Raw genomic sequence first — 70,006 nt, forward strand, 5'->3', positions numbered from 1 at the left:
CAGATGATTTAGCTGCTGACCAGTCAATGCCCCAGCCCAGACACTGGTGATTAAATCCCATGGACACCCTACCTTTTTTCAGTTGTTACTCACACCTTCAACATGCCTGGTGCTTTGGGCAATGGCTGCTGTTGTTCCAACTGCCTGGCTCTCTGAAGGGGCTTGCTTCTTCCATATTGCCAGAATGAAGGGCAGCCAGTTCCTCCTTGCACTAAGGACTGTGATTGCCCCAGAACTAAAGACACTCTAGTTGGGAGCTACCAGTGTGCCCCAGCACAGAACCAGCACTAACACAGACCTAACCCTCAGTAAGCTCTTGCTTCAGAGCTGCGGAGTGTGGGCAGCATTTTCATATTACATTATAGGATTTCTACATAGTTTAAATGGTGCCAGTCTCTTCATCGCTCTTCACAAATGGCCACAAGTGGTTTGCTGGTGTCCTAGCTTGTGCCCAAATATGAGTAATACTGGGGCACATATTGCTCCCTCCCGACTGCTGTTCTATAATTTTCATCCTAATTCCTCTGTGGCTATGTTTCAAAGGTGGCCAGCTGAATGTGAAGAATCCTACGGACACTTTCCAGCTGCCATTGGATGGTGAGGAGCTGGGAGGGGTGAGGTTTGTGGAGCCCCAGCATCTTACAAACTCTCTGAAATAGTTTGGAGCCAAAGTTTCTCCATTGGCTAGTGTGCATCTTGCCAAGACACGCATATCTAGTAAAGAACTCACTGGCCAGGACCTCTGCTACTGTCACAGCCACTTAGGTCCATACTGGGGGAGGTTCAGCCTGTTTTGGGAAATGATCTATTGCTGCCAGCAAATTTGCCAGCCTCTATCTCCAGTAAAGGCCCAAACACCTTAACACTAATGTGCTCCCGTGGTGCCCCACTGGGGATCTGCCAATTAAAAGGAACCCTACTTTACCATGCAAGCACAATGTTTCATGCACCAACTTCCTATGTCCTGCCCAGCAGGAATTCTCTCATAGCTTGGCTAAGACTCTTCAGCCCCAAAATGGGCAGCAGTAGTGGAATTGGGACATACCATCAGGACCTCCATTTTCAGTGCATCCAGTACAGTCATCTGATACCTGTGCCCACCATCCCCTGTCTGTTGTCCCATCTCCTATGCAATGTTTCATCTTTTGTTCCACACTTGCTCACCATGAGTACAAAGCTTTTATCGTGGAAATACCACACTCTAACATGGCTGCACTTGCCCAAGGATCTTCCAGTCACACTGGAGAGGTTGTCCTGGTCATTCCTTCTGGTTATGCCACTGAAACACAGGAGTAACCAGAGTAGACACACCAGACGGCCAGGGAACAAGGAATTCCAAACAGAAGTACCTTCATGATCTCAAATGGACACTGCCTGGGAAATGTGCCCCCATCTGCATGTTGGGAGAACTCTTCTGATAGATCAGGATCCTCTTTGGGAGAGTGTTAACTTCCAAATGCATTTGCACTGCAGAGAGGAAACAGCCATGTCTTGTTGAGTACACTTTGTCTCTGAGCAACCCATTCCTTGCTTCCCACTAAAGGCAGTGTTTGTAATTATCTTCCTCCCCAACAAAGCTATCTAGTGCCCAGCCCTCTGTGTAGCCCTGAAATCCCAGCAAGGCAGTTTCTCCAGCCACCTGGCAAGCTGCCCACAAGATTTCTTAATATAAAGAGCCATTGCAGGGCCACACTGGTTTGTCCTGACAACAAACCTCCTCCCATCCAAACAGAGGGGAAAATGTTCTCAAGATTCAGCCACTTCTGGGTCCTAATTTCCCTCTAAGAACTGCTGCAATAAGCCATCACTTTCTCAAGCCCTTTGTGTTTTTGTGTCAATACTACCCCAACCCTAAGCACTAACATCTGTACTCAAAAGCAATGGGTTTTTGAAACATGAGGAGGCCAAGCAAGGAGCAATCACAAAACCCTTGCACAGCTCTGACAAGTCTAATGTACGCTGCTGCAATGGTTTCTCTTCTTTCTAAGTCCGGACAACAGTTCTGCAATATTCACAAACTCCCAAGTAAGCCTTCTGTAAAAGGAGCAGAACTGCAAAATGTGGTGCATCGGTGGGTGAGCATCTGGGGAGCTGGCGAGTCCTGCCCAGAATCAGTTTTGGTTTTGTTGGTGGAATTTTCGCCCTTGTGCCCAGGGAACCCAAAGCAAATTTCCTCCTTCTGAAACTAAGCATATTTCTTTGAACCTAATTTCACATGGGCAGCTTTACACTCATCATAGAGTGGGCCTTCCCCAAGAGCTACGATTGGCTAGAGACAGGTTAGCAATTTTCCTACTGGGACCACTCCTTCCCTTTGGGGAGGGGTGTGGACAGGCAATCTCATGGTTCACAGACCAGCAGACCAACGGGGTGGGGGGGTGCTTGTCAGTTGCTCCAGGTTCATTGGAGGCAACAGGTCTCCCTCGAGAACTGAGAGGAGAGGTTGACTGGGGATCGTCTGAGGGATGCCAGGACAGTCACCTCTCTGTTGGGGAGGAAGGACCTGGAGAAGATGAAGATACAACACTCAGAGATTGGTCTGTGCTGGGATAGCGATCAACAGGACTGAGCTGGGAGACAGCAGGAGGGCTCAGCCAAGAGGCTGAGGCCAACACAGGGGAGTATGTGCCAGGTGACAAACATAATCAGGGCAGGGCATGTGGGGGGTGCAGCCACACTGCCCATCCCTAAGGCCAGCTCTGGATTCACTTCTTTTTGACAAAACCTGCTTATAGGATCCAGGCTAAGTAAACACACTGGGGGCACTGGGGGAGGTTAAATTGATCCAACATGGTCAGGATGGGGGTGCCAGCTGGGAGGATGGGGGTCCAGCAGGCTGAAGGGGATTGGAGGTCTGCTGGGGCATGGTGGGCATGACTTGTGGGTGGGATAGGAGGAACAGGCCTGTGATGGGTGGGAGGAGAGACACAACCTGCAGGAGTGGAAAGGAGGGGCAGATGTAACCCATGGGTGGGGTAAGGGGGGCCAGGAATGACCCACAAGGAGTAGGGGAGGTGGGTGAGACCTGCAGGTGGGGTAGGGAGGGGCAGGCATGATCTTTGAGGAGGGGGGCAAGCGCGACCCGCAGGTGGTGGTGGCGACATGATCCACGAGGGGTAGGGGAGGCAGACGCATGCAATTGGTCAGATGGAGTCCCCCCCCCTCAGCAAACCTACATCCCCATCCTTCGCCCCTACTGCTTGGCTCTGGCAGTGGCAAATGCTGATACAAGCAGTTGCACCCAGAGCAGCTTGTGCGATGGGGATTTAGAGCACTGGCTGGTCTGGGGAAGGGCAAAAATTAGACAGTGTTGGGGGGGGAAGGGAAGTGAAAATAACAGCCCTAGGACTGGGGCCAGTGGCTGGTTTTTCTCATCCCTGGGGCTGTGCAGGGGAAGTGGACAGAAGTTTCATGTACTGGTTTGACTTAAATCAAGTAAGTCTGATACTGCATAGATCTGAGTTTATCTTAAACCGTGTTTTGCAATTTTTAGACTGTTTATGTGCATGGAACTTCTTTTCTGGTATAGGTTTGACTTACTGGTCACTGAGATTGGGTCTGTAAGTGTAAGGCTGGCACTGGGCTGAGCTAAGTTCAAATCAGGTGGCCATTTTAAACCCAGCATAACCTCCTCAAATGTCTGTACTTACCCCAGTGTGGAGACTAAACTGAGCCTGCTCCAGTATGCTGCGCCCCAGCCTCTCTTAGCAACAGGGAGAATCCTGTGAAGGGACTTCGTGTTGTTTTCTACAGCCACATGGAGTTTGGTACCCCCAGACTCTCTCTATCAGGAATCTGGGTGAGGCCCAAGGGCCAGCTGAAGGTTCAGCTCTGCCTCCTGAGACATTTTTGCAATGTCCTGTAAAGACTCTTCTTTCCTTGCTACTGGTAACTGGTGAAGTACTTGTTGAACAGGCTGGTTTTTCTAGGTTCAACCTGTGGGAGGCTAATGCAGCATGATTTAGATCTCTGCTGGGTGAGAAGAACAATTCCTGACCCTAACTGGACAGACTGCTCTGCTGTTCATCATCTAAGTGGAAAAAATTCACAAGTTACTTTGGCAGCTCACCTTTACCCCACACCCTTTTCAGTTTTTTTCTACACTAGCTAGATCTAACTAGATGTGTTAGATCCACTCATCCATCTTTTGCAACTTCAATTCCCTTTTTACTATTTGTGCTGCCAGACACATTCAGCAAATGAGCAGAGATCCATTCCTGCTTCAGACCTGAAAAGACTGTAGCACCTAAAACTTCCCCAGTACTTTGGGTCTCAAAAGCAGTCCTGACAACCCCTGTTCTTTCCTTTACTGAAGGGCTACCCCAGCAGGTAGCTTCCATCATGGTTTCTTTCCCTGTTCCCCTGCCCCTGTGGACAGGACTCCTTGTTCACTCCTAACTAGTTGTCCAACTATTGCCCCTCCTCCAGGCCATTTCTTTAAATGGCACCTTGATAGGCTGACTTTGTGGGTTACCTTTACATAGGTATTGGCCATAGTAAAATCCAAACCACTTTTTAGCTCTTCCATTATGCTCACTGTCCAGACTTCATTTCCCCTGGGGGCACATTTCCCAGGCAGTGTCCATTTGAGATCATGAAGGTACCCTGGCCGTCTGGTGTGTCTACTCTGGTTACTCCTGTATTTCAGTGGCATAACTAGAAGGAATGACCAGGACAACCTCCCCAGCCACTGACTTGTGTGGTGAAGGGGAGAGGTCATGTCAGCAGCCAGAAGTCACCGCTGCCTCTGTGCCCTGGGTGTCCAGCTACATTGTTATTCCTCGCAGGTTTGAGCCAGTGGCCTATATTCACATGCATTTCACAGAGCTTATTACATATATAATAGCCATACTTCCATTATTGCTGTTTAACTTCCTGTTTAACTATCCAGATCTGAAAAAAACCCTCGGGGCTTATCCTTGTACTTCCAAGCTTTGCCTGTCCGGTTTGCCTTTCCCTATTTCTCCAACAGGCTGAGAAGCTTTCGGTAGATGTTTATGATGCTGAACCAGCAAATCCTGGAAGTGTTTGTTATCAGCCTTTTCTGGTTCCTAATGCAAAGAAAGGTCCTACTCTTCTAATAAGCTCTAGACCCTCTCAGAGGACCTTTGGCCTCCATTCACAGGTCTTGATCCACAAGTCTGAGTCCAGCTAAGCATCTATGAATTGATTCCTTGCCAGCTTAGCCAGGAAATCTTTGCTGGCAAGTGGATAAGCTAGAAGTACAAGTCTTGGAATGTGCTCTGCCAGTTGTGATGGGGTCGCTTCTTTCTCCCTGTTTCTGGCTCCTATCTCTGCCCTGGCCGGTGAAGATTGATAGCCACCTCCAAACTATATATCAAGGACTTGTATGAGGTCTGCAGCCCCTTTTGGGGAGTGGGGGGAGAATACAGCAAAATTAGGGCTGGGCCACTCAAGTTGGCTGCTAAAACCCCCTATTCTGCCTATCCTCTCTGTCAGTCAGTTGGGCCATGCTACTGAGCTGAGCCAAAGAAGCTTCTCAGGAAGATCTTCCCTCAACAATAGTGGGGTGTGCATTATGTGGGCTGGGATAGCCTTTTTCCCCCATGAACTGGAAATGTAGTAGGGTAGAAAAGTGCTGAAAATATGTGGTCTCTCTGGTCCAATTCCTCATCTAAGCAGCCTACTTCTACTGTGGTCTCTGAACCTTTGATTCTTTGACCCCTGTTCTTCATGAAAAACCTTCTGTTCTAGGGCAGTCAGGCTGCTGGTCAGTTTTTAAATCTAGTTTGCTACTCCAGACTGGAAGGATTGCAGCTGGGCTTCCCAAGGTGGCCAGGCACTTCATACTTGCTGCCCCATCTGTTTCACTTTCATCCACAGACCAGGAACCTGCAGGTGATCTTTCTGGGAATCCTCCACCCTTTCGCATTCACCCTTTTGTGAACCCTCCAGCTTTTATAGTAGACTTTGTTACAAATTCTTTGGGTCCTGAGTTTTCAAAGTGCCTCCACTGTTTGTTCCCTCTTAGTTCAACAGAAATAACAGCTCACAATCCCTCTCTGAACTGGATCCCACTCCTAACACCCGTGTTCCTCTGCTCATTTTGATCCAATGAGTTAGTCAATATCCAGGGTCTTGCTTGTTTTCTTTGCCAGGTGTTTCCTTGATGTAATCTTGCTTTGTTACAAAAAACATACAAAGTACTTGTGATTCCCTGATCACATGTGTACCACTGGAGGCTGCTTCTTTTCCGGAGGTCTAACCTCTTCCCAGCTAGTGCTTGGCCCAAATACTTGCTCTAGCTTTTGTCTCAGGGCTCTGGTAGAGGTCTATTTCTATCTGTTCATCGTGCTCCCTTAATTTTGTGTATTTACACTTCATGGAATCATTAATTTATAAGAAAACATGAAGGGCTTTCAGAGGTCATCTCATCCTACAAACTGCACAAGGCAGGATAACTCCTGTCTAAACCATCTCAGGCGCACGAGTGTTTAACCTGCTCTCAAATGGAGATCCCAGAACCTTGGGGGTCTTCAAGAGGAGGTTGGATAGATATCTGGCTGGGGTATTATGATCCCAGCACTCGATCCTGCCCAGGCCGGGGGGTCGGGCTTGATGATCTGTTCAGGTCCCTTCCGACCCTAGAAACTATGAGACTTTGAAATCTTTTTCAGTACTTCACCACCTTCATGGTTAGGAAAGTCTTCCTAATATTCAACTGAAATCTCCCTCGTTGCAATTTCAGCTCATTACTTCTTGTTGTGTCCCTGTGACTGCAAAGAACAGTTGACCACCATGTTGTTTAGAACAATCCTTTTTGTATTTGAAGACTGTTAATAAATCCTTCCTTGGTCCTTTCTTCCCCACTCTGTATAATCCCAGTTCTTTCAACTTTTGCTCATATGCTGTGTTTCCAAGAACTCTACTTATTTTTCTTGTTCTCTTGGACATTTTTTCCAATGTGTCCATGTCTTCGATGAAGTGTGGTGCCCACAGCCAGGCGCCATGTGAGGCCTCATCAGTGCTGAATAGAATGGAAAAAAATCACTTCCGTAACTTGCCTACAACACTCCTGTTAATGCATCTCAGTGTGCTGCTATGAGGGTTTTTATTTAACAATATTACACTGTTGACTAATATTGGAAATCAAATAAATAAATAAATCTTTGGCTTGGGATCCACTATAATCCCCAGGTCCTTTTATGCTTCTGGGCTGCTTCTACCCTTTCTCACTCAAATATATCTACAGTTCTGTGTTTATACTCAAAACCCAGAGGAAATCCCTCAGAGAACATGGCTCAAATACTTCTTTAGCCTTGTGCTGCAGCCTGTACTTTAGACAATAGCTCATATTGTTTCAGTTATCTGTTCCTGAATGCAGCTCGCCATGTTCAATGAAGCTGCGTCCAGTGCCCAGCTTAATACTCACATAATTCATAAACAGCTGACAGTGGACTTGAACATAGCATGTGGCTAGTTCTCAATGAGAGCCATAAACGGAGGGAAGTGTTTTAGAATGAGGTAGCCTCGTTCCAGAATGAACCAGGGTTAAGTTCAATTTTGACTCAAACCCAGTAGGTTCAGGCTGTGATCTGCAAAAACATTTAAATCGCTCAACTTCTGATAAATTTCATGGAGACACAGTTATCTATCTACCTGCCATAGGTTGTACTGAAAATCCTGGCCTAATTTGTTTTGAGCAGATGAGTACCCCATGCTTCGCAGAATAAAACAGTCACATTGCAGTAGAGTTTTGGAGCATGAGCTGTTCAAGCTAGAGTTCTTTGTGGCAGGTACATGGTGCCCTGTGGATCTTTAGGTAGCTCCCAGAGACAGAGCTGGAATCAGTTAACATGCAGTGGTCGGAAAGGGAGGCAAGTGAATGGACCTGCAATAGTACTAACTGAACTTTTCATCAATGGTCATTTATAGTAATACCAACTGAACTATCATGTCCTCTCTGCACATAATAAGACATCCAACATTTAGTACAGGATCGATGGTTATAGAGCAAAATTCCAAGCAACAGCACCTCCCCCCCCCCCACACACCTCCTTTTTATGATTTCAAACATAGCGGCAAAAACCGGAGCTAATGGCACTGATAAGGATGAGCATGTAAATGCAACTAAATCAGAAAAGACAAAAGCTAAGGTGCTTTCACCAAGCCTGTGTACCAGTGTGTGCAGAACATAAGCAGAATGATTGATGCAGTTATGCTAATAAACTGCACAGGAAAGGCTCTGAATATATGGGGAGCAGGTTTCATCCCATTCTTTAAAACAATCATGACTGTAGCAGGGACAGGCACCAGCCAGTGCATCCCACAGGTCTACGGACTGGCTGACTGGCTGGGTCACACCCAGCCATACATATCACCACACACCTAGCAATAGACTAAGCACCCAGCTGCAAATGCACACACTGGTAAATGCAGTGCCCACACTGGCAGCTGCTCTGGCTCTGGTGAGCACTAGCCTGAGCTAAACAAGTTTGTTTTGACTGGGGTAAAAGGTCAAATCCAGGTTAAGTTCAGGTGCAGATCCTAGCTCAGCCCAATGTGATCCAGTCTTTGCAGCAGTCAAGATGCAACTGTTATTTTTACCGAGTTACAGCTTGACCGGCTGAATCACGCGTCGCGCAGGAGGAGGTCGCGCTGCCGCTGGGCTTAGCTAGCACTTGCCCGCGTCCAGACAGCCCGAGTTGTGTCCCCGCGGCGGAAGTCAAGAGCAGCAAAGTCTCGACAGCAGCTCGGGAGCAACGCTGCGGAGACAGCCCCGTGCAGGCCCCAGGGGCCGGGGGGACGGGGCCGGTGCCCCTGCCTGCCGGGAGGCGGCCCGCGGAGCACGCCCCGGGCAGCAGGAGATCCGGCCAAGGCTGTCTCCAGCCCCGGCGCCCTGCACCGCCGGAGCTGCCTCGTAGCCCACGGGCAGGCAGAGCAGCGTGCCCTCGTGCACTTGGCAGCCACGTGCTGGACAGGCTTGGCACTGGGCACTGCTCTGACACCTCCGCTGTTGACACGCGCAGATCAAGCAAGTTCCAAGCGTGGCCCGGGCAGGCTCGGCTGCTCCGCGCGGGTCCCGTCTTGCCGGACAAGCAGCGGTCCGTGGCGGGCTTGGCCCTGCCCAGCTGCCCCGGACACGCCCCCGGGGCAGCTCTGTCCTCCTCGCCCGCCGGCGGCCCCTTCACAGCAGCTCTGCCCCTCCCCGCGCGGGCGCTGGGACACCTCGGAACGCTCCCGCCCCGTTTCCTAGGCGACGTTGTCAGCAACCTTCCATCCTTGCGCAGGGGACGTTCTGCCCCCGCCCCCTGGCCCGGCCTCCGCCAATCTCGTCGCAGCCCCCAACCTGCTCGGGTGACGTCATGGCCGGTGAAAACCCCCCCTGGCCGCAGGAGCGGTAGGCAGTGCGGGGCGGGGAGGCGCCGGGAGGAGCTGCGGGCCCGGCCCGGCCCGGCCCAGCCCAGCATGGCCAAGCACAACCGCACCCCGGCGCGGAGCCCGGAGCCGGTCATCGAGGTCAAGAGCAAAGTAAGCGGCGCCCCGCCCCGCTCCCCTGGAGCCGGCCCTGCCCCCGGGTCGCCGCCGCCGCCGGCTGCGTCTCCTAGATCTGCCCTCGGTCCATTTCCCATCCTCCCTCCCTCCGTCCATCGCCGCCCGGCTCCTCGGCCCGCCGGCGCCGCGTCCGGGCACAGGTGGAGCGGCCGCGCCGCGCCGCGCGCCCTGGCCCCTCCGGGCAGACCCGTAAACACCGGGCGGCGCGCTGAGACCCCGGGAAGGCGCTTCCAGCCCAGAGGCAAGGCCAGGGACCGGCTTCCCTGCCGTGCCAGGAGGCTTGTGTTTTTTCAGGGGAAGCCTGTTCCAGGGCTTCCCCGGCTGCCTCCTCCGCTGGCTGCCCAGGCGGGAGGGGGACCTCTCTCAGCCTGCACCGAATACCCCGCGAGTTGCTCGGATATTGGGGCCAGCGAGTATTTATATGCCTGAGCACTAATGCCGAAGTAGCCACGGGCATGCCCGGGCTGCCGCTTGTGGGGATTAGATGGCAAATCAGTGGTCTGTTTCTGAATGGACTTGCATTCCCTTCTGGGGCATGCGAGGAGACGAGTGGGTCTGCTTAATGCCCTGTGCAGTGTGGAGCCATCTAAATACCCAGTGGGTTATGCAATGATGCAACAAAACCAAGCTGGTGGTTTGGAGACTGACAGCTTTGGTATCATCCAGCCTCAGGATGTCTGGGGGCTGGAGGAGGAAGGACTGTGAACTCTGAAACTGGAAAGCACAGGATGCTTTGGGCCTGTGTGAAGAGAGGAAGCCCAGCAGATCAGCTCTGCTCCGTAAACTTTGCCTCCCTGGACTGGGGTGGAAAAACCGAGGGAAGACGTGCAGATTCCTAGCTGCACTCCCCTGGGTTTCTGGCATCTGTTTGTGATAAAGTCCTGATAGTGAAATATCTGTGCTCCAGGACAGCACCTTGGCTGCTGGATTCCTAGGGCTCTAGAGCAGCTTCTTTGTCTCAGCATTGACTGGCTGACTTTTCTAAGGGAAGGAGCCTGGAGGGAGGGGAGAGGACTTTGTTCAGCCCCCAGCATAAGGATCAGGGTGTAACTAGAGCAAAATCCTCATTTGCTACCTTTTGGTGAACCCCCTTCCTTCCAGCCGTGGCATGAGTGGTGGCAAGCTCAAGTGTCAGCACTGACATGATTGCAGGTGTCCTCATTAGTCTCTCTGGTTAAAGTTGCTGGGTAGACTTTTATTTAAGCAGGAGCTGGGCAGCGCAGACAGTGCTGCTGGGGCACAGGACCACCTGGGGGCCTAGAGCTCCAGCAGCGTCCACTATGAGTAGCTTGCCCTGGATGATTTTTCGCTTTCCTGTTGGGAGTGGATGCAGCATGGCAGCCCCTCATGGAGTTGCCTCAGACACCTGAGTGCATTTCTCTGTGCCTCATGTGCACTGTGTCCTTGCCAACTCTGTCCAGTAGGGAAGTGGGTGAAACCCCAGTGCTGTAGCAGAGTGCTGATGTAGCAGAGCAGCGGGGCGTAGCAGTTCTGCACATACCTGGTGCGGCGAGGCTTTGTTTACATGGGAGTGGAGGGAAATTGGCTGCCTTTTTGCACAACCATCTAGCAGTGCTAGAACTCTGATCTGCATTGCAAAATAATGCTGGGAAAGAGACTTCTCTTCCTGTAGCACCCTACTACTTTAGTTGTGCTTTTTAGTGCCTTATGTTATGTGGCTAGAACTGGCCTAGCGCAGGGACAGTGATCCTTCCTTTGCTAAATGGATGGCTGTCAACGTGCATCTCTACCTTTGGCAGACCTCCTGCCAGCCCCCTCCAGCTTCCTTGCACCTAGGAGCTCCCCTCTGACCTGCCTTGGTGCTCCTGGTCCCAATACCAGACATTCCTTCCTGTGGTGCCTGCCACCCCTTCTCAGTGCTCAAAGCGGTAAGTCAAGCCAGGATCCCCAGGCTCCGGACCCTGTGGCGGGAGGGTGCTCAGATGGGATAGTGTTGCCAGTCTCTGGGCTGGAAAATGTGTTCTGGGGTCATGAGGGAGCCCAGGTGATGCTTAGGGCTCTCCAGCAGGGAGTCAGTCTGTGCAGACATGTTCTCCCTGTGAAAGGACTTATGCAGTCTGACCTCACTCCATGTGGTTGTAGACATGAAGTACTACTAAGACATGGGGGTTGGCAAGGGGTCTGCCTGATTCCATATGGGTTGGGCTGTAGACGAAGTCTAGCTTTGCACTCCTCATACTCTTGTGACTTCCTGAGAAGATCCGAGCCGGCGCCATTGGTGTACCGGCCTGGCCCGGCGTGCTAGTAGCGCTCTCCAGCCCTGGACCTGACCGCTCTTCTCTCCCCCAGTTTGACGCTGAGTTCCGGCGCTTTGCCGTGAGGCGCTCCAGCGTGGGTGGCTTCCAGGAGTTCTACCAGCTGATACAGACAGTCCATCAGATCCCTTACGTAGATGTGCTGTTGGGATACACAGACATTCATGGGGACTTGTTACCCATCAACAATGATGATAACTACCACAAAGCCCTCTCATCCGCCAACCCGCTGCTCAGAATCATCATCCAGAAGAGGGGTAAGTTCAAGCCCTGGATTCCGCACCTTGATACGAATTTCCTTACAGAGGAAAGGGGGCGAGTGTACCTGATGATCCTCTTATTCCAGGACAGTGACTGTCATGCCAGGTACTATCTGGATTTGCATTGTGATCCCAGGCAATGTTGGTGCCCAGGCACTACGGAGTTGTGTGTCTTGAATACCTATCACAGCTTCCTGTCTGTGAGGGGAACTGGGCTCTTCTGCACTGCTGGGGGTTGTGAATGGCTGGTATGTGCCACGACCCTGTGAATTTTATCCTGACTCTGATGGGAACGGTTCATTAGGGCGGTTTGTGAGTTTGAAGGTTTCTGGTGGAGTGCAGGAGCAGCTGGATGTGGGCTTCCTGCACTCCTCGGTATGTGTTGCAGTTGTGCCTGGGGGTGGGTGGGTGTGAAGTGGGACAACATGACAGATTATCCATAAATGCAAGAGAGAGGTATGGACATCCACAAACTAATATCCCCTACTGGGCTACTGGCTATGCTATGTTCCCCTTTGGAAAAGATCCAGAGAAGGATGACTTTTTTTCTTGTGGTAGGAGGTCTTTCTCCATTCTGACTTCTGCAAACTTCATTTTATGCACACACGCTCTGGCAAGGCAGGGGTTGCATTACAGCTGTGTTGGGAGACTGAGGGGCTTTCTCTTCCTTTTAATGGGAGAAGGCCAGTCATCTCAACAGTAGCCCAGGAGCTGACTTCTCTCACACAGAACAGTTCCATAGAGGTAAGAACAGAATTTCCTTCTTTCTGCTTAATCAGACTCCAAGATACCAATATAACTGAAGCTTTTTAATAGCTAAAAGTTCATTAAGTGTGGCTGTCTCTCTAGGACTCCAGCCAGCCACAGCACCCCTGGGCAGGGAGGCATTGAGGAATCCTATTAAAATACTGACACTAGTACCTGTGTCAGACTGCTTGATTGGAATGATACATCAGAGTCCTCTTCCAAAAAAGGGTGGGGGGTGGGGAGGGGCAGCTAAGAAGCATTCATCGAACTCACCCAGCTCAGCAGGGCATCATTTAATCGCTGTTCATGTGCTGGGGGGACGTATGTGGCATTCAAGGCAATAGAGTTAAAGACCTTTAGGTATACTGCAGGACAGTCAGCATCCTCTATGGACTTGCTGGAAGTAGCTTAATTTCTGGTAACTCTTCTATTAAGAACTAAAGCCCTGCCTCTTTAAAGCCCTCTTGTCCTGCAGAGCAAGTTCTACTGAAAGACTGGAAGGACAAACAGTTCCTAAAAAATTCACTTCCTTTCCCCGAAGGGCAGGTGAAACTTTTAGCCACCAGGATTGTAACTTACATCCTGCCAACCCCTATTCCCATGCAGTGTCCTGAAATGTCAGTTAGCGTTACTAATGCATGTCTCACAAGTGGCTGTGTTCCACCCCAGAGGTGGGTGAATTTTGCCTCTGTATGTGTGTAACTGGGAAGAGTGCACTGGGAGGTAAGCTGCTTTCGTTACTTCTATATAAAAAGTGGAAACAAAAATATCAAATGCATCTGTTACCCTGCAGCTTTCAAACTTCTTTCAGGCCAGAGGATACAGGAGCATTTCAACAATCCACACAAACTTGTTCCACTCCAGAGGAAGCTGTACTTCATTGGCAAAGTCAGCTATGTTAGTTAACATGCACTATCATTTAAGCAGGAAGCAAAGGCTACTACCACTTCCATTTGAGCTGAAGGGAAAGTCAGCTGGCAGATAATGATAATACAAATTAGATTTAACAATGAGTTTTGTGGCCAAATGCCCTGAGTCCAGCAAATCTGGTCTATAAAGTTTCTCTGGTACAAATGGTCAGAAGTTGCATCTGCTGTCTGGTCTGAATGCAGCAGAGCACGCTCTAGGGCTGAGCTGCGGCTCTGGGTTTAGCACTGACTCTTGGAAGCGTTGCCTGCTGACTTGCTATGTCTTTTCACTTTGTGAGGAAAACCAGAGAGCCTCTGGGCTGGTGCTCCCTACATCCCCTTGGTAAGGTTTCAGTCCCAGCCTGACTTCCCTCTCCCATCATTCATAGGATGTAGCTTAATTGATCCACGAGAAATCATGCAGTCCCAGGGGTCCTCAAACATTGTGAGTAGCTAGTCATCCCCTGTAGGCATAGTTTGGGACGTACCGGTTCCAGGTGCTCTCCAAACATTTCCTTTAATAGAGGGAAATCTTGCTGCTTGCAGAGGTCTCCACACAGCCCTGTCATGTTCCACAACCAGTTTGTGGTCTCTCAGATGCACCATGGTGTCGGGGGGCCTGTGGTATCGGCTTGTTGTTCCAGTGGGATGTAGTGTCTGACAGAACTTTTGCTTTTCTCCATAGTCTGACATTCCTGGGGTCGGGGTGTATCACAGGCTAATGTGGGAGCTACCTTTTGGGAAGAGGTAGCTCGCAGGTCACCACTTGGTAAGAGGCCAGAGGGTGCAGTCCATGGAGACGATACCTGCCTATGGCCTCTCCCTAGCCCTGTTGTTGCAGATAACCCTGGCCTCTTGTGAGTTGTCTAACCCCTGCTCACCATCAGGGAAACTGGGGCACTGAGTAATTGGCATGATTTGCCCACAGGTGCAGAGAAAATTGGTCCCAGACTCCTGCTTCCTGTTCTCTAGCTCTGGGAACCTTCCTAGGGTACCTTCAAGCAGCCCTTCCTTGCCCCAGCGTGTGGGGCACTGCTGCTGTAGGTACATCCGGGACCAGGCCTGCAACTGTGTGTCCTCAGTTTGACTCTGGAGGACCTGGTTGGTTCTTTCAGTTCACAATAAGATACTTGCATGATCAGGCTGGCGCTGAATAGTTCTTGGAGTTGCTAGCTGGTGGCTTCTGTCTGGGCCTGGACTCCTGAGTGGGAAGCTGGCTTGGGACTGGGCCAGGGCTCTGCTTTTGTCCACCCTCATGGGGCACTGTCACTGTATGCAGTGGTGCCATGCCCTGCTCCCCCTGCCCCCAGCCTGCACAAGCACGTCAGCCGAGCAGGGAAGGCTGAGTCATTGGCTCTCAAGGAAAGCCCTAGGACACAGCAAGCAGCCGAACGTGCGGGGGCTCTGCCCAGATGGGGAACACTGTCTAATCATGAGCTTGCCTGTGCTGCGCTGGCTGCATCTGCCGTGTGCTCAGAGCAGCAGAGATAAGAGAGGCAGGGGAGAGGCTGACATACAACGCTTGAGTGAAAACAAATGGCTCCCTCATGCCTGCAGCTGGCTGTCCCTGCAGCAAGGGCACTAACAGTGAGGTGGTGCCACAGACTCGGTGAGGATACAGACAGGGATGTGTGGGGATGCCTGGAGCAGCTTCTTGACAAGCCCAGAGGTGTCTAGCCATGTGTCCAAATGCAGCTCATCCCAGGGCTGGGCAGGAGGTGAGGTAAACCAGCCCAGCCAGGATCTCAGGCCTTCTGAGCCACACATTTTTCCTGAGGGTGGGTCAGAGGCAGTATGCCAGGGATAACAGCCAACCTGCTGCCTGTCTCCTTGCTCTGCCTGTTTAGCCTGTCTGGCCTATGCACAACTCCATCAGTGTTGTGATGTTAGTGTTGTTTGGGGGTTACCAGGCACATCGGGCTCCCTCAGTTTTGATGGTCTGTGCACACACTGCCAGGATCTTACTTGTGATGTGCCTGTAACAACCTCACCGTTACAAGAAGGAGACTAGGCTTCGGCTCTTAGTGCCAAAGAGTCTACAAACAAGCCTAGGTGCTAACATGTATGACCAGCTGGTCCATGGTGCTAGCTGGGGCATTTGCAGGCATGAGACACATGTGAACATAACCTCTAAGCTCACTACAGAGTATTAAAGGTTTCCAAGCACCTTATTATACACTGATCAAAACAACATGGTTTGTGCATACACATCCTACTTCTCCCTGATTACCTAAATGTATTCAGATGACATTTTCCATACCTTACTTTTCCCCAGTTAATGCACCCTTCCCACCAAATGTGGAAAGTTGTTTGCCAAGTCAGCCTGACCTTTGTTTTGGTGTACTGTACCAGCCTCATCAATCCATTCTCTAATTTTGGCCTTGGTGGCACCTCTGAAACCAACGAGCACTTTCCCAGCACTTGTGTAAGCTGTATGTGGTACACCTTGTTTTCTGTGTATTGGGGCCTACTTTGGTTCATGCTGTTAGCAGGGCCTCTCTGTTATTTGTGTCTGCATTAATCAGCTGTTAAATTAATCTGTACTCCAGTGAAGCCTGCAACCTGCATCGTGTGGCATCTTCTCACATGGGCTCTTGTCTGGGACTCTAGCAATGCCAATGCAGGGGTCTGTGTGCTGACAGGAGTGGCTGGAGGGGAGGTCTTGGAGGTGATCTGTCCTGGGCAGGCCATCTCAGCATGCCCTGTGTGTATCCTTAGTATATCCCAGCTCCTTGTCCCAGGAAAGGACCCCGGTGCCAGGGCAGACAATGAAAAAGTTGTGGAGGTTAGGGGCTGCCATTGCACTGGAGACTGGCTCCAGGAGGCTGCCCTGGAAGGCCAAGAGGTCTCAGCATATCAGGGTTCACAGCAGGTGTTGAAGCTGTTGGGCTTGGAGGAGGCCAGAAGAGCCCAAGGGAGGCAGCTTTGTACCCTGAGGGAACAGCCCCAGGGTCCTACTGGGTAATGGCTAGGGGGAGAGAGGGCTGCATTACAAAGAAGGAAGCAGGATTGGCTGGGGAAGATGCAGGACCTACCCTGGCATTGAGTAGCTCAGTGATTTTGTACTAGGCTGGCACTTGGCTGTAGTTTGGAAGCTGCTGTGTCACTGGGGATACACATGGATAAGTCTAGGGTTTCTGTCTGGAGAGAAGCCTGTTGCAATAGCAGCTGAATTCTCTTGTTGCAGTGTGGCATGGGTCAGCCAGGCGTCGCATGGGAAGGTAGCGAGGAGGGATGGCAGGCAACGTTCTTAGCTCCTCTGCGTGATTTCTCATCTTGCCAGTTGGGAAGGGCTGGATTGGCTGGCCTGAAGCCTTCTGCTTACTTAAGACACGGAGGGGTGACATGGCCAACAGACAAGAGCAGCATGTACCTCCCCTGCTACATGCACACTGCATCAGCAGCATACTCGGGTCCTGCCCTACACCAACCTCTTTTTGGAGGGTGTCCAGGAGGAGGCTGTCAAGGAGGTGGGGAAGGAGGTACTGTAGGTACTCAGAGCTCCATGGGATTAGATTAGAGGGGCCCTGTGGTAACCATCCTCCTGAAAATTTTTGCAAGGGAGTCAGAGCTCCTCTACCCCATGCCAGAGCTGGTAGGGCAGGTTGAACACCTGCTAATGGAAGCAGTCCCCCCAGCAGCCCATGAGCCCTGAAGCTGAGTTTTCTATGCCTCTGCCTATAGCTTCTCCTATGCAGGATGCCAAGTACTGGTATGCAAGGAGGGCACACTAGAGATCAGGGAAGAAGGAAAGACCATGGACTTGGCAAGAGCAGGGTAGTTCCTGGAAAGGCTCAGTGCCATTCGTTCCCAGGCCGTGTTCCTGAAGCTCCCATCACTCCCATACTGTTTTGCTGGGCAAGGATGGATTCTCCTGGGCCAGCCATTCTGGGCAGATGCTGACTGAGCCAAGCATGGGGCAAGGGCACAGAGCTTCACCAGGCTGTAGTGACCCCATGAAACTGAGTCGCGCTGGCCAGATCAAACTGGTTCTCAAGCTAAGCCTAAGTAGCAACTCCCCCTGATTTTTACTAGAACTAGGTGCCTCCTCCAAGCTGTTGCTTTGTGCTCATCTACCCTGTCCCCTCCCAAAGCAGGCTGCAGTGCAGTGTGGCATTTGTGATCCTCTCAGATAATCCTGTGAAGCCTCTTGCAGGTTGAAGATAACAAACCAGGAGCCAGAGGCCAACAGCACTCTGGGGAGAGCTGGCAGCAGACTACTTTGCTCCATGGGGCTTCGTCCCTGCATGGGGCCTAGCTGCCGCAGATCAAGGCTTCCACTTAGGATGCTGCATCTGAGCCCTGCTGGCTCCTGGGGAGCAACGTTCAGAATTAATGCTCCGATACAGTCAGGAGGGAGATGCGCTGCAGGGAGGGGAGGCTGCTGTGGTGGAGTGGGTGAGGGAGAGATTTTCGCTAAATCTTGCCCACATTGCACACCACTGGTTCCCTTCTCTTGTGCTGGGGAGGGGATTTCCTGGGGTGGAGGCAAGGAAGGAGGCCCCTGTGTTGGCAGCTTGAGCCACTTATTGCTGTGTGAGCCTGGCAAGGAGAGCTTGGGAATCCCTAGTGAGTCCAGGCCCCTGGGCCCCACAGGCTCTTACAACACTGCTAGGCACTAAAGCGACTGGTCCAGGGACTGCTGCTGGCTCCAGCGGGCAGGCTGGGCCACAGGCAGTGGCAGACCCAGTCTTCCCCAGCAGGAGCCTGGAGTCCTCTCTTTCTCTGGCCCCCTGTTGGGAGACCAGACCTGAGCAGGCCACAGGGAGGGCTGGCCAGGGCAGTGGGAAGCTGAAGGCTGGCTGTTGGCTCCTTTGATCAGGGGTTCAGTCTCACTGCCAGGCTCTGGGCTGCTGAGTGCCAGCTGGCCTCTCCTCCTGCACCCTCTGCCCAACAAGCTACCTGTGTGCTCAAGTCCCTCTTGTACCTTTCCAAGGAGTCCCTCAGGAGCACCTGTTGCTTTAGGAGGTGGCTGCAGCTGGGTACAGGGGAGATGCATGTGATACTGTCTCATGGCCACTTCCATGAGTTCCCTTCACCTCCAAACTTCTGGTCCCTGGCTGTTTGCAGAGGAACACACCACCTGTTAATGCTCTGATGCCCCTGCCATGCTCAGCCACAGGCTTCAGATTCGGAGACCAGGCAGCTCCCCGTGCTGTCAGTGGGTTTGCCCAGGTGGAACTGAGCGTGACTTGGCAGTCACTCCTGATGGTGCGCAGGAGGGAGTAGGTCGTGGCCATCCCAGGGGAGTGCCAAACTAGGTAGGTCCTAATGCTGTGGGGTGGGGGCACATCAAGGGAACAGGAGGTTTGAAACTGGGCTATCTTAACAGAAGACTCCCTGTACCTTGCCTGAGGATGAAGAGAAGGGGTGGAGACTGCTATGGACCAGGTGAACTGCAAATCCTCCAGCATGTGCACCCATCTGCAATAAGCTGGCTGACTGAGGAGTCAGCCATCTGGGTGGTCTTTCATAGATTCATAGATTCATAGATGCTAGGGTCGGAAGGGACCTCAATAGATCATCGAGTCCGACCCCCTGCATAAGCAGGAAAGAGTGCTGGGCCTACATTACCCCAGCTAGATACACATCTAGCCTTCGCTTGAAGACCCCCAGGGTAGGGGAGAGCACCACCTCCCTTGGGAGCCCGTTCCAGACCTTGGCCACTTGAACTGTGAAGAAGTTCCTCCTAATATCCAATCTAAATCTGCTCTCTTCTAGCTTGTGGCCATTATTTCTTGTAACCCCCGGGGGGGCCTTGGTGAATAAATACTCACCAATTCCCTTCTGTGCCCCCCTGATGAACTTATAGGCAGTCACCAGGTCGCCTCTCAACCTTCTCTTGCGGAGGCTGAAAAGGTCCAGTTTCTCTAGTCTCTCCTCGTAGGGCTTGGCCTGCAGGCCCTTAACCATACGAGTGGCCCTTCTCTGGACCCTCTCCAGATTATCCGCATCCTTCTTGAAGTGCGGCGCCCAGAATTGCACGCAGTACTCCAGCTGCGGTCTGACCAGCGCCCGATAGAGGGGAAGTATCACCTCCTTGGACCTATTTGTCATGCATCTGCTGATGCACGATAAAGCGCCATTGGCTTTTCTGATGGTTTTGTCACACTGCCGACTCATGTTCATCTTGGAGTCCACTAGGACTCCAAGATCCCTTTCCACTTCCATGCCACCCAGTAGGTCATTTCCTAGGCTGTAGGTGTGCTGGACATTTTTCCTCCCTAGATGCAGCACTTTGCATTTCTCCTTGTTGAACTGCATTCTGTTGTTTTCTGCCCACTTGTCTAACCTGTCCAGGTCTGCTTGCAGCTGCTCCCTGCCCTCCGGCGTGTCCACTTCGCCCCATAGCTTAGTGTCATCTGCAAACTTGGACAGAGTACATTTCACTCCCTCATCCAAGTCGCTGATGAAGACATTAAAGAGTATCGGTCCAAGGACCGAGCCCTGCGGGACCCCACTGCCCACACCCTTCCAGGTCGAAACCGACCCATCCACCACGACTCTCTGGGTGCGACCCTCCAGCCAATTCTCCACCCACCGGACTGTGCAGTCATCCAAGTCACAGCCCCTTAACTTGTTCACCAGTATGGGGTGGGATACTGTATCAAAGGCCTTCCTGAAGTCCAAGTATACGACATCCACCCCTCCTCCTGCGTTGAGGCGTTTTGTAACCTGGTCATAAAAAGAGACTAGATTGGTCAGGCACGATCTGCCTGCCACGAACCCATGCTGGTTTCCCCTCAGCATAACTTGCCCTGCCGGGCTCTCACAAATGTGAGCCTTGATAATTTTTTCAAAGACTTTGCCAAGGATGGAGGTGAGACTAACTGGCCTATAGTTGCCCGGGTCCTCCTTCCTCCCCTTCTTGAAAATGGGAACCACATTGGCCCTTTTCCACTCCTCCGGGACTTGACCCGTGCGCCACAAGCATTCAAATATTCCCGCCAGTGGCTCTGCAATGATGTCGGCCAGTGCCTTCAGTACCCTCGGATGGAGCTCATCCGGGCCTGCCGACTTAAAGGCATCCAGTTCTTCCAAGTGACCCTGCACCACCTCAGGGTCCACGCATGGAAGTCTGATGCCTTGCTGCTGCCTCCCTACACTCCCAGTGAGAGACTTGTCATGCCTCTCGCTTAGGAACACTGAGGCGAAGAACTCGTTGAGGAGTTCAGCCTTGTCCCCTCTGTCCGTCACCAATTGTTTCTGCCCATTTAGCAGAGGTCCTATTCCTCCCTGGGCCTTCCTTTTACTCCCTATATATCTAAAAAACAATTTCTTATTGTCTTTTACTTGGGTTGCCATCCTCAGCTCCATGGTAGCTTTGGCCTGTCTAACTGCCTCCCTACAAGCACTTTTTATGTGCTCCCCTTTTGGCCCTTAGTCTGCCCTGGATTTCTCTGGTCAGCCAGGGAAGCCTCCTGGCCCCTTTCCCTCTTTTACCTCTCACGGGGATCGTCTCGCTTTGTGCTCGAAGGATAGTTTCCTTAAGGCACAGCCACCCTTCTTGGGCTCCCATCATTTCAAAACTACTACTCTGTAGTGCGTCCTTCACTAATCGCCTGAGTTCACTGAAATCAGCTTTCCTAAAGTCCAGTCTTGCTCCCCTGTGGAGGGGTTAGGCTCCATTAATGCCTGGCAGCGTCTCCTTTTGACTCAGCATCACGGGGGAAGGGTGCCAGAGGGCTGGAAGAGCTGTCTAGGGCTGTCTGTGTTATCTCCTCCCAGATCCAGGGAGCCCTGCCTGGAGTCTCCTGCCCATTCACTCTCGTGATGCTGGAACTCAAGGTGACTGAAGCAAACAGGAGCTATTCCAGCTGATGGTGTAGCTGGGGGATGGGCATGGGGGTGGCCAGGGGACCAGGAGTTAGGTGGGGGCATACTCATCTCAGTGGTCAGGATCCAGCGAAGCAGTGCTTGTTCTTTTGCGAGTTGGGCCCTGAGGGTAACTCACACCCCAGGTGCTGGGGTGGGATTGAGCACTTTCTAGTTGCCTTCAGCTGGTGCAGAGATGGAGAGGCAGCATCTATCCTTTGTGTGGCAGAAATACTTGGTCTGGAGAGACCACCCCTGGGAGGGGCAGCTCCCATGAGCTCTGGGGAGGCCTGTCACAGCTGGAGGGCCCCTTCCTGCAGTAGGTTCAGCTATTGCAGATGTTCCCCATTACATCAGCCTAGTCCCCTGGGACTGCCTGCACTCTGCTAATGAGCTATGGGCCAGTGCCTGTTCCCACCTGCCCCACGCATGGCTTGCAGCTGCCCCTGAGGACTGTGCAAGGCCTGGGCATTCATTAGAAAATGGGAGTCAGCAGAGGGGCCTTTGGCTTGCCCTATCTTTTTTCTTCCTCCTCCTCCTCCCCCTCCCCCACTGCTGGCTGGCTTGCCCGGGAGCTGGAGTGCAGGCTGGAGCTGGGGAGATGCACCGTCTCTGCTCTGAGCTGATTCACAGGGCTGCAGCTCCACATGATGCTTCCCCTAGCCCAGACCATGGCAGTAAGGTGCCCCAGTGCAGGGGAAGCCAGGCAGGCAGGGCCAAGGCAGGATCAGCCAAGCACCGGGTCAGCCAGCAGGACCCTGGGTCAGGTCCATGAAGGGCTGGGTGTTCCCTAGCACAGCCACCCCTCCCCCTGCTTGGCCTTGGCTCCCCTGTGACGACTGCGCTCTGACCATGCTCCTGCTGCCCATCTGTGGGAACCTCTGCTCTTAGCTGGTGACTGAAGGTGGGAACAGCCTGCCCAGCTCGATCCTGTTTCCCCTCCAACCAGAAAACCATCCAGTGGGGAGGAGAGAGGCTGGGGGGGTGAAGAGCCTGGCAGAGGTGGTGGGGCAGGGATGTGGAACTGGGATATGGATCTGTCCTTGCAAGGTTGCTGGTATCACAGTGGAAATGTGGTGGTGGAGCTGTTTACCTGATCGTTTGCAATGGGGCCCTCTGGGGCACTGACGCACTAAATAACTGGTCTCCTCACCAGCTGGCCTGGAGCACAAACCTGGGAGTCCACCTCAGTGTGAGCCCCCTGTCCCTATAGAGCTGCCTAGTCATCCATGCACCAGCAGAGACATGGCTTCAGCACACAGACCCAGACACACTTTCTCTATGCTGGCAAAACAAGGCACCCAGGAGGTAGCACCCCATGCACCTTGCATGGCTTTAGCAGCTCTGGGACAGGAAGGTATGGACAGAGCTGCCATCTGGCCCACCATGCCCATGTAAGGCAAGGTGCTGGGATGTAGGTTTGGGGTCTAGCCACTTGCTTCTTACCTGCTTCCTCCTTTCACATGGACCAGGTGGCCTTGGATGGTATATCCAGGTGCAAGCACTCTGGCAGGCCCCTTCCTGAGCAGTGTTTGATATGCAACAAGACAGGGATGGCCAGCCTGCACCATGTGTGCCACACAGGGCATGGGCACCCTCTGTGTGTGGCACATAGTGGATTGGGGGGGATGGGACAGGCAGCACAGTGGCAGATAGGGCAGGGACCAGGAAGCAGAGCAGCAGATCAGGCAGTGGAAGGGGATCAGAATGGTACTCAAGGAAAGTGCAGGGCTATTCTGTGACATGCCTGCAGAAAAGGCTGGCCCTCACTGCAAATAGGAAGAACCATGCAGCCAAGCTGGAAATGAACCTGTCTTTACCCTCAGGGCCGTGGATTCTGGCCCCGGCAGTGATGTGCTGCTGGTGGCCCCAGACAGTACAGGCAGGATGCACCCAGCTTTTCCTAGCAGGCTCTTCCCCCACCATGCTGAGGCTGCTGCCTCCCAGAGGAAGAGGTGCTGAGTTGATCCTATCTGATGGTGACTCAGGCAGCAGAAGAAAATTGCTCACAAAAATAGCCGGGAAAGCCTTGTGGGGCCCTGCAGATTCTCCTGGGCTAAAAATAAGTGTGCTATTCTGTGCACACAGCGAGATATTTATAACTATCAAACCCCTGCAGGCAGGCGTGTGCCATGGGAGAGCGCTCACTGCCTCGGTGCTCAACCAGGCAACAGGCACAGCGGACCCAGCAGGGGTCATGGGCTGGTCAGGAGAAACCAGGGGTCTGGCCCTTCCCAGCCCTGTCCAAGCCTTCTCCACCCCCACCTGTCCATATGCTTCAAGCCCAGTTCCACAGGGCTCTGGAAACAAGCCTGGGTCCTGGCCTGTGGCAATGAAGAGCTGTGGCAGCCCTCTGAGCCACCTCCCCTCTGGAGGGGGGATTCCTGAGCTCCATCCACTGTCCAGGAGCAAAGCAATGCTGCAGGGAGCAGTACAGCTGACTGACCGGGAACTGCCTCCACGTGGCTGGCAGTGCCCTACATGGTGCTGTAGGGTGTGACTTCCTGAGAAGGGTATTGCCATCCTCTCCCCTGCCATCCTCTCCCCCCAGATCCTAGTAACCCTCGCTGGGGGCTCTGAGCAGCTGGCGCAGGCCCTCCTGGGCAGCAGGACCCAGCAGTGCTTACCTGAGTGAAGCTCAGGGGCTTTGCCAACTGGCAGGCAGTGGCCTGGAAGGACCCAGGTGCTTGTAGGCCAGCAAAGCAGAGTGAGGGGACCTCTGTGTCAACAGGTGATTTAGCAAGTACCTGCTCAGTCTGTGCTGCCTCACTGCTGCCAATAGAGGCTGTGGGCCTGGCAAGGAGAGGCAGGGCCCCCCAGGAGAGCCCACTACCTTCCCAGAGCTGGCTTGGCTGCACATGGACATGAACCAGCTATCTCAGGACCAGCCTGCTGTGGTCCTCAACCAGAAATGCCTACATCTGTTCCTACCGGGGCCAATGCAGGAGGAACCTGGAGAATGGAAGAGTGAGGGGACCTGGTATATAGGAGATCTGGCCTCCAGTGGTTTTGGGCTTGACCTGCACTTAGTTTCATAGTTTCATAGTTGGTAGGGTCGGAAGGGACCTAAGCAGATCATCAAGTCTGACCCCCTGCCATGGGCAGGTTCAAACGACCCCGGCTAGGTGATTGTCCAGCCTCTTTTTGAAGACCCCCGGGGTAGGAGCCAGCACCACTTCTCTTGGAAGTTGGTTCCAGCTCCTAGCCGCCCTGACCGTGAAGCAGCGCCTCCTGATGTCCAGCCTGAATCTACTCTCAGTCAGCTTATGGCCGGGGTGGCACATGGCAAACCGAGTGCTTGCCCTTTTCAGTAGTATTTGGGAGGGGGAGCACACTTACTCTCATGCCAGTAAGGAATGCACAGCTGTTCGTCTTGGGAGCCTGTACAAGTTAACTCTCCTCCACCCCACAGTGTAGCTGAACTGATCAAGCTTTTCCAGCATGGAGCAGGCCATGAATTCCTGTTGAATTCTTGTGTCTTGGGTTGTGTGGTTTGCCCCTTAACCAGCTGGTCCCAGGGAAGGTGAACACCTTGGCTGAGACTTGTGCAAGGCCCCTGCATGCTGCTGCCCTCTCACTGAGCTTTTGTGACTCAGGCAGTGTGCCTGGCAGTTGTGTGAGGGGGCTGTTCATGCAGTTGTGTTTCAAAGGGGCTGGACCAGGGATGCCCAACCTTTTTACCCATGGAAAGTGGGGGAGAGGATCCTGGAGGCTGGGCAGTGCAAGGTCTGTCTGTGGGCCAGATCCAGCCAATGGGCTTGATCTGGCACATGGGCCCATGCATCAAAGGCCCAATCCAGCAATGAGGTGGGTGCAGAGCCCGACCCTGATTCAGCTGCCCAAGGAGGCAGAGAGCAGCCCAGCTCCTCTGGAAGTGTTGAGTGGGGGGTGCAGAGCAGCCCCCATCCATACATATGCAGCAGGGGGGAGGAGAGAATGGGTAGCAGCCCAGCTCTGATCCAAACTTGTGGGGGGCAACCCGGCCCCTGTATGGATGGGCAGGGATGAGCCTGGCCCTGATCCTGTTGCATGGCAGCGGCCCATGTGGGCTAGATCTGGCTGCATAGAGCTTCTGCTGGTCCTCCATTGCCAAATTTCCTAACCCAGTTGCCAAATTTCCCAACCTGTGAGGATCCCCAGGGGCCCAATAATATGGCTCTGTGGGCTGGATTTGGTCCACAGGAGGGGGGTTGAGCACCCAGGGCTAAACCAGTGGTTCTCTGTCTTTTTGGACCCCAGGCAGCCCTCCATAGCATTTCTGAATTGAGCAGCACCCTATTTCAGAAACTAATTTATTTGTTATGGTGCTTACCTCCTTACAGAGGGGCCAGGCAGTGTGGGCTGCAGTGAGGGAGGAGGAGCAACTGAGCAGGAATGAGTGCATGCTTAACTCCTCACAACCCAAAGCATCCTTAGAAGGACCTCATGGCACCCCAGGGTGCCGCAGCCTGGCTGAGCGAGGGGTTGGATGAGATGACCTCTTAGGGTGGCTTTCAGCCCTGCTTTTTTATGATTCCCACGCTTCCCCTGCTCATGCTGCAGCCTAGCCTAGCTCTGATGGGCTGCTAGAGCCAACAAAGTCCGGCAGCTGATTCTAAGAAGTTCACCCTGACCAGCATTGGATGACTTAAAATTATAAGGAAGCCTTTGCAGCCTGGTGATGTAGTGACCAGAGGTGCATGAAGAAGCTTGCTGTGTGCAGAGTGAAGGTACTCTGCCTGCCCAGTAGGGCTTTCCAGGTCCATTTGGCCATGCCCTGCCCTGTGTGCATGGAGTGGGACATGAATCTCTATGGAGGAAAATGGCTGCAGGGAATGACTTGTGCCCTGGCTCCTGCAGAAGGGTTTCCAGGGTGGCACTGACTGAGAGCGCTGCTTGGTATCCCATCCAAAGCACGTCCCCAGCTGGCACAGAAGGGCCATGCAGTGGGGCTTGGTGGGAGCAACCCATTTCTGCTGGGCTGGTGACAGAGTTTGTGGGGCTGCCTCAGCAGGCCAGGGGCAAAGGTTTGAATGCTCCTGTCTGAGGAATGAAAGGAATCTGCCCCTGCCTCCCTCACTCCAGTCTTGCCAGTCTAACTGGTGCCTTCTATGCACAGGCGCCTGCCCGGGGTCCTCCTGCAGCTGGACCAGGGCCCCTGTGCCCCCAAGTGGGGTGCAGGGCCTGGGCTCCCAGGAGCAGAGTTGGCTCTGTACAGCCTCCAGGATCCTCTCCCTCCCCTTTTCCAGCTTCACTCAGGGGGGGCTCCTTCCCCCTGCTCCCAGCTTCATTCTCACTCACGAGTCCCCTTGTTTTCAGCCTGGCACTCAGCTGTGTTGGTGCCCTCACTCTGCGCTGCTGGCTGGGAGCTGTGCATGGAGGCATAGCCATGTCCCTGACTTCCTGAGGGCCTAGCACAGTGCTCCTGTATTGTTGGGCCGTGTGCCACCCATGATACCTGTCCCATTCCAGGCTCAGGGATGGGGAAGGTGATGTCACTTGGTGTGGCCAGCAGAGCCTGCTTTGCTTGGCTGCCAGTCAAGGGGTGTGTTAGCACCTTTCCAGTCCCTGAGATCTGCTCCTAGCTGGCACCAAATGGCATCTTCTTCCCTCTCACCCAGGTTACATGGTGTTCAGAGCCCCTCGCCTGTCCAACCCCTGCCGACTGGAGAGGACTATCTTCCCCTGCTCTACTTGGAGCGCCAGTGCCTGGAGAAGCTCCCTAGCTCCTAGAGCAGGTTGGAGGGGGTGCATCTCCCCAGGGGCACTGCCAGGCCTGGAGCCCTGGGGCAGCTGTGCTGTGTGGTGCCTCAGCAGTGTTTAAGGCAATGCTTCTGGGGTTTATCAGAGGCCTCAGTGCCAGTCCACCTCACTGCTCTCTGTAGCTGCGTGGCCCTGGGGTGGGGCTCTCTGCTGTGACCAAGGGGAATGGCTGGAGCTGGTGGAAGAGTCGAGGGCTGCACTGAGTGAGAAAGGAATGAGATCCAAACTGTGCTGACCCTGAGGTACCTTCTCCCTATCCCTCCCCTCCCCCCTGCCACACACCTGTACTCTGCCCTCCCTTGGGCCCTGGCACAGGGGGCTCTTGGTGATGAACAGCCACTTGAGTCCCATGGCAAGCAGCAAGGTCTTTCTACCAACCCTTGGTCCTGCTCTGCTCTGCTCTGCTCTGCTCTGCTAGACAGCACAAGCCCTGAGCGATCTGGTCAGCAGCCCCAGAGATCTGGAGCCCCTGATTCCTAGGCTGCTTGGGGCAGGCATCTCTGGTCAGTGCCCGTGCTGTCCCAGCTGGGGCAAGCTGTTCTGTGGGATCTGGCAGCTTCACGGTTAACTTGGAAGGGCATGCCTCAAAGTGTGATTAAATCCAAATTATCCAGATTGCTAATCCCATCTTGGCACATACAATGTAATCCATTCCCCCAGCACCTGCAGATACCAGACCACGGAGGGGCCAGTCCAGCAGCCGGGCTGTGAGGAGGGGAGGGAGGCAGGGGGAGCAAGACGTTGTTCTGTAGAGGGGGAGCTGGAGGTTGCGGTTCCTTTCCCCTGTGTGCTGATCACGGTAGCTGTGCTCCACCTGAGGTGGGTGCAGCACAGTGGAGAGAGGATTCCTGCAAATTGAGTTGGGGCCCCTGGTGGGCACCGTCTCCTTCCTGAGCTGCAGCAGCTAGTGTGCAAAAGCCCCTGGCTCTTGCTGGTCTACAGTGGATACCCTCTTGCCTCAGGGTACAGGTGGGGCTGCAGTGCTGGGGTGGAGGCAGGGGCAGGGGCAGGTGCGGGAGCTGAAGCAGCCTGGGCACCGTGTCTGCCAGACAAGGAAGGAGGTGTAGCCTCTTTCCTCCCAACACATACACTTTCTGCTGTGAGCCAGGAAAGCATCTGCCTAGTCAGAAGCCAGGCCAATTTTGGGCCTGTGGCCCTGCTCTGTAGGTAGTGCAGGCAGTGGTGCCAGCAAGGGCAGAGAGTGGCTGTTACCAGTCTGGGTAGGCTCCATGGCTTGATAACACACAGCATGTCCACGATGCAGTGCCTGGCATAACAGGAAGCAGCACAGTGCAGACAGTCTTCAAGGTTTGTGTCTTTGGAAGTGCCCTGCAGTAGCAGTCTGGATGGTCCCACTCATGGATTTAAAGCTCCTCTCCTAGCTGCAAGAGCAGGGGGCAGAGCCTGTGGCATGGCAGCTGAGACTACAGAGCACAACAGGGAAGCACCCCAAGAACTGTCTGTGGGAGGGGGCAGCTGTGGAGAAGAGGTTGGCTTGCTTGTGGACAGATGAGCTACCCTGCAAGAGGGATCCCCCACGCCAGGGCCAGAGTGTCTGGGGAATGGGCTTCAGCTGCAGTTCAGGGATGATCTGGACGGGTACATGGCAGGGCTCTGGAGATGCCTTCTCTCTGTGCCTGTGGGGAGGGAGACTTGAGCTGGGCCATCCTGGGGAGATGGCATAGACAGTAGAGGTGTCTTGAAGGGGCCAGGCCTTGGAGAGGAGCAGTTTGGGGGGAAGGCTCTGGCCCTAGGCATGCAGGAGGGGCTGTAGTGCTGGCTGCCAAGGCAGTGCCAGGAGGGTTGGGAATTGGGCTGCATGCAGTGCTGTTGCCTGTGCTGCTGACACAGACTGGAATAGGCCTGGGAGTCTGGCCCATCGGAGCCCTGCTGACATGCCCTCAGCCTTCCTATCCTGCTAAGCTGAGCTACAATAGACCCCAGGAAACATCAGCTGCTCCAGCTGCCATGGCCATCTGGGCTCACAAGGACAGCTCTGCACTCACCTGGGAGCAGGGAGTAGCTGGCAGGGGCCTCTGGGCACTCTTGCACCAAGGAGACAGCAGCACCCTGGGGCTGATGCAGAGCTGGCAGGCCCAAGGGCACTTCAGCCATCCCTTCAGAGCTAGGTCTTGTGCAGAGGGAGCAGCTTGGGTATCTCAGCCTTGTCCAGATTATTTCTTTTTGTACTTTACAGTCCCCAAGCACTACAAATTCTCTGTTCAGGAAAAGGGAGCCCAGGGCTGGGACAGCAGAGGCTGGGGGCTGAGGGGCAAGCATCACCTGAGCAATGGAGGGAGCCCAGGGCTGGGATTGGAGGGGGCTGCAAATCACATGAAGATCAGCAAAGCCCAGGGAGAGCCTAAGATAGGAGGGGAAGTTGCATGGCACCAACTAACGCAGGAAGGAGAGGCCCTCAGAAATACCAGGGAGAGCAGAGGATTCCATGTGTGGGACCACAAGCTCTTGCTCAGTTTCCCTGTAGGACCCACTCAGGAAACTGTGTTGCAGCACTGAGTTGCTGGGCCACCATGACCTTGTTCAGCAGGGGCATGATGAGGCAGTGCCAGCTGGCTCACAGGGGGGACACCTGGCTGACCTGTGTGCTCTGTTTGCTCCCCTGCAGCTGAAGCCGACTCCAGTGTGTTTGCCTCAAACTCCCTGCAGCGGAAGAAGAAGGGGCTGCTGCGGCCAGCGCACCACCGGGCCAAGCCGCATATCCTGATTGGGCTGCCCCAGGACTTCCGGCAGATCTCTTCCATCATCGACGTGGACATCCTGCCTGAGACGCATCGCCGCGTCCGCCTGCATAAGCACGGCTCTGACAAGCCGCTGGGCTTCTACATCCGTGATGGCATCAGCGTCCGTGTGGCCCCCCAGGGTGTTGAGAAGGTCCCTGGCATCTTCATCTCCCGCCTGGTCAAGGGTGGCCTGGCTGAGAGCACGGGGCTGCTGGCTGTCAATGATGAGATCCTGGAGGTGAACGGCATTGACGTGGCCGGCAAGTCCCTGGACCAGGTGACAGACATGATGGTGGCTAACAGTCACAACCTCATCATCACCGTCAAGCCAGCCAACCAACGCAACAATGTCATCCGCAGCAGCAAGGCCTCCGGCAGCTCGGGCATGTCAACGGACAGCACACCCAGCCAGCAGACACCCAGCCCTGCCTCCCAGTACCTGAGCAACTACAGCACAGCTGAGGGTGAGAGCGACGAGGAAGGCGATCTCATTATTGAAAACGATAGTGCTCCCCACTACATCCCAGCCACCTGCCCCAATGGTGGCAGCCTCCTGGACAGGAGCTTTCAACAGAGCCTGTCCCTGAACAGCTCCCAGGGCTCGCTGCACTCCCTGAACAGTCACAATGGCAGCGGGGGCAGCCCAAGCCGGGGCAGCCACAGGGGCAGCCTGCGGGAGGACGGCACAGTCCTCACCCTATAGCCAGCAACCCACCAGGGGGGCTGGCCTCCTGCACCGACCAGATCTCTTGGAGCATTTCTGTATCAGGCCTTGACTGTGCCAGCCCCTTGCTAGGTGGGGCAAGACACAGAAGCAAGGGCACTGGGAAGCCACCCAGGTCCCACACCTGCCCTCTTCTCAGGCATTAAGGTATGCTGGCACCTATTGGGACCTGCCAGGAGGGTGGTAGCTGGGACTAGGGCATGGGGGCCCAGCCCTGGCTCCCTGCCCCCTCCCTACAGATGCTGTCCCTTCTCTGGAGCTCACCCTCCCCTTCCCCCCCTTGGGGAACCAAAGTGGTGTTTCTTTGTCTTACTGGACACTGCCTGTGACAGCCATGCCCATGCTTCCCCCCCCATCCCCTTCGAATCAAGTGTTTTTTAATTGTTTTATGAGAATATGCATCACAAATTAATATATTGTATCAGGACATTAAACCTTTTCTAGGAAGCGCTCTCTCTCATCTCGTGCCAGGGCCTTGCCTGACACTAACAGGTCCCCAAAGCAGGCTTCCAGGACACACACACACCCACACTCACACACCACATGCTTATGCTTGGATGCTTATCTTGCTGGGATCCTATGACCCCAGCTGACTTCCTGCCCTTTGGGCAGGGGGCTGGACTCAATGATCTCCCGAGGTCCCTTCCAGCCCTAATGTCTATGAAATCTATGAAACCACCCAGCCTCATGCACACGCACAATGCAGCCTTCCAGGACACCCTGTTGGATGCACACCTTGCTGGGGTTATTTGACCTCAGCAGTCTTTCCTGCCTAAGAATAGCAGGGCTGGACCCAGTGATCTCACAAGGTCCCTTCCAGCCCTAAACTTCTGTGAATCTGAGGGCAGAGCTACTGCCTCACCCCCAGCCCTCAGGATTAAGGCGGGGAGGCAGAAGCAGGCACCCTCTGAGGCAGCCTGTCTTTGCCCTCCCAGAGTGCTGCCCTGGCTGCTCGCATACACTGTAGCAGTGCCATGGTCATTGTGGGCTCCTCCCCACCCTGTGTAGCTCTCACAAGGTGCCAGGAGCAGGTTGGATGAACCACCCTGGCAGACTCTTGGTACAGCAAAGGGACCAAGCTGCCCCTGAGGATGCCAGCCACAGCCCAGGAAGCCTCCCCCACAGAGACCTGGCTCCAAACTTCTGGGGCCAGCAGTGGCAACTCATATGCAGGGGCTGCTTCTTCTGTGGCCAGTGGACTGAGGCTAGCTGTTTCCTAGTTGCTCAAAGCTCTGAGGTTTGGGTCAGTCCAAAGCCTGCTCTTTATTTCTCTGCCATGAAGCATGTCTCAGCTGCTTGGCTCCATTCCCACAGCTTGGGGCTGTCTCTCATCTGTCTGCCCCATAGGGCCCAGCCACCTCTGACTTGTCCTGTCCTTGCATCTCTAAACTGCAGCTCCCACAGCCCAGGCCTGATGCAGAATGAGCTGGGCTACAAACCTAGGACTGCTTTAAAAGGCCCCTAGGAGATACCTAGAGATGCCCCCACAAATACTCCACTGCCTTCCCCCAGGAGGTAACTCTGCCAGTCCTCCTAGGCAGTGGCCCTCCATTTTAGTGTCTCTCCCTGGCTGTATGAGCCCCCATTAGCACCCTTCCACACCCCACTCCCTGTTCAAACCCAACACTCACGAGACCAGTGGAACCAACCTTTTTGGCAGCTGTGCCACAAATTAGCGCTGCACCTTCTTGGAGTGCTGCTCCAGTCCCCTTCCCTGCCCAATCTGCTTCTTTGCTTTCATCCCTATCTGCTGCTGTGCTGCTTATCTCCTACCTGAGCTGCTGTGTGCACACATGCAGAGGGCACCCATGCCATGCATACTGTAGGTTGGCCACCCCTAGATGATGTGGAGCTGCTCCTAACCATGTGCTGCCATCTGGACCCATCATCCATGAACATTCCTGCTGCAGAAGGGTGTTCGGTGCTCTGCCTGGATCCAGATGCTAGCACAGCTGTCAAAGGCAGCACTCAGCTCCCTGGTGAAAAAAGATCCTGCACCATCTCTGAGGGTGCAAGAGGAGCACCTTATTAGCACCCAGGCTGGGCTCTGTGCCCCACATAAGAGCTCACTGGTGAGGCAGGGATCTGTGTGGGGATTCTTGCTGCCTCAAGATGCGTCTGTCACAGGCAAGACGTACAGTACATTCCCTTCATCCTCACTGCATCCCTGCCACAGGCCTGTGCACGAACCGGTTTGATGCTGAGCATGTAGCAGTGCCATGGGCTGCTCTGCCTGGGTGCAGGTTGTTCTGGTGCAGTTTCTGCAGGCCCACCTCACACACTAAAACCTAGGTCAACACTGCACAAGCCTCATAGCCCACTTCAAGGTGCAGAGTATGCGTGGAACCACCTCCCCCCCTTGCACTCGGTGTTCCCAGGTAAGGTCAGGGAGGGCAATGGACTCAGGTGCTGTTGGGTGCCAGGGACTCAAGTCAAGCAAGGCCTGGGAGCCAAGGCCTTAGTCTGCCAGCTCTGGGACAGGCCTGTAACTGCTCTGTGCATGTGCAGTGCCCAGTATAACAGGGACTTGATCCAGGGCACAGCTGCTTGAAAGTGATGGTCATACAGATAACAAGAGAGGGGGCAGGGGGCCTGGCTGTCTGTCCATCCTGCCTTGGAATAATGGGGCAGAGCAGGAAGCAAACTCAGCATGCCTTTCCTTGCACATGCACCAGGACAAGGCTGCTGTTCCAAGTGCCCAGGGAAGCTGGCCATGGCCTTCACAACCTGCTGCTGCAGCACTGGGAAAGCAGACATCAGTAGCTAGTGGGCTCTGAAAGCTGCCATCTTGTGCCCAGGGAGGGAAAACTGGAACTAAGTAACAACACTAGCTGCTTTGACCTGGCCTGACAGCTCCTGCTCCATGGAGCCCCTGCTGTGAGCATGTGCCCCACTGGGGAGCAGAGAGCAGGAGGTGCCTGTGCTGCCACACCCTGGCCTGGCCAAGCCCTAACTTCCTTTTGAAGGCTCCTGAAGGGCCAGGTTGCTGCTTAGCAAGGGAGGAGCAAGGAGTTTTGATTCATGAAACCTCCAAGATCCCATAAACTCCTTGTGCATTGGCACCACAGACATACTGAGCAGGGACCTGCAGTAACAGGGAGAGCTGTGCTTCTCTAGGTCAGGGTTGGGCTTAGTCACACACTCCATGGCCTTCCTATGAACCTGCCCCTGCAGGCATGACACGGATGCTGTGAACAGCAGACATCAACGGAGCTGGGGGGAGGTAGGTAGGTGTGTGGGGAATCAAAATTCAGCACAGCCCAGACCAGCCCCTGGGACATCTCCTACAAAGGAACCAACTTGAGCTTGCATCCTGGTGCTGTGCCCCATCCAGCAAATGGTCCATAGAGCCAACTCTCATCCCAGTTATGTCCTTGGCATTGGGGGGTCGGGGGACACTCGCTATATGTGTCAGTGCTGCCCTCTACTGGGTGCAACAGGAGCTACCCAGGTATTTCCCAGGAAGGTTGCAGTACCATCAATCCTATTCTGCAACAACCAGTCCCGATAGCTAGAGAAACCAGCTCTGTACTGCACACAGACAGGGAACAGGCACCAGATACAGGCAGGCAAATTCCCCCACAGAAGCCAGAAGTAAATCTGGTTAATCCAGGCTTGGTTTATCCCAGTACCAGGTGAGTCAGATCATTAACAGCACTCAGATGTCTGGTTATGAGGAGGATGCAGCAACAGGCAAAGGCACCAACCCTTCCCAGCCACAACTGGCTCTACTCTGCAGGAAAAGGGGGTAGAAGAATCTCAGGCCCCAGTGTAGCCATCTCCCTTCCCCTGTGAGGCTGGATTTTCAGAGGATCATTGGGGCACTTCAGGTCCTGAGAACTTGTAGGACTCCATCCTTGCTTGTCAACAATGGGTCTGCCAAGGGGCTCCCAGGACTAGAACAGTCAAGAGCCACATGGCAGCGGTGCCCCTCAAAGTCAAGGATGACATGCATCAGGCCTGATGAGTCCTCAGGTGACTGAGGAGCCCGATTCCGGATACACATGTTCTTCAATTGGGGCATGTTGTTGCATGGGGGAGTGGAATTTGCAGCCCTGCGTTGGTCTCCTTCTCCTTCCTCTGCCACCACCGTTCTGCCTTGGTATCAAGTCATTGGGCCTTGAAGTGGCACACACCTCGGTGGACCACGTGCTGGCTCCGTTACGTGACTTGCCTAACAGTGGAATGTATGGGCAGGACTAAAGAATGGACAGGAATCAGCAATCACCTGTTATTTTCATACATTCCTCTTCCCCCTAGTCATCACTGAAGCACAGATAGGCACTTAAGGCACTGGCCTGATCTAGGGTTTTATTTTGCTTTGTCACTCATAACTTCGACTTGCCCCCTCACAGGATCCTACCAACCCCTCCTGCATGGCAGCCCATCCCTTTCTGCAGGGGAACGCAGTGGAAGCCCAGGTCGGGCTCTGCATCACGCCTGCATCACATCCCACAGCTGTAAGTAGTGGCTGCCACAAGCCAGGTGTGAGGCTGGGACCCCTGCAAGGTGGTAGCATCTCTTGTCCTTCCAGGTAGTGGCCTTTGCCACTTGTTATTGTGATGGAGTCAGTGTCCTCTGGGCAGCACTCAGAAGGGCCTCCATAGCTGTGCCATCCAGTTGACCCTGCTGCTCACAGAGGGTTTTGATCAAGGCAGCCAGGACTCCCAGCATAAAGGCAGGATAATGCTTATCATATTTCAAGAAGGCTTATGTGTACTGACCAATCCTGATGCAGAGCTGCAGCAAACTGGAGCCTAGCACAGTACAAGGCAGCTACTAATCTCTGGTACTGTCACCCCTCTACCCCTCCTGTTGTTACCTACTGATGTGACCTAGCTATTGGCAAAGCCAGCAGGTACCAGCTGGGCTGAAATGCCCCGTGGGGCTCTCAGTGCAGCCAGAAAGGCACACCCATGCTAGCCTTAACCTAGCCAATACTAACAAAAACACAGCAGCTCAGACTTCAGCAATGACTGCTCAAACCCACTGAAGCCATCCATGCTGAAGCCCATGCCCCTACATCCTCACGACTAAGGCTACCCCAGCCAGCTAAATGAACAGCAGCTTGGGGATGCTCACTTCTGCTGCAATCACACCTCTGATTCCACCTCCAGGATACCAAGTACCAGCTGCCTTTCACAGATCCCCAACACTTCCAAAATGGTGCACGCACCAGGAACACAGCACAGGCATGTTGTTGGAAGCATGTCTTGAGTTTCCTTTTGAGTAGGATTGAAATCCTTTTGTTTTCCATGACCATGATCACACCAGGCCCAGCAAGGACTGAGCTGTGCCAACATGGAACCATCTTTGGGCTCCCACATCTATATTCTTACTATGTAAAAGGCTGATCCCTTTCACAGTTCAGCTCCATCCATCTCAACGTAGGAGCTGGTCTCCAACAAGAGGCAGCAGCCTTGGGTGTTTTCCAAAGCTGGAAATGTAGGCACAAGTATTGTGAATTCTCTCAAAATCCTACTTTTGGGGCCAAATCTCATTTTTATTTTGGCTTGGGGGCCGGATTTTCCACCTTCCCTTGCAATTAGTTGCCTCAAACACATGGTGGGATTCTGAAATTGAGGCGCAGACAAATTTGAACATTTCCAATTCTCAAAAAAAAAATTAAATGCCAATATTTTCTGGAAGAAAAATTTAAAAGAAAAAATAGCTCTCCCCTCTGGTCCCTCACAGCTTTGGCACCGAACCACCTCAAGAACCCTCCCCACAGCCAGGCTCCGCGTGCCTGGGCACTGCTATCTCCAACCACCTCCTCACCAGTATCCAGCATCTTCAAAAGCTTTTTATTTAAAAAATAAAACAAAACAAAACAAAAAAAAACAAAACAACCCACTTTCCAAGCCCTCAATACTTCACACTCCCACCACCATCCCTAGGCCAGCCCACAGCTAAATCCCCTCCCCCCTGCCAGGCTGGAAGGAACAGGAGCTCACCCCTGTTCATTCCTGCCCCTTTGCTGCCAGGCATGCTCAGCAGGTATGCCAAACACAGCTCTAAGTTTGCCTCATATAAGGGATTGGACATTAGCTGCATTAAGGAACAGCCCTTTGGCAAAGGGCTGCAGGGGCCAGAGGCGTCAGTCCAGAGGCAAGATGCATTGCTCTTTGCTTTCCCTGGACTCCTATCACATCCTGGGGGCAGGGAAGGGCAGAAGTCAGCACTTGGGCACAGCAAGGCCATTATACCACCAGTGATAAAGGTAAGATCCTGCAGGGTTGGGCTCAGGCACTGGGAGAGACTTTCAAAAGCTGGTCTCCTGCTTTAAAAGGCCCTTCATCTCCCCATCTTCCTGCTGCTCTCACCTTACCTCAGGAGGAAAGCAGATGGGTCAGGGCATGCTACACTCCAAGCAGCATAGGAGCAGCTGCTTCTGACACTGTCCAGATGTCATCGATCCAAGTAACGGAGATGGGTCACAGGGAGTGTGGGCAAGGGCAGCTCTCAGGGGAGCATGGGGACAGCTGCTTTCCAAGGCAGATGAGCCAGTCTTCTGTGCCAAAAAGGCCTAAAGATTGCCTTGGAAATGACTGTCACTAGTTCCATTTCCAAGACTCCAATGGTGCTAGCACCTGAATGGGCCCAGCTTCCCAAGCTAGTCTTGCTCTCCCCAGGACAGGGCCTGGCAGCAGAATGAGGAACCACACAGAAGAAACTGCTGCTGCAGCAAATGAAACCGTGGACTGAATTTGGTTCCCCTTCCCCTCCCCCTGCAAGTGGAGTGACTGCAAGTCCCCTTCTCTGCTCACGAGTCCAACTTGATGAAGACCTTGGGTCGGGAAAAGATTTTGAGGGCTTCCTCGATCTGTGACAGCTTTTTCTCCAGCTCTGACCGCCTCCTCTGGACACCAAGAGTGTCAGCCCGCACTGGCAGCATCACCAGGTCCTTGGTCAGCTGTGCCTGAGCTGTGGGGGAAGGGAACACATAAGAGGGGACACAGAGAGTCTCTTCTACCTTAACACTAATGGCTGATTTTAATCACAAAGGACCTGGGATGAGAGCAGTGGTGAATAAGGCATTATCCACACAGGATCAAGCCCGATCCAGCAGCATCCTGCACTCACACAAAGTCCACTGTAACCAGGAGTGATGGCACATCAGAGCAGGAAGAGGCGAGGCCCTCATTAAGAGGGACTGCAGCCCTGACCTATTACTCCAGGAAGTTCTTACTCTGGAAGATCAAAGCCCAAGAGAGCAACTTGGCAAGGTAAGGGTTAAAAGGGGAAGGAGATGGGAGTCCAACCCTAGAGAAGCCAACTCTCAAGTGAGGAGCACAAAAATCTCCCTGTGTTGCCAGCCATGCCTCTGCATAAAGGCACCAACGGCCATCTCCAAGGCTGAACTGGTATTTCATTCCCGCTTACTCTGCTTCAGGTTCCCAAGGGTCTCCAGCCGCTGGCTCTCTGGCATCATGGTGTGGCCAGGAGGCAGGTCAGGGTCTGGCAGGTTTCGCAGCCGTTCCTCTGTCTCTCTGCGCCACAGATCCTTCCTCTGCAGCAGGCTGCCAGGACCGAACAAGAGCAAAGGTCAGCACATGCAGCTCGAGGATAAATCCAGACAGTACAATAGACATACAATGGGCAGGAGAGAACACCCTGGCCAGAGAGAGCAGGACAGAGCCAGGTGAGCTCCTAGGGACAGTCCCAGCCACAGCCATTCCCAGCGGTACTTCATTTGCACTTCATTTTCTCCAACGGCAAGTGCCCAGTAGCTCTGGAGACTAATATTCTCCCCTCACAGACCTGTGCAGATTCCTACATGCTACCTACCAGCAATCAGCACTGCCCTAGCCAAGGAAGGGACTGCTGTGGGCCAATCTCCCCTATACAACCAGACCTTAGCTTCTGGACTAAAAAGCACCAATAAATGTGCACCAAGGCCGTGGCAACTTCTGTGATAACTAGGACCTAAATAAACCGAGGCAGTCCCCACAATGGACACCAAGCAGAGAATGGATATCAAGGGCTTGGGCTAGATCCGAACCAGGACTCGGGGGGCAAAAGGCACTGCAAGCTATGCCCAACTCTCCCACCTCCCAACCCCAAGCCATCCGGCTCTTGCATACACTTGAGGCACAAATGATTTTAAAGAAACACTGCCAGAGCCAATGAGAAGCAAGGAGTTAGTGAGAGCATGGGAGTAGCTCTACTCAGCCCAAGCAGTTCACCACTTGAGAACTGCCTATGGGAACCTCTAAATGCTTAAAAGAACAAACAATCAGGCCACAGGACAGGCCATATCCCACAACAGGGAAGCAGTAATTTCTTTAGGGCAGGCCAGTTACTGCTTTATACCTTCTGGGTGCAGTGCCAGAGGAGCTGGGCTTATTTGTGACAGAGGCTCTAGTGGACAGGCAGACATGTACATACTAGCGGGGGACATGGCCCTTCTGCTTGCTGTTGTACTCCTCCTGCTCCCGCCGCTTCTGCTCCAGCACCTCAGTCAACAACTGTAGAGAGCGAGAGCGCCGCATCTGGGCCCGCTTGGCATTCTGGGCATTGTGACTGACAAAGTTGATGCTCGTGCCTTCCACATGGATCTAAAAGGAATGGGGGTGGGGTAGAGGGAGCATGAAGCAGCAGGGAACAGGCAGACAGATGCCCAGAGACACTAATCCCAGGCCCCGGCAAGGTGTTTCACCTTGGAAATTCAGGTACTTTCAGGGCTTGCAAATTCTGTAGCACCTAGAGAAGCAGTGACATGAGAACCCCACAAGAGCCAGCTCCAGAGAGGAAAGGATTGTAATTGAAGGACTGCAACCCTCAACCCCATTAGCATTAACACTGATTAACTCTACCAACTACTCAGCTCTCTGAAGACAGGACATCTTCATACAGCATAAGCACCACTGCCCGTCCTTTCCATTCTAAGTTCTTAATATGCAATACACTGGTAAACCTGTGAGGTCTCCGACAAAGCCCAAGGAAGACACCCCTGAGAGCTCTGAGACAGGAAACATGAGGTCTAAAAAGAAAACTTTGGGGTTTCTTTATCCCTCAAGAAGAGAAGAGCCACATAGCGAGTGTTAGGAAACCCTTGAGCTCAGTTTCCTCGTCTCCTGCCAGATCCTACCTGCCTCTCTGAGCCAGCAGGCAATCTAAACAAAACTCTCTGTTTTGACAGATCATTAACCCAATGTCTTGAGGGCAGAATCCAGGTACAGTAAGGAGCAGAAGTAACTACTGAGTCCAGAGGAATGTGAAATCAGATAAGTTAGCCCCCACTGTGCCCTACCTGGGTGTCCATGCTCTGCGTTCCCGGAGCCTCAGTGCCCATCACAGCTCTCGTTTTGGAAGGCGTTGGGGAAAGCGACCGGCGTGGTTGGATTCCTGAGCCACAGCGGGAATATGCCCTCAGGAATTTTTGAGACTCTGGGTTGGGAGGGGGAGAGTTCTCCTGAGAACAGCAAAATTAGGAGAAAAGAGTGAATGGAAAACCACTCAGCGCAGCCACTGAGAGCCTAGAATCAGCCAGGAGTTCCCAGCAGACAAATGGCCCTGATCTTTGCTGCTGCTCCGCATGTCAAGAGAAGACCCCTGATGGGGGCTACAGTCAGCAGAGACTGGCCCAGATCTTGCTCAATGAAGCACTGGTGTAAATCTGGATTAGACCACTGAATTCCACAGAGCAACACCCAAGTCAGAAACAAACTAGCAAGCAGCTAGGATAGTGCAACTGTCCAGCCCCTCCAGCCAGGCCTACATCTCAAGCTGTAACCTGCTGGGGGAAGGGATTAAAAGGACTTAAAAAAGGCACAAGGAACCTAGGAGATGCAGAATTACATGCACTATAAGGTGTCAGTAACATAGTCACACTAGTGGGCCCTTTGACCTTTTAACCCATAAGGATGAGTGACACAGCACACAGAGCCTTTGCTCATTGCAGAGTGGCCCAGTCTGGTCCCTGAGCAAATCACTCTGGAAAGCTGCCTGGATGCAGCTTGTTAAAATGCAAGAGCTCTTGTGACTAGAGAGGACCTCAAAGAAGTACATACATTTGGGCAACAGAAGGGCCAGCACTGGAGTAGGTGTTTGCCAGGTGGCAATGATGCTATTACTTCTTGTCATGTAACACCACTGAAGTCCCTGCCCCCTCCATCCCACCAGGAATTGCTGCAATAGCAGTATCTGATTCTGTCCCAATAGATGTAGTACAGGAAAATGATGGGACCTTCCTTTTCCCTAGTTCTGTGTAGTGACTAGAGCAGGGGTGGGCAAAATATAGCCCACCAGGCCATTCAATCCAGGCCACAGGACCCCTAAAAAATTTAGAAAATATTTATCTGCTCCTGTTTTCTTGTCAAAGACTACAGGAGACAAGGGCAGTAGGACCCAGAGGGAGCCGGCAGCAGGAGGTAGAAGCCCAGACCTGCCCACCCCCAGCCATTTCAGCTGCCTTCTTGACCCCGCCACTGCTCCAGAATCATGTGGCTCCCTGCTAAATTCCTGACCAAGAGCATGGGGCTGCACCGGTGGGTGTGTGTTCATAAGATGAGTCCCACACCTAACCATACACATACACCCACACTGCTATACATGCAGACTCCCACACCCACACCCCTTCACACACCCCAGCCACCCGCCCCCCCACGCAGACCCCCACAAACCCCATACTCACCTACATCCCACTTATCTGCACACACCCACATGCTCCCTCACCCCATACCAGCACCTCCACACCTATCCATCTCCCCACAGACATGCCCACACTCTCCCCTACACCCCACAAACCTATACCCACCCCCTCCCCCACAATATACAAGAGTAAGACTTCATTTTAAACTATTATATACAATCACCTCTATGTACATTACAGAAACACATGTAAACCAGGACAAAATATTCTTTGAAATCACATTAATAAATGTTTCAGCTGTTCTCTTTTTAGAATATAATTTGGTATTTTTCTGGTTCTGAGATGGCAAAACCCCCTGCTGAAAGGATTACTTCTGGAGGTAAGGCGAGGAACTTCTTGGGGCAAAGATCAGGGGTTTCATAGTTTGTAGGGTCGGAAGGGACCTGAGCAGATCATCTAGTCCGACCCCCTGCCATGGCAGGAAAAAATACTGGGGTCAAATGAAGTCCCAAGATGGTGACCAGGAGGCAGGACACCTGTCAAGGGGTGGGGCTATCCATGCAGTCCTCAACAGCTTGCCAGAAATTGGTAACTGGCCCTCCACCTGAAATAACTGCCCACCCTTGGACTAGACTCCCCTACTGTCACAATGGGGCTTTCCTTTACATGCCAGGCTGGTGCATTCAGGAATCTCCATTCTCCTTGTCTAAGTCAGGTTCTCCTGTCCATGACATGGCTCTGCTCTCAGACCTGAGGCTGGAACAAAATCACTGTCCCTTGAGCAGGAAATGGGATGCTGGAGCACTGAATGGCTCTATGATTCCTAGCCTCAAAGGAGAAGTTCAAAACCACCAGGGTTCTCCCTGCAAAGAGATGCCCTCCACTGTTCTGCACAGCATCTACATAACATGCTGACTGGTCCATACCCTCCCAAGGCAAAGGGATGTCATAGGCTAGGGACTGCAGCAGGCAGGTACCTGTATCTTGGCTTTCACCTTGGACCCCACATTCTCGTACTTCTGAGACTTCCATAAGGCTTTCACAGGCTGAGGTCGGCTGTGCTCCCTGGCCAACTCTTTCTCTTTGCATTTCTTCTGGATCTCCCGTATCCGCCTCACATTCTCCTTCTCATAGTTCTTGGACTCCTTTCCTGCACATCAAGAGGAGATACAGCTTCTGCCCTCGTAATGTACAGCAAACCTGAGATGTCACCAACAGATGCAGAACCCAGGACCTTCAGCATCAGAGATGGGGGTCTCTATTACCCAAGTCACTAACAGCAACGTCTTCCCTCTTAACTTCCCTGTGTGCCAGGCACATAGTGGAATCATATTTTTTATGGATACCCCATGTGGCTGGTACTTGCAGCTGCACAAACAAGCACAGGAGGATGTGCCCCTGCACAGTACTAGTAACAGAAGAATTGTCCTCTCCCAGGAAAACACAGGATTGGTTATAATCCTCACTGTCCTGGTTGGGATTGTGCCAGACCAACCGACACATCATCTGCCTCTTCTGGTTTCCATTGTCAGATAATCTTGAGGGCTGCACTAGTGTTCCAGGTCAGTGTCAGACAGCATGCACTATCCTAACACCAATACCACCTCACAGCAAAGGGAAAAGGTACCAGTTGCTGCTATTCTAGAGATAAAGGGAGCAATAAACTTTTCACACATTGGGGGTGGTAGTGGCTGGCATGCTTGCCCTGCACAGACTTACGAACCTGAGTCCATGTGTCCATGCGCTTACCCCTCCCAGCCTCTACAGATTTTACATACCATCAACTACAACTGCTCAATCATACTTACTTTTGGGAGGTGATTCCTTGTCAAGGAAGATCCCCTCCAGCTGCAGCAGGACCCCAACTGTCCCCTTCTGCCCCTTTGCCAGGATGTCCTTACCACTGGGGCAGATGCGTGGGGCAGGCTGGGCAGGGCGTGCACTGTAGCAGTTGGGGTATAAGCTGGGATCTGAGGCCAGGGGACCAGACAAAAAGTCCAGCTTCAGAGCATTCCCTTCCAACCTCCCTCGAGCTATGAAAGACAACAACAAAATCAAGATACGCAGGGAGCGATGCCGCCTCCCTCATGTTTGGGGAAGCTAGAAACATTCAAGCAATTGCTGCCTCCTCCACCCACTTTTCAGTCACCACTGGAGTCCCCTTCTACTCAGAACATCAATCTGCTCAGCATCCAGCCCTTCCCATCAGGGACCCTTGCAGAGCACATCGAAACTGTTCCCCACCTTGCTGAGCTGAGTCTTCATGAAACTCCCTGCCCTGGCTGCTCACACAGTAGTGACTGTGTGCAGCCACAAAGGACAGTATGAGGCTGTTAAAAAGCCACTGAGCTGACCCCTGAGATGGCTCCAATGGCTACAGTATAATGCAAGGCCAGAGGACAGTGATCTGTTAAAATACTACATAGTCACAGGTTATTTTGTACATCTGATCCCTGCTCTGCAGTGCCTCCAACCTGAGACTTACCTGACAGGGGACATTTGTAATAGTCTGGTAAAAGTGTGGGGTCAGGAGGGATAGGACCAGTAATCCTGGAAGGCCCTTCACACATCTTGGCTTTGGCTCTGCGGCTGCAACAGACAAATCCAAATCATTAGGAACAGAAGCTGCTTGGGCACAGGAGGTCCTTTCCAGCCATAGTTATTTAAAATCCTTCTGCACTCCCACCCTTCACTGAAGAGATCACACCTGGAATTGGGGGATAGAAATACAACCGTCACACAAACAGCCCCAAGTGGAAGCCCCCCTGTGCACTGACTAACCAGACCCTGCCCAAAGCTGACTAAACTGTCCACACTTCTTGTTGTATCTCCCTTACCCAAAGCCTCTTTGCTGGCTCTGTCTGCTCCAGAAGGTTGAGAACAAGCAGTTCTGCTCTGAAGGGTGACATCAAGAATAGCCTTACCCAGAGATCCATGCTACAGTCACCTTACCCAAAGATCCATGCTGCAGTCACTGACATGAGCACAGGCTGCAACCCACCCCAATGCCTGTGCCAGCCACCTCTAGCAGCTCTAAGGAGTCTCCTTTCAGCCATGGCTCATGCCACTGCCCAGGCCTTGAGCTCATCTGCCCCTGGAGCTATTCAGGAATAGCTCCATGTGAAAATACTAAGAGCATCCACTCTCAAAGCTGCTCCTGAGAAGTTACCACACTTCACAAGTAAACACAGCCTTGTACCACATTGGTCTCTAAATGCAGACAAGTCCTTATGCTGACAACACTTGTGCCCCTGCAGCACCCTGGGAAGGTCCCACCATACTCAAATCCTCCACTACCCCTCCCAACCTTCTGGGTTGGACCAATTCTCCATCACTAGGACTGCCCAGGAATAGCTCAGGGCCAGCACCTTCTTTCATGGAATGGAGCACTGGAAGGAAAGAGCCCAGCAGGGCCCTCAAAGGACTGGGCAAGGCTGGCCAGTTAAGAAAACATGTTGTGAATGTCTAAATTAGGCAGATCTGATGCAGAGCAAATGTAAACCCATAATACCATATATACAGCCCCCTCCTCAAAGCAGCCCCTCATTTTGGACCCTGCCTTGCCCTTAGACTGCTTTGGCAACATCCCCATTCCCCAAGGAGACCCCAGAACAACCCCAGATCCCTAACACAAGTCCATCCAAGGTCCATGCCATAAGGGAGCCAGGCAGTATCTTCAGCCCTGACTGAGCTCAGACCTCTGCCCTGATCAACTGGCTAGGGAATCTGTTTGCTCTTTCACTGCAACTCAACCATCCCTCAGAAAATAAAGATTAAGAAATGCTGGGGCAGGCTCCAAGGAGAGCTGAGAAGAATCAACATCTTGTGACACTGGCAAGAGCTGCAGGTGCTCAGCTCCCCCTTGGCATCAGTTCCTACCCATAAGCAGGATCCCTGACCAGCAAAGGTGATTCCATACTAGCACCTCCAGCCAGATCCCCAGCAGGCAGGAGGCAAGGCAATCTCAATGTACTCCAGGGACAGACTGGATCCCCAGCTCAAATTACAAGCCAATGTATTATTGATCTGGAGGAAGGGATAAAATAGCCTGTGATGACATCAGCTAATCTGCCTTAGTCTCCCTTGTTACAGCCATGCAGGTACAGCTCCAAAATTAGTTCCATTAGTGGAGGGCTAAGTATTTAGTCCCCAGGGCTAATTGCACAGGCCATAAAACAGTAGTGACAGTCACGTGCTGAATAAGAGCTTGTCTGCCAACTGAGTGATTCCAGTAGAGCGGCTCCTAAATGATCCCCAGGTGGGCACTGAGAGGCGTTGTCTACACTCGCCTGCCTCTGCTGGTAGAGCTGCCCAGCACGTGACATCACACAGCTCCACTGCAGCAGCTGTTGTTCATGCTCTGCTGGCACAGAGTGGAGAAAAACCAGCTGTCAAAGGGGGAGCAGCTGGGCATATCCTCACGCTCCTTTGGCAGTTGCTAGAAGGCAAAAGCCTTACTCTGCTTGGCAAAGCTGATGTCATTCTGCAAGCAGAAGGAGGGTTCATTTTGCCCTGGAGGAGCTGTGGGGAAGGATATACTCAGCGCTTTGTCAGCCAAGCTCTGCAGCGTGGACAAGGCCCACACATGCCTTAGCTCTGGCTTAACTGAACCCACTTTCACAGCAGACTCAACAGAACAGCACAAACAAGTCATGCTCTGGAACTATAACTTCATATCCTACCTTCATCCAAACTGGCTTCCAATAGCAGAAGAGTCCAAAGAATGCCTCTACCCCTTGGGGTGCAAAACAGGGATGTTTGCAGCAAAACTTGCATGAGGGTATTAAAGGGAAAGGTAACGCAAGGTATGGGGAGTGGGGTGCTTCCTTTCACACTCTTCAGTAGCTGTCTTTCCTGCTTTGACAGCTCCAAGCCTCCTGCCCAGAACATCCTGTACACACCCTGACCTGCCACTTACATTGCTTGGGGATTTTCTACATGGCTCCTCTGAGGAGGAAGGGGCTTATCCCAAGTCATGATCTTGCCTCCTTAGACATCAGAAATGCTACAAAACATTGCTATGGGATTTATGCATTTGTGTCAGCTCAGTCCTACTAAGCCCAGGTGTTGTCAGACACACAGCCCTGCTGCATTCGAAGATACCAAAGGATCAGGCTGGAATTTCCATGCTGGTGCACATCACCAGTTCTTGGACAGCCCAACTGAAAAGTGCCTACCTGTCACCATATTGGAGCATAAAATGTGACACAAACTCCTGACCTGCCCCAAATACACCTGCAGGTGAGAGACTATTTAGCGCCTTCATGCACCCAAGGTTTCAGGATGCAAAGCTGCTTCCACACTAAACCCTGCTGACAGAGGGGCTGAACACAAAATGGTGGGTTTGACCCTGAATTAACCCAGTGCTGGCAAATTGGATCAGCTGGGGAAGGAGAGCTTTGACACACAAATCTGATGCTGCACCCTCAGCCCAGGCATGCTTACTTTCTTCCCTGCTGAGCACATGCTCTCCAACTCTGAAAGACAGGCGGACCAAGTCACTCTACTGGCAACTGAGTTATTTCAGCACTCTGCTTTCAAGCCATTTAGACCTTGCCAGCTATGCTCAATTTAAAAGCATCTTCTTGGAAACACTGGGCTCCTCCTGGCCCTCACTTCCCCTGCTTTGGAACCAGGGTTCGACTCCCAGCCAGTGCAGTTGGACTGGGAGTCAGGACACACAGGTTCATTGCTGCTCTATGACCTTGGGCAAATTGATGCCTCTCCCTGTGCCCGAGTCCCTATCAGTAAAATGTAATATTGCTATTTATCTGTTTTTCCAAGGTGACTGAAGACCCACATACACTATGTGAGCACAAAGGAGTCTTATTTTTCTGCAGTTAGGGCCCAGATTTGCCCAAGCAAATGCCACTGCATGCAAGAGAGAGCTTTGTTGGGTGCATTCTCAAAGGGCAGGCAGAATCTAGGCCTGTGGTATTTGACCTCTCCTTGCAAGGTCACAGCTTTGAACTATTCAGGTTCTCCCGGAAGACAGCTGAGTGTGCAGAGGCAAAGCCAATCTCTCACCAGTACTAGCTAAACCCTGAGGAAACCAACCACACTGATTGAGAAAAATTTGTCACAGAGATTAACCCAAAAGAACAATGAGCAGCAATATATTTAGAGCCTATTCTGAGAGACATAATGCAGTGAAATTTAGAAGCCAAGTTTGCCCCGAGGTGATTGCTGTAATTCAATTGAAAGGGTTGTGATAAAGGAAACAGGGCCTCCAGAGTGAACTAGTAAAAGCCCCTTTCAGACCCTTTCCCTTTATATTCTCTCTTGATAGAACTGGATTAGAAGGAAAGCTTATTACAACAGAGCAACAGTGGGAAAACACAGTGGCAACCAACCATGCTGTGCAAACAGCCCTCCAAACAATGCAAGATGACTTCCCTTGCTTGAAGAGAGCAGCTGGCAGATCAGGGAGAAAGCAACAAGAGAATGCCTCTTCCAGCTGCTGATACCCACAGGAAGATGCACCTCTTTCAACGATCTGGGGCAAGAGCACTGTACATCAGTTCTGCTCCCATTATTGTGAAAGGTTGAAATGTTTCCAATTTCAATGCCAGCAGAAGCAACCCCACCCCATCAGAAAGCAAGTCTGGGTGAGCTTAATATGAAGGAATATGGGCCACTGCATGAAAAAGGACTTAGCAGGAAGAAGGGCAGTGTGATGGCAGAATATTTCCCCTATTGATGGCTGCTTTGCCTGCCCCTTCGGTATCCAAGTTACACCTGATAAGCAACGTATTTTGTTGTTCAAGCCCCCAGGGAATGCAACGTAATGTGTACATTCCCCTTGGCCCCACTGAATAGATAGGAACAGGAAAAGTGACACTCTCCATGGGTCCCAAAACAGATGAGAAGCTCCTGGTAGCCACAGAGACTGCAGACCATATTCTGTTCCCAGAGGGTCTCCTCTGCCTTGCCCTCAGACACCAGCCTTCAAGGCCTGTTTACTCTTCTGCCTCTCTGCTGACAGAGGGGCCAATTAACACCAGTTATGCTGGTGACTTGTGTTCAGGTCATCTTTTCCCTATGCACTGGGCTGACCTTCACACACAAACTGTTAGGAGCAAAGGTAGCTCATATGCTCTTTCCAAGAGGCAGAAACGATACCCTTCAGCAATAGCCCAGAACACAAGGCAAATGGGACTTTCATCTGTATGGGATACCAGGCAGGGACCAAGACCGGTACCTGTTTAAAGAAAGGGTGAGGAGGTAGATGTGACCTCCCTAATGCTCCAAGGACAAGGGAGTTACATGTTCCTGGGCCAGAACAGGTAGGACAGCACAGCACAGGCTTGGCCACAGCATAGCAAGCAGCCTCCCTCTGCTCTGCCCCAAGGATCCTTCCCATGCAGAGACTGAGGGACCCAGCATACAGCTCTCCACTAGATCAGATGAAGACAAAGCATATGTTGGCATCTGTAGCATCTGTCCACTGGCCGCATCTCAAACAGAAATGAGGGGACGGGTTCACCTTTTGTGGGTTCCCATTGCAACTCCCCACTGAGGACCAAAGATAACATTTCTCAGGGCCCTTGAATCCTCTGGCTGCTTCCTTCCTTTCATTGTGAGATACAACCCCTGGAGCATCGTTCACAGCCTAAATGACTAGCACTTGTCCCATACAGCTCAGACAAGCTCAAGATTACATGGGTGTGATCATCTCCACTCCAGCCATTCAGGGTGCAAGGAACATATATCTACTGAAGTCCTGAAAGGCTAAAACCCTGCCACTGGAGAGATCAGCCAGGTGCCCTACACCAGGGGCATCAAACATGGCCCATGGGCTGGACCTGGCCCATGGAGCCACAGAAGATTCAGCCTGCGAGTCTCCAATTGACCCTGCATGCAGCACATGGAGCTGGTCCCATGTGAGGGGTAGATCCAACACTGCAGGTGCTGTTTGTAGCACAGGGGGTCAGTTTGGGGCATGAGCTGTATGAGGTGTCTATGCTGAACCAACCCTGTGCACTAGCTATGAGACCAGTTTGGATCGGGTTGTGCTGGAGCCAGCAGGACAGGTTGTTCAGCAGGGTACCACATGCAGCTCAAGCCCTGTGCTAGCCCCCAGTGCCAGGAGCAGCACCCATGGCACTGGGTCTAGCCCATGCACCATGTGCCAGCCCCACTCCAAGAGCTGTATTACCTCTGGTGAGCCAGGTAGACAGCACCACAGACACTGCTTGCCAGACTGAGCTGGTATGGAGCATCTACTGCACACAGCCCTGCACACAGATAGCCTGGGGCCCAATCCTGATTAGCCTCAGAGTCAGAGTTCAGGGCCAGTCCACTGGGATGCAGCTTTATACCCTGTGCCAGCTCCCAAGGCAACAGGCAGTACCCACAGTGCCTGATCCAGCCCATGCACAGCCTGCAGCAGCATAACCCCTGGAGCAAGGCTGACTGACACTACCTACAATACAGAAGCTGCTCCAGCACAGGGAATGTGCTGCATGTGACATCCCACCAGACCAGTCCTGCCCACTGGCTCTATACTGCTGGATCTAGCACACAGACCAGCCCAGGCCCAACTGGGCAGGTTAAGTGTAATTAGGTTGCAATCTATCTCTGAGACTGAACTCTTAGCCAAATACCAGCACTGCCACAACACTCCTGGGGTGTTCCAGCAAACTGCATTAGAAACATTTAGTTGGTTCAACTAACCTCCGAGGCTTCCTCTATGAGGCTCAGAGTTCATGCACACCCCAACAGGCTCTCAGCTGCACCGGCCGCCTAAAACCAGGACGAACCAGCTATACATTTTCATGTGAGAGTCTGATGCGAGTGAAAACCAAGCAGAGACGTTCATACTACTCTCTCCCACCACCAAGCACTAGTGGATTCCTAAGGTACAACTGCAAACTGGTACAGGATCTCTACCCACCAATATCCATCACCTTTTGAAAACATCCAGAAGCTGGGGATCTAACCACTCCTGCTCATAGAGATCCTATAGCACTTTCATCCTTTGAAGCTTGGGTCACAGTCTCTACTGTTCCAGGCTCTCTGCCTGGGCGTGCCCTGTGCAATTTCACTTCCTGCCCTAAACTGGTGCTGTCAAATAGCTGCCCTAAACTGCCCCATTTCAGCATTATGCTCCCTGCTGCTGTCTGTGCTTGCTTTAGGTGCTCGCAGAGGACAGACAGCTGTAAAAACCGAAGCTGTCTCCACTGTGTTGTGCTGCTCCCCTCGCTGCAGCACGTACAGGAGTCACGGCGCGCTTCTGATTGCTCCTCCGGCCGTTCTCCTTTAATTACTGTGTAACACGCTGCTCAGCTCAGCCTCCGCTTCCTGCTGCCTTTGCCGCCGCGCGCCGCGCCGCGCCGGAGGCCACTGGAGCCGGCTGGTTCCGCGCACCCTGTCCCGCTGCCCCAGAGCAGTCGGTGCTCGGCGCCCCCGGCCCCCGCCTCTGGGCCCTGCCGGCGGTGCCGAGGGGCGCGGGGAGCCTGGCCTGGCCCGCGAAGGAGGGGATTTGACGCGACCCCAACCGGCAGGCGGGGCGGGGCGGGCCTGGCCTGACGCGACCCCCGGCTCGCCACCTCCGCCGCCCCCACAGCGGGATGCGCCCGGAGCCGCGCACGCACCTGCCTAGAGCTTGCTGACGAGGCAGAGCGGACCCACACGGCCCTCACCAGGCAACAAGCCGGTCCGGCGCCGTGGAGGCTGCTGGGAGATGGAGTCCGGCCGGGCTCCACCGCCGCGCATGCGCAGCTAGGTCCTTGTGGGGGGCTCGACCCAGTGGGCGGGCCGTGCACTCACCCGCCCCCCGGGGCCTGGCAGCGCAGCGCGGCTGTGCTCAGGCAGAGACGTGGGATCGAGTGGGGTCAGGACCCTTATCGGCTCCTCGAGTCCTGCTAATCTCTGCCTCCGCAGGTGTTAGTTAGTGCCCCCCTCTCTCTTCTTCAAGGGTCTCGAGGTTCCTCTGTTGAAATGCTCCTCCTGCCGCGGTGGCAGCCCGTCCCGCCTGTCCCAGCTTTGCAGCCTCTGCCCGGGCTTTAGCTCTGGCCACAAAGCAGAAGCGGGGCATAGACACAACTGCCCAGACGTACTGAGACACTTGGCGAGAGGCCCAAGGTGCTAGCTTTTAACAGCCCAGAGTAAATGAGGCATACAGTCAGCGTGACAATAACCAGACTAACAGCGCAGCATCTTTGCCGTCTTATGCCTAGTTTGTTCTCTTTTTATTAACTTAATACATAACTGAGCAAATTAATGGACATTCCGATAGTGATATTTGTTCTTGTTTCCATTTTAAACTGAATACTACAGTGCCAACCCACGGGACTAGTTTCTTGTTGACCACAGGAAGACGTGTGCTGTATTGCACATGACAATGAGCCGTGCCACCTTTCCAAAATCCCAGATCCATCTGTGGCCACCTGCACCGTGGCAGCTGGCACTGCCCCATGCACTGCTGCCCTGCTACACCACTGCTTACTGAGACCCCTTCTGAACCCATAAAAGAAGCAAGGTGCCAGGGTGATCAAAGGCATGTGTATGTGTATCCTACTTTTCCTTGCGTTACACCAGAAAGGAGTGACCCGGTTGAGAACAGGTGGCATTGCAGCAGGAGAGGGAGGGCACCTGCTCCTTGAACAAGGTATTGTCCTTAGGGTGGAAAGTACAAACTGCTACCATAACATAGAGCAGACAGAAGTACCTGCGACTTAACATTGATTGCTGAGCAGTGGATAAACAACCTAGCAATCTTTAGGGTGCCAATGACTTTGTGCAGAAGAGTACTTTAGAGGAGGGTACTAGTCTTACCCCCGGTGGAGGAAATGCCACCTAAAAGTTGTGGAACTGAAGTCCAATCCATGATAGAGTAGACTGGGCTCTTTAATTCTGGTCAGCAGCCAGTCCAGGGGTGAAGCCCCAATAGATGGACAAACTGAGTAGCTGAGATGTGGATTTTTTCACAGTAGGGTGGGTGAAAAACTGGCTTCTGGGACACACCCAGAAAGTGGTGGTGGATGGGGCGGTTTCTCCCTGGAGAGATGTGGGTGGTGGTGTTCCCCAAGACTCTGTCCTTGGACCAGTGCTGTTCAATATTTTCATGAGTGATTTGGACGAGGAGATTGAAAGCACTGTCCAAATTCGCAGACAACACCAAACTATGAGGCTCAGTAAACCCACTGGAGGGCAGGGAGCGAATCCAGGCGGATCTGGATAGACTGGGGAAGCAGGTGGATCAGAATAGGATGCAGTTTAACAAGGATAAGTGCAAGGTGCTACATCTGGGGACAGAGAATCTCTAATACACCTATAGACTGGGGGGTACCATTCTGAGTACCATGGCAATGGAAAGGCATCTTGCAGTCTTGGCTGAGACACAAATGAACACGAGTCGCCAGTGTGATGAGGTAATAAGTAAGGCTAACCACACTTTCTTGCATTAGCAGGTGCATCACGAGCAGGTCTAGGGAGGTAATGCTTCCTCTCTATGTGGCATTGGTCAGGCTGCAGCTGGAGTACTGCATCCAGTTTTGGACGCCGCACTTCAGGAGGGATGTGGATAAACTTGAGAAGGTTCAGAGAAGAGCAGCTTGCATGGTTGAGGGCCTGTGGGTAAGATCCTATGAAGTGAGACTGAGGGACCTGAATCTCTTCAGCCTCCGAAAGAGAAGGCTGAGAGGTGATCTCGTGGCTGTCTACAAACTCATCATGGGGGGTCAGCAGGGAATAGGGGATACTCTGTTTACCAGGGTGCCCCTTGGGGTTACTAGAAATAAAGGCCACAAACTAAAGGAGGGTAGATTTGGATTGGATATCAGGGAGAAATTCTTTATGGGGAGGGTTACCAAAATACAGAATGGGCTTCCAAGGGAGGTGGTGCTTTCCCCTGTTGGTGTCACTGGGCATAACCCTGGGTAACTCAGAGGGACGTAAGACCACGAGTGTCGAGGAAGTCCTTCTGCTCCAGGCTCAGAAGAGCCAAAAAACCCCCTTGCCCAACCTTTGTAACCCTTTCTTTGGCGCCTGCAATCTCCTGTCCTTCTGGAAAGCAGGCGAGCTAAAACTGTTATCTGTGGAATGCAAGGGCACCACTCGGAGAGAGAAAGGGGAGAAAGAGGGGGGCCAGCTGATGGAAAATCACTGACAGTGAAACTGACAGGGGTATAAAGATCCCACTGTTGCAGGGTTAGGTGCGCAGGATTTGAGACTATACAGTCTCCCTGTGCCTTTTACTTGAGCTCAAATAAACTTTGTCTGCTTCTCCCCCAGTGTGTTTATTTGGCACGACGCACACCGGGCAACGAACCCAATTGTTGCCTCCCTCGGGCACCTTGTGCCGGCAACACCCCTACCTTGGAGTTGTTCAAGAAAAGATTGGACCACCAGCTAACTGAGGTTATTTGACCCCAGAGCTCTTTCCTGCCTAGAGCAGGGGGTCAGACTTGGTGATCTACAAGGTCATTTCTGACCCTAGAAATCTATGAAAAAGCACTCTCTGGACGTTCTCCTTTGCCTCTTTGGATTAAACCAGCAAGGCTGAGAGGGGGACACTGGTGTGCAGACAGCTCAGTGTCTCCATAATCACTGCCCAAGCTTTTGCACCCTGGAGGGGTCACTCCAGTTTTACTTTATTTTCAAGTGAGGATTACCTTCAGCAAGCTGATGTTCCACTCGGCATAATTCTATTGCCTCGCAAGATAGATGCCTGCTAAAAACAGACACTGCATTTGAGTTGCTTCTGATTGACCAGTCTCAAAAGCTGGGAGTGGCATAGCCCTCTATACTTGCAGTTTGGTAACTAAAATTCGCTAAATCATGCTGGGAAAAAATATTCTCAGGTTTGTCCTGTGGAAGAACTCAAACTTCACGTTGTGGTTGAATCAGAACTGACAGAGCCAGCTTTTCTTTATTGAGGGCTACACTGTGATCACAGGGAGAATGCCACACAGCAGGGGGATCACTCACTTGTCTGTTCAAAGGAATCTCCCCCTCCCTCAGTTTCTAAGCATTTTTATACTTAAGACAGATAAAGAGAAAAAACTATGACCCTGAAGAAACTAAAACAAGCTTTCCTAATTGGACATCTGTGCACAGAGTAATAATGCGGGGGGGCGGGGTTTATCTCAAAACATATAACTGAAATAAGCAGTATCAGCACTTCTGATCTCTGTCTGTTTTTCTAGTCAGAGAGGCCAGAAGCCTGACTAAATTCACTCTTACTGTCCCTTGGATGAGCCAGGATTGGTCTGGGGAAAAGTTATCTCGGATACTTCACAGGTACTTAAAGTGGAATAATGGGCTTGTAATTCTGTAGGATCTGAGGATCTCTAAAAGGCTTTGTCCTTGAAGAAACCTGATTTCTATGGGGAAAAACAGGTGTCATGTTTATCCAAGGAGAAATCTTTTTATCCTACAGGTGTACAAGCCTATTGTCCAACTTCTAAGTACTTGTAGTGTATCTGAGATAACATTTTTTTGCCTGAGCAGTCATGGCTAATCCAAGTTAATTGTCATCAGCTGCAAGCCTGGGATAATCAGAACCAGGATAAATTAGTTTTTACCTGGAATCATCAAAAATTTGGGAGTCTTCTGCCAAATTCAGGATGGTTGGTTGCATTAAGCTGAGACTGTCAAAAGCATTGTAACGAGAGAAATACCCTCCTTCTCCAGCCTCCTGTCCCTCTGGTCTTTGCAAGGTCTTTTGTTTATGAGTAAGTCCTGCTTACACATTTTAAGGCCACTATCACATATTTATGGCTTGATAGCTCTGTGGATAACTATATGCTCAGGATACAACCACAGGAGAAAAACAGCAACCTTTGCTGAAGAACATATAAATGGCTACAGAGGATGAACAAGTTTTGATTTTTGCCTGCAAGGGAACTCCAGTCAGGCAGGGTTAGAGGCCCTGAAATCCCATTCCCAATTAAACTGCAGTAGCTCGGAAGGAGGTATAAGCTCTCCAGGCCATGGCAAGTTATAGCAGGAAACAAAAGGCAAGAGGCTCATTTACAGCAAGTCCAGATTGTGTGACTGGAACTTGGGCAATTCTTGATGTTCACAACGGGCTGTGACTGTTCTGCAACCAGCTTCCTGTGATATCCCATCTGATTAACTCACAGCACAGTGCCAGTATCTCTGGCTTTTCAGGATCAAATGCTTTGATACTAGCTTCTGTTTTCCCCTGGGAAGTTATTTGCAGAGGAATTAATGACACTTGGGCCCCCAAATCAGGCCTTAATTGTTGATTGCAGTCTTAGCTGCCCTGCAATTCTGGTGGCATTTTTGTGTTTAAGATAATTTGTACCCACACAACTACAGGTGTAAAACTGAAACATCACAGCAACAACATCACAGAGACCAGATGGAAAATGCCATCCCCCTAAAACGTTTTAATTGGTTTGTGACAGCAGAAAGCATCTCCCAGGAATGCTTCATTAATGGCCTCTGCATGGGGGAGAACCTCTTGCCATCCCTGGAGGCTCAGCGATAGCTCCTTCATAGCTTGTGGACCCTTCCTATCCACTCACCCCTCACTGGTATCTGAGGACCTTTGCTAACTTCAAAGAGCTACAGTTACCCACGTGGCCTAGCTGGTGACTTCTGACAGGCTTCTTCTAGCTGCGACTTCTGACTGGCTGAGCAGCCTTGGGAAACACCTTGCTGGGGCGGACAAGATTGTCACTAGCCAGGTGGGGGGGCAGGGGGGTCAATGCTGAGGAGAAGGGCTGGGGGGAGTGGTCACTGGTAGTATTAGGTGTCCAATATTATCTAATAAAATTGAAAAAAATATGTAACTACGACCTCTGCAATAATAATAAACACACTAGCAGCTCTGTCCTCTATCTGCGTTGATCCTGATCAACATCATGGGCTTGTACCACCCATTTGAGCTGCACAAGGGCTGAGAGAAAAACCATAATATAAAGAGAAAGGTTATTGTGGCAGCATGGGGCTCTGTCCAGTTCTGTTGGCCTTAGCAAGGGGGAGGCGGGGGGTAGAAACCGCTTTGCTTCATAAGCTTCTGAGCCTTAACCCTTGAATGCCAGACGCTGCGATAGATGAGGGCAAATCCCCAAGGGCAGCTTGTAAACAGCACCTGCTGCTGTTCCTGCTGCTACTTTAAATCTGTCATCAGATGCCATGAGGAAATCCTGGATCAGCCTGAGCTGAGTAAAGCTGTGCAGTTGTCTGATGCCAGCCTCCTTCCGTGCCCAGCTGCTCTGGGGTTACAGCATCCTCTCCCCAGTACCATCAGTGCCTAGGAATAGCTGCTGAGGAGGAAATTTTCCCAGAGCAAGGGTAAGATCAAAGAACAGGAGAAAAGATGAGCATGTGGGATGTAGCATTGGTGCAAGGTGCTGGTTAGCAAAGATGGAGACCAGTCTAATATTATAAAAGCCTTTGGCTGTTTCAGTCAGCCGATCAGTGCAAATAAAGCGTCATGGTCAGACAGACAATCAGAGCGCTCCAAGAGCATTTGGACAGGAGGCAGTGCGCTGCTGTGATGACGGGGACACAGGGGATGCCCCCCCTTCTCCCCTCCCCCCGTTCCCTGCAGGTGGCGGCAACAGAGTGCGGGGGGAGGGGGGAGAAGCGGGCCATTTCCCCCCTCCCCCAACTGGACAAGAAGTGGGAGCAGAGCCAGATGCGGGGGGATGCAGAGCCCCCCAGGCCACAACAAAACCCAGCAGGGAGTGGGAGGGAGAGGAGCAGGAGTGGGAGTGAGGGGCACAGTGGTGGCACCCCGCCTCTGCCACCATGCCTCAGCAACAGCCCCGAAGGGGGGAGTGGGGGGGAATGGGCCCAGCCTGAAAGTGGTGGGGCAAGGGTGTGGGAAGTTCGCCCTCTCCCCTGACCAGATGAGAAGTGGGGACAGGGACGGATGCAGGACTCCATCCTCACCCACCATGACAGAGGGGAGTGTGCCACTGCCACCCCGCCATCAGGCCCCAACAAAAGCTAGCAGGGAGGAGAAGGGAGGGAGGGGATCGGGAGGTGGGCACGGTGACGGCAATGGTGACTATGCCCCGCCAACACCTGGGAGGGAGGGGAGCAGGGAGGGAAGGCAGGTGGATGTGGACCAGGCAGACCAGAGCACAGGGCTGAGGGGGAGCGGCTCCGGACCCGAAGTGGGGGATGGGGGAATAGGCCCAGACCAGAAGCAGCAGGGTGGGGAACAGGCCCGGACTGGCGGGGAGGGGGAAGCAGAGCCAGACCCAAAGTGCAGGGGAGGAGCAGGGGCCAGACATGGGCCTCTGTTCTCATCCCCCACCCTCCAGTCATTCTTATGGATGTCAGGGATTCATAGATGTTAGGGTCAGAAGGGACCTCAGTAGATGATCGAATCCAACCCCCTGCCCTGGGCAGGGAAGAGCGCTGGGGTCAGATGACACCAGCTAGGTGCTTGTCCAGTCTCCTCTTGAAGACCCCCAGGGTAGGGGAGAGCACCACCTCCCTTGGGAGCCCAGTCCAGATTCTGGCAACCGTCACCGTGAAGTTCTTTCTGATGTCCAGCCTAAATCTGCTCTCTGTCAATTTGTGGCCATTGTTGCTAGTTACTCCAGGGGGTGCCCTGGTAAATAGAGCATCTCCTATTTCCTGCTGCCCATCCCGGATGAATTTATAGGCAGCCCCAAGATCACCACTCAGCCTTCTCTTGTGAAGGCTGAAGAGATCTGGATCCCTCAGTTTCTCCTTGCAGGGCCTTGCCTGCAGGCCTCTGACCATACAAGTGGCCTCCTCTGAACCCTCTCAAGATACTCCCCATCCCTCTTGAAGTGCAGCGCCCAAAACTGGACGCAGTACTCCAACTGCAACCTGATCAGTGCTGCATAGAGGGGAAGCATCACCTCCCTGGACTTGTCCGTGATGCATCTGCTAATGCATGATAAAGCGTGGTTAGCCTTGTTGATCACTTTGTCACACTGACGACTCATGTCAGCTATGACTCCAAGATCCCTTTCCATTGCTTTGCTGCTGAGAAGGTCATCCCCCAGCCTGTAAGTGTGTTGGCGGTTCTTTTTGCCCTGGTGCAGCACTTTGCACTTGTCTTTGTTGAACCGCATCCTATTTTGTTCTGCCCATTTTCCCAACCTGTCCAGATCTACCTGAATCTGTTCCCTATGCTCTAGTGTGTTAAATTTACCCCATAATTCGGTATCATCTGCGAACTTGGACAGGGTGCTCTCCACGCTCTCGTCCAAGTCACTGATGACGACATTGAATAGCGCAGGTCCAAGGACCGAGCCTTGCCCACATCTTTCCAGGTCGATATTGACTCATCCACCTCTCTGAGTGCGACCCCTAAGCCAATTTGCCACCCACCTGACTGTGTAATCATCTATGTCGCAGCCTGTCAGTTTATTTATGACAGGGGTGTCCAACCTTTTTGAATGTGGGGCCGGATCACAAACTTTTATCACCCAGGGGGCCAGTGAGCCATATTCAAAGACCTCACCAGAAGTGGTGTCACATCAGGAAGTGATATCATGTGACCTTTGACACCAATGAAGTTGCAGGAAGTGACAATGAAATGGGTCTGGAAATGTGCCTAGGGAAGTTGTGGTTTTCAGAAAGTATGTGTGTTTGGTATGGCTTAGGAACAGGACATCATTTTTCTGTGCAGGAGGTTGGACTAGATTAAGGCTGCCCAGCTGACTACCTGCAGGCCACATGTGGCCCACAAAAGGCCAGGATGTCGCCCACAGTTTACATGGGGTCTGCAAGCAGTTAATATATAGGGCATGGGCCTGGGCAGCCACCTCTCCCACTGCTGTGCAAGGGGGAAAGGCCTCTGGGGGTGAGGGGTGGAGTGGTCCATGTTCTGCAAATGTAGCCTGCATGGCTGAGGACGGGGGTCTGCATGCTGCTGGAGCAGCCCATGCAGTGAGGGGGTCCTAGGGGCCCACCCCCACAGCGTGCAGCCTGTGCAACACATGCTGGTGTCATCTGGGGCCCACAGCCTCACCAGATCTGAACAGCCCTGGACTACCTTATCCACGTCTCTGCAGTATATGCCTACAATTTCTATTTAATTAACTACAATGACCATGATCAAGTTAGTAAAGGATCTCAAGGATAAGCTAGTCCAGGGCTGTTCAGATCTGGTGAGGCTGTGGGCCCCAGATGACACCAGCATGTGTTGCACAGGCTGCACGCTGTGGGGGTGGGCCCCTAGGACCCCCTCACTGCATGGGCTGCTCCAGCAGCATGCAGACCCCTGTCCTCAGCCATGCAGGCTACATTTGCAGGCCCTGAACCACCAAGGAGGAGGCTGGACGTAGAGCGCCTCGGGGCTGGGCTCCTCCTGCCTCCCGCCCAGCCCAGCTCTAGCAACCGCATGCCCTGCAGACCCGGCCCGGCCCCGAGTCGCCCCCAGCTCCGCGCTGGAACTTACCTCGTGCCTCCTTCCACCATGCACGCGGGCAGGGCACGGGCCATGCTGCAGCTCCCCTGGCCACGTGCCAGGGGCAAGGGGAGAGCCAGAGAAGAAGCTGCACCCGCTGTCCCCAGCTCATCCAATCAGGCGCGGCTGGGGCAGCCCCGTGCCTGGCAGCCCTTGGGGCAGTGAGGGCAGGACCTGGCTCACTGATGAGCCTGGCCCTGCGGGGGTAAGCAGCTCCCCTCCCCTCCCCTCGCTGCTGGCTGCGGCCCACGGACGAGCCCTGCCCGCCTCACCTCGCTGCCGGCTCCGTGCTCCACGATGGCGGCTCCGTGCTCGGCCGCGGCTCCACACCTGGCTGCAGCTCTGCACTCCACAGCGGTGGTGCCGCCATGGGCTGGATAAAACGGCTTGGCAGGCCACATGGCGTCCCACGGGCCGTATGTTGGACAAGCCTGATTTATGAGAACAGAATGAGATACCATATCAAAGGCCTTTTTAGAATCTAGGCAAATTATATCTACCTCGACTCCTGCAACTAAGCATTTTGTGACCTGGTCATAAAAAGAAACAAGGTTAGGCAGGCAGGATCTACCTGCAATGAATCTGTGCTGATTTTCTTTCAGCATCATTACCCCTGCTGTGCTCCCACAAATCTGATCCTTAATGATTTTTTCCAGAGTTTTCCCAAGGATAGAGGTGAGACTAACTGACCTATAGTTTCCCAGTTCCTCCCTCCTCCCCTTCTTGAAAATAGGGACCACATTGGCCCTTTTCCAGTCCTCTGGGACCTAACCAGAGCACCATGAGTGCTCTAACAGTCATGCCAGTGGCTCTGCTATGACACTGGCCAATTCCTTCAGCACCCTTGGATGAAGTTCATCTGGGTCTGCTGATTTGAACACATCCAGCCCCTCCAAGTACCCTTTAAGTCTGAACTAATAGTTCGTGGGCTGGTCTCCCTACTGTGTCTATCTATGATCTAATTGGGAGATTTGTCTTGGTCTGTGTCTAGGAATGCAGATGCAATGAACTCATTGAAGAGCTCAGCCTTGTCCTCCCTCTCTATCACCTTTTGCCCTAGTTTGTCCTGTAGGGGTCCTATGCTACCTGCACCTTTGTTTTGCTCCCTATATACCTGAAGGACTTTTTGTTGTCCTTAATTTTTGTTGCCAGCCTAAGTTCTAATCCTGTTTTGGCCTTCCTAACTCATTCCCTGCAAGTGCAAGACAGGGAGGTATATTCTTCCTTGGTAGCTACCCACTGTTTCCATAGCCTGTATATCTCTTTCTTTGCCCTCAGGCTTTCCTGGACTTCCCTGTTCAGCCAAGAGGGCTTCTTGGCCCCTTTGCCCCCTTTTATGCACAATGGGATTGTCTTCTGCACCCATACAATCGCTCCCTTGAGGAATGACCACCCTTCCTGGACCTGCATTTCGCCAATGCTCTTGAGCTTTAACGCCTCACTAAATAATCTCCTGAGCACATTGAAGTTAGCCTTTTTAAAAAGTCTGGCACTTCAGCCATGCTGGTTAGTTTACCCACCCTGCATCAGATAGTGAATTCAATCAATCGATGGTCACTATCCCCTAGGTTACTCTGTACCTGCAGATTCCCCACCAGGTCATCCATCCCCTGTAGGTAACACCAAGTCCAGCAAGACATTTCCCCTAGTGGGATCATAAATCTCCTGCGTTAGGTGGAGGTCCTATATGCAGGTTAAGAACCTACGTGAGCAGTTAGATTTGGCTGACTGCTCCTCCCAGCAGAAGTCAGGGTAGTTTAGGTCACCCATGACAACCATATCTCTCAACCAAACGGCCTCTGAGAGAATTCCAGGTCTAGCTCATCCTCCTGGTGTGGCGATCTATAGTAGACCCCCACTACCAAGTCCCTTTCCCCCCGACCCCCTTGTATCCTGACCCACAGTACCTTGGTTGGCCCTCCTCTGATCCCATCTTGATTATAGAGGATGTCTATTGTTCCTTAACGTAGAGAGCAACAGCCCCCCTTTTTTCCCCACTCTATCCCATCTGTACACCCTATAACCCTCAATACCTACTGTCCAATCATGAATAGAGTCCCACCAGGTTTCACTTAGTCCAAACCAGGTCGAAATTGTTGTTTGCAAACAGGAGTGCAAGCTCCTCCTGCTTGTTCCCCATGCTCCTAGCATTAGTGTAGAGGCATTTAAGCCCCACACTGGGTGCCCTTGGTACGCCCCTGTCCTGATGTCTACCAGCTCCCTTAGTGCTTACCTGGACTGATCTAGTGCATTGCTTGTGGCTCGCTGATCCTAGGTTCTCCTTATCCTCTGCTTCCCCATCCCCCAACGAACCTAGTTTAAAGCCCTTCGGAGATCAACCAACCTGTAAGAAAACAGACTCTTACCTTTAGAAGAGAGATGAAGACCATCTCATCCCAGGACACGTCTCTCACGGAAGTGTGGATCGTGGAACCTGCACGTAGAAGCCAACCCAGAGATGCAGGTTGATTTCCCTGATGCAGGCGTCCTGATGCTGATGGTGACCACTGACTAGAAGAATGGACAAGAAGACCACCTGTGCCCCCAACTTCCTAAGCCTGGCCCCCAGAGCCCTGTAGTTCCTCATGACATGGTCTGGACTACTCCTGGCCGCATCATTTGTGCCTATATGGACAAGGACCATGGGATAATAATCAGAGGGCTGGATGAGGTCGTGAATCCTCACTGTGATGTCCCAGATCCTGGCTCTGGGTAGGCAGCAAACCTCCTATGCTGTGGGAACCAGTCGACAGATAGGTCCCTCCATGCCTCTCAAGAGGGAGTTGCCCACCACGATCACCCAGTGTCTCTTCCTCCGGCTGCTTGGTTATCACTCAGCCTGCCTGGTGTTTGTTACAGATGTATCTTCCCCTGCAGTTTCCTCTGGCGCATCATCTTCCAGTGCTACCAGGGCTTCGTATCTGTTCCCCAGTTGCATTGGGAAGCAGTCACAGCCACAGGCTGTCTAGCTCTGGAGGTGACCATCCCCCATTCAGCTGTCCTGGGACTCTCCCATGATGTGTCTGTGCCAGGTGTCTGGTCCAACAAAGAATGAAAGTAGCCATCAATCTCATCCTCTGCAGCCCTGATCCCCTGCAGCCTACTCACCTCTGCCTGGAGTTCCCTCACCTGCCCCTCCAGGGCCTCAATCTGGGCACATGTGGGACAGGCAAGGGAACCCCCAGCCCCCACGCTACCCTCAGGCCCAGAGGTCCCGCCAGGCAACCCCCACAGGCGGGGGGCCAGAGCACTACCGACCCATCCAAGGGGCCTGTCTGGGTGGAAGCCTTACAGGAGCTCTGGGCCAGAGGCAGCAGCAGGCCAGGGGCCCTGGCTGCTCTCCAGGCCAGGCAGCAATCACATGGCAGCCGGTAATCCCACAGCAATCAACACTCACTCAGCAGTCAGCACTCAGCACTCACTCCCAGCTTCTCAGAGCCAATCTTGTAAGCAGGTGTGCCCCAAATTAGTCCCACACCCTCTCTGAGCACCCTTTCCTTACCCAATCCATTACTCTGTTTTCTGCTTCCAGCCCTATCTGCCACTGTGCTCCCAGCCCCCTCCCTGATCTGTCGCATGCCACACAGAGGCTGCCTGTGCCACCCTGGGTACCTGTGCCACAAGTTGGCCACCTCTTGTCTAGACAGCCCTGTCTCAACAAAATTAAGGGCCACTTACAGCACCCAGAATTCCCAGGTAGTGTCTCATCTAAGTGTTAGACAAGCCCAAAACAGTTTAGCTTCCGAGACCAGATGAGCCAATACTGTCTCAGTACAAGTTTATAGTAGGGCTGTGCGAGGCTTCGGACAGAGCTTTGGACCCCGAGAAGCTTTGGATACTTCAGGGTCTGAAGCAGCATATCTGGGCTGAGGTGCTGCCTCGTTCCGCTCCCCAAAGAGCTTCGAAGCCGCCTCGGAGATCCGTCCATAGGGTATAATGGGAAAAAATAACATATCTATAACTTTGTTATTTTTTGTCTGATTTGGATGAAATTTTCAGGAGTGGCAGACTCTGCAGAGGGCATGGAGCCTGCCAAGTTTCAAGGAGATAGGTATAGGGGTTTTGGGGAACGGTGCCCCAAATTCCTGAAAGCAAAACTCAAGTCATGTCTAGGTGTTACAACATAGCAGGGTGAAAACTGCGGAGGTGGTTGGTCTTACTGAGGCCACAAAGCCTGCCAAGTTTCAAGAAGATTGGTGCAAGGGTTTGGGGGGAACTGCCCCTCAAGCTGGGAACATGAGGGTCACTTCCCAGCCTCTAGGTGTGCTGGATATTGTTGCACCCTAGGTGCAGCACTCTGCACTTGTCCTTGTTGAACTTCATCCTATTGTGTACTGTCCACTTTTCTAACCTGTCCAGGTCTGCCTGCAATTGTTCCCTACCCTCCAGAGTGTGCACATCACCCCACAATTTAGTATTGTCCACAAACTTGGACAGAGTACACTTCACACTCACATCCAAGTCACTGATGAAGATATTGAAGAGTACAGGTCCAAGGACCGAACCCTGTGGGACCCCACTACTCACATCCTTCCAGGTCAATACCAGCTGTCTACTACCACTCTCTGGGTGTGACCGCTAAGCCAATTGAACCGTGTAAACATCTATGTCACAGTCTCTTAATTTATTTATGAGAATAGGATGAGATACCATATCGAAGGCCTTGCTAAAATCCATCAAAATGACATCCATCTCGACTGCGTCTAAGCATTTTGTGACCCTGTCATAAAATGAAACCAGATTGGTCAGGCATGACCTACTTGCTATGAATCCATGCTTGTTGCCCTGCTGCATTATTTTTCCCATCGGACTCCCACAAATGTGATCCTTCATGATCTTTTCAAAGAACTTTCCAAGGATGGAGGTGAGACTGACTGGCCTATAATTACTCAGATCCTCCTTCCTCCCCTTCTTGAAAATAGGGACCACTTCGGCCCTTTTCCAGTCCTCTGGGACCTGACCTGAGCACCACAAGCACTCAAACAGCCGTGCCAGTGGTTCTGCTATGACACCAATTCCTTCAGTACTTTCAGATGAAGTTTGACTTGAACAGATCCAGTCCATCCAAGTGACTCTGCACCAGGTCAGCGTTGATAGTTGGTGGGCTGGTGACCTTCTGATGCCCATCTAAGAGCCCATTAGGAGACTTATCTTGACCCGTTCAAGAACACTGAGGCAAAAAACTCATTGAATATCTCAGCCTTGCCTCCCCTGTCTGTCACTAATTGCTCCTTCTTGTTCAGTAGGGGTCCTATGCTGCCTTGCACCTTCCTTTTACTCCCTACATACCTAAAAAAAGACTTTTTGTTGTCTTTAATTTGTGTTGCCAGCCTCAGCTCTGTAGCTGTTTTTGGCCTTTCTAACTGCCTCCCTGCTAGTGCAGGCCAAGCAGGTATACTCCTCCTTGGTAGCTTCCCCCTGCTTCCACTGCCTATATGCCTTCTTTTTTGCCCTTAATGTCCCCTGGATTTCCCTGTTTAGCCAAGGAAGTTTTTTGGCTCCTTTCCCCCTTTTCCCTCATACTGGGATTGTCTCCCTCTGCTCCTGAAGGATTGCCTCCTTTAGGAACGACCACCCTTCCTGGACTTCCATCTCGACAATACTCCTATCCTGCAGTGCATCATTGACTACACTCCTGAGCACACTGAAGTTAGCCTTCCTAAAGTTAAGCACTTCCACCCTACCAGTTATCTTACCCACCCTATGCCAGATGGTGAATTCGAGTGATTGGCGGTCACTGTCCCCATAGTGACCACAGGTGGCAAAGACAATCTCAGAAAACCTGGATGCTTTTGTAAAAAAAGGTGAACAAGCCTCAGTGATGGACATCATACTTCCCCTTGAGGATAATCCCAAAGGTTTTACAGAAGTGACTGCAGAGAAAGTACCCGTGCCCTGTGTCCTTCTGCTCTCTGACTGACAACATAAATTTTTTAACTTGGGTGTGATAGGCCTTCTGCTTTGGCTTTCCCCCACAGTGCTACAGGAACTAGTTGGCTGCCAACAGTGCACAGGCAGGTCAAGCTGTCAGCCTGTTCTCCAAAATTATCAACACTTTTCCCAGTACTGAAGAGAGGCAGGCTGCGCTGTAGCCTAGCCTCTTAGTGCATCAACCAGGTCCCCAGGAGCCAGTGGGCATTTCATGATTCAAATTATTTATGACAGCTGTCGCCTGGACAAAAAACATAGGCCTGATGGGCCACCTGGGTGGCCAGGCCCCAAATAGAAATACCTGGGGGTAGAGAAATAACAACATGCCTCATCGTCTAAATAGCAATATGGATGAATAGATGAATGAGATTCTCACTGTGCTGCCCAGTAAAATCCGAGCCAAGGGAACAGGCTGGGCAGCATCAGTAGGGCAAGAAGGCTTTATTGATCTTAACTCAAACCTGACTCTGTGAAGAGACATGAAACGTCTAGGATAAGTGGGTGAAACACTGTGACTTCTATTGTTTTTTCACTTACCTACTGAGAGGGGATGGTCAGCTTCTGGACCCAAACATCTGACACATGAACGACTGATGCCTCCTGAGATGGGCACGGGGGGGCACCATGGCAGCAAGTGGTGAGCAGGGATGCCTGCAGCCACTGGCATCGGTGTTGTCAGCAGTGAGTAGTGAGCGGAGACCACCCGCAGCTGCCACCGGCTGTGTGGGTGGCGGAGGGGGTGTGGAGGTGGTGATTGGGGATCGTCTGCAGCTGCTGCCAGCAGTGGCAGCGGTGGCACGCGGTGAGCGGAGACCGCCTGCAGGCACCACCAGCCATGTCAGCAGTGATGCAGAACAGGTGCAAGCGGCGACTGCCCACAGAAGCCAGCAGCAACTTCAGCTGCAGCCAATCTCAGGGCGGACACATGCCCCCCCATGCATCGCCTATGATCTGACACCTGTTGAGATCAGCTAAAAAACAGTAAGCTTTTTCCCTCGTCCTCTTTAGAATGGTTTAATTGTTGTTCTGTCCACAGCCTCAGATATGATTAGTAGCTAAATCTAGCACCTGAATTTAACCCATAGACAAAGATACAGCACACTTTGCCACTGGGTTATGCAGTAATTTGTGAGCCTTACTAGGGTAGTGAGAGTTGGGATTGCTGGGTTCCATCCCTAGCTCTGGAAGAAGCATATGATCTGAGTACAGGAGAGGCCAATCTGTGGCATGCATGCCACAAGTGGCACAGGCAGCCTCTCTGTATGATACATGGCAGATCAGGGAGGGAACAGGAGCACAGGAGCAGATAGGGCAGGAAGCAGAAGGTAGAATAGGACAGTGGTCTCCAAAGTGGGGTGCGCAAGATGATTCATTGGGGTGTGGGAAGAAAATACTAGAACTTCTATTTCTATTTATATAAATATACATATATTGGGGGTGAGTGCTCAAAAATTTTTTTACTGGTAGGCGTGCACGATCAAAATAGTTTGGAGACCACTGGAATAGGAAATTGGGCAGGGAGCACAGGACAGGAAACAGAAAGCAGAACAGCAGATTGGACAGAGGAAGGGAATCAGAGAGGCACTCAGGGATGGCATGGGGCTAGTTTGTAGCACGCCTCCCAAAAAGGTTGGCCCCCATTGGTCTAGCATGTATGTATAGGCAGTGCAATCAAGCATAATGGAAACCCCCCATTTGCAAGGACTGATGGTGGCAAACCCCAGATCTTTTTCAAATATACAGTCTCCTGTGGGTTCAGTGGCCACTGCTCCGGACTGCAGTTATTTACAGTATTAATTGTATTCATTTTCAAGTTATTTCTCTGATTTTGGGGGGAGACAGTTGAGCCTGTTAATGGGTTTCCTAATATGTGATTAGGTATAAGTGGAGTGCCCCAGTGGTTGGTCCTCGGTTTTGTTCAATATCTTCATTAACAAACTGGAAGATGGAATGAAGTGCACTCTCAGCAAGTTCACTGATGACATCAAGCTTGGGGGAGTAGTAGATATGTTGGAGTGTAGGGCTAGGATTCAGAATGATCTAAGTAAATTGAAGATTTGGGCCAAAAGCTATATCATGAGGTTCAACAAGTTCAAGTGCAAAGTTCTGCACTTAGGATGGAACAATCCCATGCGCCGGTACATGCTGGGGACCAACTGGCTAAGCAGCAGCTCTGCAGAAAAGGACCTGGGGGTTACAGTGGACAATACGTTAGATATGAGTCAATAGTGTGCCCTTGTTGCCAAGAAGGCTAACAGCATACTGGGCTGCATTAGTAGAAGTGTTGTCAGCAGATCGAGAGAAGTGATTATTCCTCTCTAATCAGCACTGATGAGGCCACATCTGGAGTACTGTGTCCAGTTTTGGGCCCCCCACTACAGAAAGGATGTGGACAAGTTGAAGAGAGTCCAACAGAGGGCAACAAAAATAGTTAGGGGGCTGGGGCACATGACTTGTGAGGAAAGGCTGAGGGAAATGGGAACCGAGGGAACTTATTTAGTCTGCAGAAAAGACAGGGAGGATTTGATAGCAGTCTTCAAGTACCTGTTCCAAAGAGGATGGAGCTAAACAGTTTTCAGTGGTGGCAGATGACAGAACAAGGAGCAATAGGTGCTTGTAAATGTGATAAAAATTGCCCTTTTGTGTGGCTTCATGGTGTCACACTTTACCCATATGCAAGTTTTTGGTGATTTAAATGAGTTTGCAACATCATAAACTAATCCCCATCCCAATGTAGTTTACTTTGCAACAATGCAACTTGGAATGGTGCAGCCATTAATCTGTCATGCCAAGATAGTAATTCACTGAATGTCGTGTACTAGGCCGCTTTGGACATCAGTGTTGCTACAATTTTTGTGTAGTGAGCCCCCTTGTCCACCAAGTGTTGCTACAATTTGCAGGTATTTGTGTATAATGAATATTTTAGGTCACCCTTGGCAGGCCAGGGTAGAGCCCTGGTGAACTCTGCTGACTGGTGCCAAAACTTGCAACAGCCACAAAAATGCCCAGAATTTGCTCAGCAACAGCTGTGAGGAACACCTGCTCTCCTCTACCTGCACCTCTAAAACATCACTTTTCAGCTGGCTGTGGCATAATTGTCCTCCCAATGCCATTAATTCCCTCACCAGTTTTATGTAAACTCAACAAGCGGAGTTCTGTGAGCCCGTATGAATGTTAAGTGCACCTGCTTTATCAACTGGGTGAGTTCTGTTAGCACTCATTCCCTTACCAGCTATGTCTGAGCTGCTCAGCAGTTCAGACCAGGTCCCAGTGGGATCGGTGTCTTGAAACATGGGTCACTGGGTAGCCTGTTGTTGTACCATGCCTTGACAGGGAGCCTGTGGCACCCATCAAGGCCTAACTCTAAGTATATGGCTCATTGTGTAGCCTGCTATTGTGCCATGGCATACACAGGGCAAAAAGACCTAGCAGGGCTAAAAGACATCCAGAACAAGTAAACCCAGGAGATACAAAGTTGCCACCAGTGCAGAGCCCCCATCGCTGCCTTGATCCTGCCTGGTGCCAGCATGTCCGATGTCCAAACTTTGCCCAGCAACAATAGGGTGGGATGGGGGGTGAACTTCCCTTGGCCCTGCCACCTCAAGACTTATAAATTGAGTGTACAACTCCCCAAGGTACCCCTTACTGATCCAAGATGTCTGACATTTAGGGGAGAACGGAGCAGACTGGAGCATGTAGGTCTAGATCTACTTGGACCTTTGCTGAAACAAAGGGCCTGGTGTGGGTATTGGCAGACCCTGAGTTTGTACGCCAGTTCATCTGCAGCCTGAAGGCAACTGGCACATCTACCTTGACTAGGCAACTGCCCATCAAGAATGATGGGGAGGGCGGGCGGGTATGGCGTGCCGGTACCCAGCACGCAACCCCTCCCTCCTGCTCCGCTCCTGCTTGGCTTGCTTCACTGGAGCCACGCCCTCCCATCATTTGTGACAGGCATGGGCAACTGGTGCCACCTTAGTTAGCTGGGGTACATCGCCCCCAGTGACCAGCCAGCAACTGGGTGTGGTTCCCCCCACGGCCAATCTCACCAACTGGGGGGGGCTCCTCCCATGGCAAAACTTACCAACCAGTGAGCGGCTGCACTGCTCCCAAAAGTGGCCACGGTGTTCCCAGAAGCAGCTGTGGCCTACATCCAGTGCTCCCACTCCCCAGCCAGTGCTCACAGAGGGGACACTGGAGCTCCACCCTGCCTCCCCTGCCCATTGCCTAAATGGGGATTGCGACTGGTCAGGGGATGCACCAGCGCTCTCAGGAGATGCACGTGCACAACCATGAACCCCCTGTGCATCACCACTGTTGATGGGGCATTTCGTCTCCAGCCTCCGGCACAGTGGCTCCCTCCCCCCTGCCCGCCT

General features: G+C 52.5%; 2 protein-coding genes across 7 annotated transcripts; one reads left to right on the forward strand and one right to left on the reverse strand.

The window, feature by feature from the left end:
• Positions 1-9,357: 9,357 nt before the first annotated feature.
• On the forward strand, positions 9,358-31,158 carry PARD6A (par-6 family cell polarity regulator alpha). The gene is made up of 3 exons (XM_090062529.1): positions 9,358-9,492; positions 11,827-12,049; positions 29,891-31,158. The coding sequence occupies exons 1-3, from the start codon at positions 9,430-9,432 to the stop codon at positions 30,706-30,708; spliced, it is 1,104 nt and encodes a 367-aa protein (XP_089918655.1). The 5' UTR covers positions 9,358-9,429; the 3' UTR covers positions 30,709-31,158.
• Positions 31,159-36,493: 5,335 nt separating this feature from the next.
• On the reverse strand, positions 36,494-60,349 carry ENKD1 (enkurin domain containing 1). Of its 6 annotated transcripts, none has more exons than XM_090063337.1 (8): positions 59,972-60,349; positions 43,809-43,912; positions 43,132-43,356; positions 42,301-42,473; positions 39,983-40,144; positions 39,118-39,287; positions 38,113-38,249; positions 36,494-37,653 (listed from the first exon to the last, which is right to left on the reverse strand). In XM_090063337.1, exons 1-8 carry the CDS (start codon positions 60,067-60,069, stop codon positions 37,493-37,495), a joined length of 1,230 nt encoding a protein of 409 aa, XP_089919463.1. In that variant the 5' UTR covers positions 60,070-60,349; the 3' UTR covers positions 36,494-37,492. The 6 variants fall into 6 exon arrangements, with proteins under 6 accessions (XP_089919463.1, XP_089919464.1, XP_089919465.1 ...); XM_090063338.1 differs by lacking the exon at positions 59,972-60,349 and adding an exon at positions 50,920-51,027; XM_090063339.1 differs by lacking the exon at positions 59,972-60,349 and adding an exon at positions 50,968-50,990.
• Positions 60,350-70,006: the final 9,657 nt, after the last annotated feature.

This window comes from Crocodylus siamensis, chromosome 9, assembly GCF_052110815.1.
Source record: "Crocodylus siamensis isolate JL-2025a chromosome 9, ASM5211081v1, whole genome shotgun sequence".
NCBI lineage: Eukaryota > Metazoa > Chordata > Crocodylia > Crocodylidae > Crocodylus > Crocodylus siamensis.

What these genes read in the sequence shown, in the direction of transcription:
- PARD6A (XM_090062529.1), top strand. Translation starts at nt 9,430, where the DNA reads ATGGCCAAGCACAACCGCACCCCGGCGCGGAGCCCGGAGCCGGTCATC. An exon ending in TCATCGAGGTCAAGAGCAAA is followed by an intron (nt 9,493 to 11,826) that starts GTAAGCGGCGCC and finishes TCTCTCCCCCAG; the next exon opens with TTTGACGCTGAGTTCCGGCG. An exon ending in AATCATCATCCAGAAGAGGG is followed by an intron (nt 12,050 to 29,890) that starts GTAAGTTCAAGC and finishes GCTCCCCTGCAG; the next exon opens with CTGAAGCCGACTCCAGTGTG.
- ENKD1 (XM_090063337.1), bottom strand. Translation starts at nt 60,069, where the DNA reads ATGGCGGCACCACCGCTGTGGAGTGCAGAGCTGCAGCCAGGTGTGGAG. An exon ending in AGGTGAAAGCCAAGATACAG is followed by an intron (nt 40,145 to 42,300) that starts GTACCTGCCTGC and finishes TGCTGTTCTCAG; the next exon opens with GAGAACTCTCCCCCTCCCAA. An exon ending in AAGGGCCATGTCCCCCGCTA is followed by an intron (nt 38,250 to 39,117) that starts GTATGTACATGT and finishes CGGTCCTGGCAG; the next exon opens with CCTGCTGCAGAGGAAGGATC.